General features: G+C 35.6%; 5 protein-coding genes across 9 annotated transcripts in view; 3 read left to right on the top strand and 2 right to left on the bottom strand.

Annotated features, from left to right (window-relative positions):
- The window catches only part of LOC115703916 (uncharacterized), a 3,372-nt gene extending 1,517 nt beyond the window's left edge, over positions 1–1,855 (bottom strand). Inside the window, exons 1-2 of the mRNA XM_061106255.1 lie at positions 1,739–1,855; positions 1,319–1,380 (exon numbers count right to left, since the gene is read on the bottom strand). Coding sequence (XP_060962238.1) covers positions 1,319–1,380; positions 1,739–1,855 — 179 coding nt within the window. The remainder of the gene's footprint in view (positions 1–1,318; positions 1,381–1,738) is intronic.
- Positions 1,856–9,890: 8,035 nt separating this feature from the next.
- Positions 9,891–11,005, top strand: LOC133031837 (secreted RxLR effector protein 161-like). The gene has a single exon (XM_061105558.1). The coding sequence runs from the start codon at positions 9,891–9,893 to the stop codon at positions 10,572–10,574; it is 684 nt and encodes a 227-aa protein (XP_060961541.1). The 3' UTR covers positions 10,575–11,005.
- A 10,313-nt stretch (positions 11,006–21,318) lies between these two features.
- LOC115702584 (uncharacterized) lies at positions 21,319–26,168 on the bottom strand. 3 transcript variants are annotated; one of them, XR_009684908.1, is made up of 5 exons: positions 23,826–26,168; positions 23,524–23,730; positions 23,167–23,442; positions 22,343–23,088; positions 21,319–21,708 (listed from the first exon to the last, which is right to left on the bottom strand). XR_009684908.1 is itself a non-coding variant. In XM_030629996.2 (3 exons), the coding sequence occupies exons 1-3, from the start codon at positions 24,684–24,686 to the stop codon at positions 23,293–23,295; spliced, it is 1,218 nt and encodes a 405-aa protein (XP_030485856.2). In that variant the 5' UTR covers positions 24,687–26,168; the 3' UTR covers positions 21,319–23,292. The 3 variants fall into 3 exon arrangements, 1 of the variants encoding a protein (XP_030485856.2); XR_009684907.1 differs by having other exon boundaries at positions 22,343–23,442; XM_030629996.2 differs by having other exon boundaries at positions 21,319–23,442.
- A 22,457-nt stretch (positions 26,169–48,625) lies between these two features.
- On the top strand, positions 48,626–51,338 carry LOC115720401 (uncharacterized). The gene is made up of 4 exons (XM_030649551.2): positions 48,626–49,296; positions 49,426–49,540; positions 49,717–49,831; positions 50,068–51,338. Exons 1-4 carry the CDS (start codon positions 49,196–49,198, stop codon positions 50,895–50,897), a joined length of 1,161 nt encoding a protein of 386 aa, XP_030505411.1. The 5' UTR covers positions 48,626–49,195; the 3' UTR covers positions 50,898–51,338.
- A 5,812-nt stretch (positions 51,339–57,150) lies between these two features.
- On the top strand, positions 57,151–61,343 carry LOC133031841 (uncharacterized). 3 transcript variants are annotated; one of them, XM_061105571.1, is made up of 4 exons: positions 57,153–59,276; positions 59,384–60,574; positions 60,661–60,792; positions 60,883–61,341. In XM_061105571.1, the coding sequence occupies exons 2-4, from the start codon at positions 60,077–60,079 to the stop codon at positions 61,171–61,173; spliced, it is 921 nt and encodes a 306-aa protein (XP_060961554.1). In that variant the 5' UTR covers positions 57,153–59,276; positions 59,384–60,076; the 3' UTR covers positions 61,174–61,341. The 3 variants fall into 3 exon arrangements, with proteins under 3 accessions (XP_060961552.1, XP_060961554.1, XP_060961553.1); XM_061105570.1 differs by having other exon boundaries at positions 60,661–60,798; positions 60,883–61,338; XM_061105569.1 differs by having other exon boundaries at positions 57,151–59,276; positions 60,661–61,343.
- Positions 61,344–72,089: the final 10,746 nt, after the last annotated feature.

Here is a 72,089-nt window from a genome sequence, read left to right as displayed (position 1 = left end):
TGAGAGAGAACTCAGAGGAGGTTAGTTGCGACAGAATTGATCGTTAAGGTTGACTCAAGAATCAACGATCAAGAATCATACAGGAGTAGGATCTAACACAAATTTTTATAAAATTTCAAGCTCTGATACCAATTGAAAGTGCAACTAGTAGATTTTAATGATTCAAATTACCAAGTTGTCTATCTTTAGATTGATTGATTTCAAGATATGAATTATGAACATGAATTAAAAGTCAAGCTGTAAATCACACATCAATTTACAAGCTTCATCTGCACTGAGAACACATCTCAGCCGACTAGTGCTTGGGTTCCCCGAACCAGGGTAAGTTCATCCACTAATTCTCAAAGGTTCATATTACAATTTCCAATTCTCTCTAAAGGAATCAAATACAACCTTAACAGCAATTAGTAATGAATTACCAACGACAATCAAGAACATTGATTGTTAACGCACAATCCCTTGTGCAGCAACTGAGCTCTTCTTCAACATGTCTTCAATCTGAAATCCCTTCAGATCTGATGATGAAGATGACACTGAACTCCCTTCAGTTTGAACTCAGCAATTCCAGATTCAGATCATTCCGCCATTGATGAACACTCTCAAGCTCCAAGATCTGACCTGTAATTTCAACAACAAGAAACAAGATACGACTCTCTCTACACAAAACAACCCGAAATAACTGTCTGAACAATTTAATGGATAACCACTTTACTAACAGAAACTGACTATATATATATCCACAAAATAAGTCCAGCTGGCACTAACTAAAACTTAAATGAGACTCTCGTAAACAAACGTTAGTGCAGATATAACAGACTAAAAACCCAGATACGACTAGACATTGAACAGAACAAACACTGTCACAAAATAATAACACTAACATAATCTACACCTCCTAGAGTTGAGACCTTTGAAGGTCCCCATAGATTTGAATAGATATACCGCAATTGCTCCTTTGTTGTGTGCATACCATTACTAAATTTCAATTTATAGCTCTTACCATAGATGCACTCTTCATACAATCCCAATCCTCTATTTAAGTTTCTTCTTAAAATTCCTTATTTCTCGAGTTCTTTAAGCCCTCTCTTAGCCTCAAGAGGCATAGCTTTGTTTCATGTGAGTCTTGCTTACACGTAACTGCATTCACATCACTTATTACAATTTCACCTTTTAAGAAGAACAAACAATTTGTTAATTATCCTTTCATAACAACTAAAGAACCTTTCACAACTTTAAGAGAATTTTCATCAATTTTGCATAACCCTTCTCAGCTAGAACTCAAATTTAAAATATATTTCTCATAAAATTAGGTACATACTTAACATTAAGTACTTTTTCTTTGACTCCATCATGCAACTTGAAGATCACTGAACCAACTTCCTGAATCATATATGCCTTGTTATTACTAATAATAACTATACCACTTAGTTTTCCCTCAAGATCACATAATAGGTCCTTATTAGGACACATATGGAACGAGCATCCAAAATTGAACAACCATTTTTACAGTGAATCCATATTTGAAACCCCTAAAACATCATCAGTTTCATAACCATCTACAGGTAATCTTTACCTCTATCTCTTCCTTTGTTGTTGTTTTCTCTACTGAGTTTGGCCTTCAAATTCAAGCACTCATCTTTGAATTATCTCTCTTTTTTGCAACAGTAACATTTATTCATAATAAAGCCTATAAATTTTGATCTTGATCTGTGATTTCTATTGATATTATTCTTGTGACCTTTGTATCCCTTGGTACTCTTCCTCTTACAAACAGTCCATCACCATTGTCATCAGGCGTATCATCAATCCTCTTTTGAATCTCTTTAGAACTTAATGCAGCCTTCACCTTAGACATGATTAAGGTTTCTTGCCCATTTGAACATTGTATCAACAAAATGCTCCTAAGTCTTTAGCAGTGAACTTAACAAGATAATATCTTATTCTTCATGTTCTACTCCAATATTGTACATATTAAGAATGATCTTGTTAAAGTCACCAAGATATTTTCTCAAATCCTTATTTGTATCCATTTTGAGTGTGTTTTATCTTTTTTTTTAGATACAATTTCTTTTCCAATGACTTCTTCATGTAAATTGAGGAAAGCTTACTCCACAACCCCCAATGTTTTTCTTCATTAGAAACTTCTCTCAAACCTTCGTCGTTATCTAAACTGAGTATGGTAACACCATGTGCTTTTGTAACTAGTAGAGTATCATTAAATATTAATTTTTTATATATATATTTTATTAGTTTTTTAAAAATAAAATATATTAGTACTACACACATGAATAAAAAAATTAAAGAAAAATAAAAAATATTTTTAGTTCAATAAATATTCTGTAAGGAATGATAGATTCCTATGCAATCAACAACATTGATCCAAGAACACTACAAACCATGATTGAACCGAAAGTTAAATTATATCTTGAGCAATATAGCTCGTTTTATTGAATATAACAGTAGAGATATTTACAGTTTTGGGGTCATTACCAAAATCTAGTTACAATGAATAATACAAAGTTATTTATAGCTTTGTCTTAGGTGTCTAATTAGTCACTAACCGAATTAACTGTCAAGAAGGGGTTTACCAGAATAACTGACCATAACTAACAATCTCCACCTTGGTTGGAATTCTGTTAAAACTAGTACAAATCATAGACAATAGACATAAAAAGAGAACATTAAACTAGATTACTGACACTGATAAGGATTACTATGATTCATTTGTAATCCTGAGAAGATTCAGACAATGTCTGAATTTTGCAGTTGGAAGGGCTTTAGTTAGCATGTCTGAGGCTCTCTTCAGTTGACACTTTCACCAATTTGACCTTCCTTTCAGCTAGAACATCACTGATGAAATGTAATCTCACCTCAATATGTCTGATTTTTGCTTAAGTGCAAAGCACTTTGACTGTCCCACTATATCATGATGGTTGTTTGATTTATACCCAATTCTCTAGTGATTCCTTTGAGCAAAATGGCGTCTTTAACTGCCTCTATTATAAAGATATACTTTGCCTCAGTTTTTGAGAGTGCCACTATGGTCTGAAGATTAGCTTTCCAACTTACAGTATAGTTGTTGACTATAAAAACCCAGCCTGATTGAGATCTTCATGTGTCAATATCACCAGCATAGTCAGAGTCGACAATGCCATTAACATCTGGTTCATTTCCATCAGGGCTATATAATAAGCCAACATCAATTGTACCTTTGAGATACCTCATTAGCCACTTAACAACCTTCCAATGTGCCATGCCTGTGTTCCCTATATATCTGTTCATAGTGCTAACAACATGACTCAAATCGGGCCTAGTACACACCATAATGTACATGATGCTTCCAACCAAATTAGTGTAGGGAATTCTTTCCATTTCTTTTGCTTCTTGTTCAGTGGAGAGAAACTGTTTGCTAGAGAATTTTAAGTGTTGAGCAATGGGTGTGCTAACTGGCTAAGCATTAGAAAAACCAAAATTGCTCAATACTTTAGAGATGTAGTCAGTTTGAGATAGCTTCAAAGTTTTAGACCTCCCATCTCTGAGTATCTCCATGCCAAGGATCTTTTTAGCAAGGCCTAGATCCTTCATTTCAAATTCCCCACTAAGCATCTTCTTAACTTGACTAATCTCTTGAGTATCCTTGCTAACAATTAGCATGTCATCTACATATAGAAATAGGTAGACAGTAGCCCTAGTCTTTGATGACTTTACATAGACACAACTATCATAAACACTCCTCTTGAACCCTGCTTTGTGTATGAAATCATCAAACCGTTTCTACCATTGTCTAGATGACTGTTTGAGGCCATATGATGACCTTTTAAGCAAACACACTCTATCATCCATTCCCCTTTCAACATAACCCTCTGGTTGTTGCATCGAAATTTGTTCCTACAGTTCTCCATGTAAAAAGGTTGTCTTGAAATTCATCTGTTCAAGTTCTAAGTCATAAATTGTCATGGTCAAGATTAATCTTATTGAGGCATGTTTCACCACATGAGAGAATATTTCAGTGTAATCAACCCCCTCTCTCTGTGTATACCATTTTTCCACCAACCTAGCCTTATACCTGCCTTTTTCACCCTCTAAAATAGAATCCTTGTGCTTGATACCCATTTGCACCCAATTACTCTTTGTCCTAGTAGTTTCTTAATCAGTATCCAGGTCTTATTTTCCTTGAGAGTTAAAATCTCATAATCCATTGCAGCATTCCACTTGTGTCTATCAACTGACCTCATTGCTTCACATAAGTTCGGTGTTCATTATTACACTGCTCAATGTAGAGAGCATAATGTATAATGTCAGCAAACCCAAACCTCTCACGAGCTCATGGTTTGTCTTTTTTGTCTATCTCTGGTCAGTTGGTACCCCTAAGTGTTTGCAGGACTGGTTTCAATTGCCTCTTGCTGTTCATCTTCACTTTCCTCATCAAAAATACCTTCATGTGTTACTGGTGCTTGATGCAATGTCTGATTTTCTTCTTTAGATTTTCCAGCAGGCTCCACCTTAAACTCCAAATCATCCTCAGATTTGTCACGGGTATGGTTTGTTGGTGTGGTCATGACATCCTTATGCACCTTGTCTTCTTCAAAAACAACATCCCTGCTAATTATGTATCTGTCTTGATTCCCAGCCTCTATGAACTACAGCTTGAACCCTTTCACACCCTCAGGGTACCCTAAAAAAATGCATTTATTTGCCCTGGGATCAAGTTTCCCTTGCCTGACATGAGCATAGGCTATGCAGCCAAATGTCTTGAGATTTCCATAGTTTGCTGGATGTCCTGACCACATTTCCACTGGTGTGTTGGATTGGATTGTAGCTAAGGGACACATGTTAATTAAATAACAGACAGTCACCACAGCTTCAACCCAAAAGTTCTTTGGCACGCAAAAGTAAATTAGCATGCATCTTACTCTCTCCAAGATGGTTCTGCTTAGTCTTTCATCCAGACCATTTTGTTGGGAGTTTCTTGGCATTGTTTTGTGTCTAGCAATGCCACTTTGCTTGCAAAAAGAACTAAACAACTCAGAACAGTACTCAAGGCCATTATCAGTCCTAAGTCTGTTAACTTTCTTTCTTGTTTGAGTTTCTACCAGTGGTTTCCATTCTTTAAACTTGTTTAAAGATTCATGCTTATGTTTTAAATAGATACCCAAACATATCTTGAATAATTATCAACGATATTGAGAAAGTACCTTGCTCCACCTCGAGATACAATCCTGGAAGCTCCCCAAAAATCTGAGTGCACATAGTCCAGACTGCCTTTTGTTGTGTGTTTTCTAGTGCCAAACTTGACCTTTGTGGATATTTCCAGTATGCATTGTTCACAAAAGTCCAAATCTTTTATGGCATCTTTTCCCAGCACCCGTTTCTTATTTAATACTTCCAGACCTTTCAAGCTGACATGTCCCAACCTTCTATGCCATAGAGAGATTGAATTTGTTATCTCCTTTGAGGCAACTGAAACCAGGTTGCTTGAGGTAACCCCTTGCAGTACATAAACTCCCTTGATCACAGACCCTTTCATTATCACTATTGACCCCTTTAGGACCTTGAGAGATCCACCTTCAACCCTGATAGAGCACCCTTCTTTGTCTAATATTGCTACAGGAATAAAATTTCTTTTAATGTTTGGAACATGTCTCACCTGATGGATTTTCATAATGGTTCCTTCTGCTAATTGTAATTGAACTGATCCAATGCCAACTATTGAGCACGATCTGTTATCCCCAAGTCTCACAGTTCGTGCATTGATTTCCTTGTAATCAAGAAATTGTTCTTTATTTGGACAAATGTGAAATGAACATCCAGAATCAATCACCCAGTTAGTTTTCACAGAACCTTTGGTCACCACCATTACATTAGCATTTCATATCCATTTTCCAAAGCCACGTCTGCACTTCCATACCTTTTGTGATCTTCTTTCTTAAGTTCTAGACAGTCCTTTTTCAGATGAGAAGTCTTATGACAGATGTAACACCTTTTCTTGTATTTTGATTGAGACTTTCCTTTGTTCAAACTTCCATGGTTCTTGTTCTCTCTTTGATCATATCTTCCTTGAGATACCAGTAGGCCATCTGCAAAGTTATCCTCCTTTAGTTCTTGTTTCTTTTTCAACTCTTTGGACATCAAAGTACTCTATACTTCCTCCAATGTCAGAGATGTTAGGTTTTAAGCCCTAAATAAAACTCCATTTCAATGTAATCTATTTTATTCAACATCAATAAAGAAACAGAAGTATTTTTCATTCATTTGTGTATGTTTTAGTTCACATTATCAATTGCTTGTCTATTTGATTTATAAATTCATCTTAAACCCTTTTCACATACTTGATCATGTTTATTGTGCTGTCATCACATTGGAAAGTAAACATGACTATGTGAATAAAGTTTCCTAGATTTATCAGACACAGGGTTTTACTGATATGATAATCTACAACAAGAGTTTACTTGCATTTGGAGAAATGTTATGTTCTTTCCAGAACATTGGTTAAAGTAAAGCTCAGGTTGGATGCATGGAGTATGCATCGGAAGGGACCGATATTGAACTTTGACTTAGATTTAATTAAACTTACCGTAAAATCTATTCAAGTAAATATTGCCAAGTTGATCCTAGATCAAATGTTCTTAATCCTGTTATGATTAGGCTCAATCTTGAAAGGCTATTCGTGTTCTTTGATTTGTTAGTTAAGCCTACTTTTAGGTCAGGGTGATACGTACATTTTGGGAACACGGTAGTGCAATTGAGTGGGAGCACTAGCATAAACATGGAATCTATAGCTTCTATCTGGCGAATAGTAAGCAAAGGATGATCTCCTTCGAGCTTGATCTCCTTCGAGAATAACCTTGACTCTCGCCTACCGGGACAACGTTGGATTCTCATTTTGATCGAATAAAAGGTTGCTAAAATGGTCTTATTTTAGATGAGCTGACAACTCTATTCAACTAATGTTATCTTTGACTCTCGCCTACCGGGACACTGTATTTCATTATGTTGGAAACCTTGGAAAATAAACTATGTTAGATTTAGTATTTTTATAACATATGTGATTATTTGTTATTTTCTGAACTTGTGTATGAATTTTGAACCAAAACCTTACTTCTGTTTTATTGATGTGTTGTAGTGTCTATAACCCTCTTCCCATTCCACTCCTAGTTAATATCTTAGCAATTGAACTTGAAGTTATAAACTCCTTGTCAGAGTAATACTTCACATATGCTCATGATGGACTTTAAATTCCAGAAAGCAGGTAAGCTGGGAATTGTTCACTCTGAAGAGGAAAAAGTTCATAACTCCATAAATCCTACTACTTCAAGCTTAGTTTAGAAGATAAGAGAAAGTGATTCCACTTCCTCAAGTTATACTTCACAACAAAATGAACCAGCAAGAACAACAATTAACAAACGAATAAGCAGTAATGCTTTAGTCTTCGAATCATGTGTGTTAGAGAATGATAAATCCATTTAGATTCTTGATTCTGGGTCTACAAACCATGTAAGTTGTTCATTGCAATTGCTTGAGAATTGGAATTATTTGAAATCCGGAGAGTTGAAACTTAAAGTTGGTAATGGCGAAATGGTTTCGGTTAGAGCTAGAGGAAAAGCCAAACTCAAGTTTCAAAACAGAATTTTGGAATTAGACAATGACTTATACATTCCAAATTTCAGTAGAAACTTGGTTTCTGTTTCATGCTTACAATTGCAACAATACAAATTAGATTTTTGGAGTTCTGGTTCCACCATTTCTCGAAATGACATTCAGATTTGTGTTGCATCCATGGAACAGGGGCTTTATTTTCTTAGACCAGAAACACCATTTGCCTTACATAACGAACTTTTTAAAGTAGCTAAACCTAGAAACCACAAAAAGCAAAAGATCGATGATGATAATGAAACATATCTATGGCATTTACGTTTAGGTCATATAGGCTTTGATAGACTCAATAGGCTAACCAAAGACGGTCCATTGAAAAATGTCGTCTTAGGTGAACTGCCAGTATGCGAGTCCTGCCTGGAAGGAAAAATGACTAAACGTTTTTTCTCTGCAAAGGGAGAGCGTGCCAAACAACCCCTAGGGTTAGTACATTCCGATGTCTGCGGACCTTTGAATGTCAAAGCCCGAGGTGGTTATGAGTACTTTGTCAATTTCATTGACGATTACTCTAGATATGGACATCTTTACCTTATGCATAAGAAATCTGAAACATTCGCAAAGTTTCAGGAATTCCACGCATTGGCTCAAAACCAATTAGGTAAAACATTAAAGATCTTGCGAACTGATAGGGGTGGAGAATATATGGATATGCAGTTCAAAGATCATTTAATTGAACTTGGAATTGAATCCCAATTAACCGCCCCTAGCACTCCACAGCAAAATGGAGTTGCAGAAAGACGGAATCGCACGCTTTTGGAAATGGTTAGGTCCATGCTTAGTTTTTCAACTCTACTTACGTCCTTCTAGGGATATGCAATTCAGAGGGCAACCGACATTTTTAATGTTGTTCCATCTAAATCAATCCCTAAGACACCCTTAGAACTATGGATTGGTCGTACACCTAGTTTACGCCATTACAAAATCTGGGGGTGCCCTGCTCATGTCTTAAGAAAGAAAGACGGCAAACTTGAGTCAAGAAATGAAGTTTGCATGTTTGTCGGTAATTCTAAAGAGACTAGGGGTGGACTATTTTATAGTCGCAAGGATGATAAAGTGTTTGTTTCTACAAACGCAACTTTCCTTGAAGATGACTATATTAAGAATTTCAAATCACAAAGTAAAGTAGTGTTGGAGGAAATGCTTTCAGATATAAGTCCTTCCAATGTTCCGTTCTCTTCCACACGTGAAGAGGACAATCCCACTCCCTCAGTTGAACCAACTGAGAAATCTACTACTGAAGTTTCTGTTCAGAAGATCACCGCACCTCGTCGTAGTGGGAGGGTTTCAACAAAACTTGCTCGTTATGGCTTGGATGGTGAAATCAATATGGTTGTAGGTGACGGTATTGATGACGATCCATTAACCTATAAACTGGAAATGGCTAGTCCGCAACGGAAATGATGGTCGGCCGACATGGATTCAGAAATGGATTCCATGAAAAAGAACAAAGTCTGGGAATATGTAGACGCACCTGACGACTATCATCCGATAGGATGCAAGTGGGTTTACAAGAAGAAAAGAGGAGCTGGAGGCGAATTCGAAACTTTCAAAGCTAGGCTTGTAGCCAAGGGTTATACCCAAAGAGAAGGCGTGGACTATGAGGAAACTTTTAGTCCTGTTGCCATGCTCAAATCCATCCGAATTCTTCTCTCCATAGCTGCTACTTTCGATTATGAAATCTGGCAAATAGATGTCAAGACTGCCTTCCTTAATGGGGTACTTGAAGAAACCATCTATATGGAGCAACCAGAAGGTTATGTTCTTCCTGGGCAGGAAAAGAAGGTTTGCAAATTAAACAGGTCTATCTATGGACTCAAGCAAGCTTCTCGCTCATGGAACAAAAGGTTCGATGAAATCATCAAGACCTACGGCTTTCTTCAGAATGAAGATGAACCTTGTGTTTACCAACTCAAGGAAGACCAAATAGTAGTATTCCTGGTCCTTTATGTTGATGACATTTTGATTATTGGAAATAATGTCAAGAAAATGACTCACATCAAGGAATGGCTCAACACTCAATTCGATATGAAAGATTTGGGTGAAGCAGCCTATGTTCTTGGTATTCAGATTATTAGAAACCGGAAGAACAGATCTCTTGCTCTCTCTCAAACAACCTACATAGACAAAGTCTTAGAGAGATTCTCCATGAACAACACCAATGGGGCAAACATGCCTTCTAGATATGGTATTCGTCTATCTAAGGAACAGTCTCCGACTGATCCTCGCAGATAGAGGACATGGCGAAAATTCCCTATGCCTCTGCAGTTGGAAGTCTAATGTATGCAATGTTATGCACTAGACCTGACATCTGTTATGTTGTTGGAATCGTGAGCAGGTATCAGTCTAATCCAGGACATGAACATTGGAATGCAGTTAAGTATATTCTGAAATACTTGAAGAGTATAAGGAATCTTGTGTTAGTCTACAAGGGTGGTGCTTTAAATCCCATAGGCTACACTGATTCAGATTTCCAGGCAAGTCTCGAAGACAGGAAATCTACATCTGGGATGGTGTTTACTCTTGGGGGTGGAGCAGTGGTTTGGAGAAGTGCTAAGCAAACCACAATATCGGACTCAACTATGGAAGTTGAATACATAGCAGCAGCCGAAGTTGCTAAAGAACTTGTCTGGCTAAGAAAGTTCTTCACTAGCATAAGTGTTGTTCCTGGAATGGAAAAGCCTCTGGTTTTACTTTGTGATAACAATGGAGCAATAGAAAACAGTAAGGAACCTCGAAGCCACAAGAGAAGCAAACACATTGAAAGGAAGTATCACATTATCAGAGAATACGTGGCAAGAGGGGATGTACTAGTTGAGAAAGTTGACACAGAGGACAACCTAGCTGATCCATTTACCAAAGTCCTGGCCGTGACAGCCTTTAAAAAGCACTGTCAGAATTTAGGATTAATTGATATGACCTAATTAGTTTTATATTAGTGCAAGTGGGAGTTTGTTAGGTTTTATGCCCTAAATAAAACTCCATTTCAATGTAATCTATTTTATTCAACATCAATAAAGAAACAGAAGTATTTTTCATTCATTTGTGTATGTTTTGGTTCACATTATCAATTGCTTGTCTATTTGATTTATAAATTCATCTTAAACCCTTTTCACATACTTGATCATGTTTATTGTGCTGTCATCACATTGGAAAGTAAACATGACTATGTGAATAAAGTTTCCTAGATTTATCAGACATAGGGTTTTACTGATATGATAATCTACAACAAGAGTTTACTTGCATTTGGAGAAATACTATCTTCTTTCCAGAACATTGGTTAAAGTAAAGCTCAGGTTGGATGCATGGAGTATGCATCGGAAGGGACCGATATTGAACTTTGACTTAGATTTAATTAAACTTACCGTAAAATCTATTCAAGTCAATATCGCCAAGTTGATCCTAGATCAAATGTTCTTAATCCTGTTATGATTAGGCTCAATCTTGAAAGGCTATTTGTGTTCTTTGATTTGTTAGTTAAGCCTACTTTTAGGTCAGGGTGATACGTACATTTTGGGAACACGGTAGTGCAATTGAGTGGGAGCACTAGCATAAACATGGAATCTATAGCTTCTATCTGGCGAATAGTAAGCAAAGGATGATCTCCTTCGAGCTTGACCAAACGAACATAAATGGTGGAGTACTCATTTCACATAAGCTGAAATATCATTTATACGGGGTCAAGTGTTTTAAGGATAAAATACATAGTAGGGTGTTACGATAATCTAATCCCTTTACAGTGTAGATCATTCATATAGAGGATCATTGATCACATTAGGATTATAACAATGGATAACTAATGATGCGTCTATATGGTGGAACATATAGAGCATTCTATATACTGAGAGTGCAATTCTAAGTTCTATGCGTGGATTCAACGAAGAATTAATAAGTTAGTGAATTTTAGTGCTAAATTCTTGATCTACTTATTGGAAGCTCGGTTATATAGACCCATGGTCCCCGCACTAGTTGAGATAATATTGTTTGTAAGACTCATGTAATTGGTTTTGATTAATCAATTATAATTCACAAATTAGACTATGTCTATTTGTGAAATTTTCACTAAGTAAGGGCAAAATTGTGAAGAAAGAGTTAATAGGGGCATATTTGTTAATTATGATACTTTGTATGGTTCAATTAATAAAAATGATAAATGACAATATTATTTAATAATTATTTATAGTTATTAAATAATTAGAATTGGCATTTAAATGGTTAAATTAGGAAATTGGCATTTTTGAGAAAATCAGATACAAAAGTGTTAAAATTGCAAAACTACAAAAAGCAAGGCCCAAATCCACCAAGCCATGGCCGGCCACTTTTGTAGGTAATTTAAATTGATATTTTCATTATTTTAATGCCAAATAATTCAAACCTAACCCTAGTGGAATGCTATAAATAGATAGTGAAGGCTTCAGGAAAATTACACTTCTGAATCAGAAAAACCTGAGCCTTCTCTCTCTTCCTTGGCCGCCACCCTCTCTCTCTCTTCTTCCTTAGAATTTCGAAATTACCTTAGTGATTAGAGTAGTGCCCACACACAGCAAGCAATACCTCAATCATAGTGAGGAAGATCGTGAAGAAAGATCATCAGCAAAGGAGTTTCAGCATCAAGGATTCAGAGAAAGAGATCCAGGTTCAGATCTTGATAATACTCTGCTACAGAAAGGATACAAGGGTTAGAGATCTGAACGGAAGGAGTCATTTAATTCCGCTGCACCCAATGTAAGGTTTCTTAACTTTATATTTGTTTAATTTCATCGTTTTAGAAAGTTCTTATTTAGGATGTTAATAAACATACTTGTGAGTAGATCTAAGATCCTGGTAAAATAATTTCCAACAAGAGAGTCCCTCCCAAACATCATCGTATCAACGAAGTGTTCATAGGTGTCTGAAGATAAAGAATTCAAGACAATTTTGGCCTGATCTTCATTCTCAATCTTGATGCCTATGTTTTCAAGATCAAGAATTATCTTGTTGAAATCATCCATGTGATCTTCAACAGATTTTCCAGATTGCATCTTAAAAGCATACAGCTTCTACTTCAAGAACAGTCGATTAGCAAGGGACTTTGTCATGTATAGACTTTCAAGCTTCTTCCATAGGCCAGCAGCAGTTGTCTCCTTCGACACTTCTCTTAGTCTTCTCCTTCTCTGTCCTTTCCTTGATGTTCTCTTCACCAAGCAGAGCTTCCTGAATCCCTTGTTGCAATAACAAAGCTCTCATCTTCACCCTCCATAACTCGAAATCGTTCTTACCTGTAAACTTCTCCAAATCGAACTTTGCATTCTACATTGTTGCCTCGGATGTTCTTCACGCACAGCCACGCTGAGCTTGCCTCTAATTCGAAGCTCAAAAACCCGTCCGGCTCTAATACCAGTTTGTAAGGAATGATAGATTCCTATGCAATCAACAACATTGATCCAAGAACACTACAAACCATGATTGAACCGAAAGTGAAATTATATCTTGACAAGTATAGCTCGTTTTATTGAATATAACAGTAGAGATATTTACAGTTTTGGGGTCATTACCAAAATCTAGTTACAATGAATAATACAAAGCTATTTATAGCTTCGTCCTAGGTGTCTAACTAGTCACTAACCGAATTAACTGTCAAAAAGGGGTTTAACCGAATAACCGACCATAAGTAATATATTTATTTTTTTTATTTAGTTAAGAACTATTCGTCGAGGTAAAAATAATTTGAAATAGGTTAATTTTTGATCGCTTGATAAGAGCTTAGCTTTTGTGATTTTTTCTCTATTTACAGAAAGCATTTCAATTCAACTCTTTTTAAAAATAAAATAATCAACACAAGTAAGCATTTTCTCAAATAGATAAAACAATAGGAAAAATTTATAGTACCCTTGAAAAAAGTATTATCTAGGAAGGTTTTATAGTTTATTTTTTTTTTTAATAATTATGTACATTGTACATATTTAAAATTTCTTGTAAATTGTTAGAGAATTTTCAATAATTTACTAATTCGAAAATAAAATTTAAAAAATTACTTACTGTATGTACATGAAAAGATAGTTACACACATAATAAAATATTTGAATCATATTTTTAATAGGGAAATTTGAATTAATATGCTTACATTATCTTAAAACTGTTCTCCTAACTTATACTTAACAAAATTAGTTATATATGACACTTTTATTGTTTTCCCTATAATACCCTCCCCAATTATATCAACCCTCTCTTCCCATCATCTTCACACCCGAACCATTCCACCACCACCAATTTTTTTTTCTTCTCTTCACTCATTTATACACTACAAGCTACAATCTTCCACACTACAAGCCACCACACTACAAGCCACCACATTAGAAGCTAGAACACTACAAGCTCCCATATAGCATCAATAGGTAAGTAATTTTATATATTTTTTTTTAAATCTTGTTTGTTGTTGTTATATTTAATTAAGAATGGTGTGTTTGTTGCTTGATCTGTGGATTGTTGCTGTTTTTTCTGTTATAATGTTTGCTGCCTGTGAAAACTGGATTTTTTTTTTGTTTTCTGTATTTTTTTTGTCAGGCCCGATGGGGGCCCGATGTAGTGGAAAATTTGTTGGCAGGGGTGAAGACCCGATGGGGTCCGATCGTCGGACCATGTGGGTCCGATGGTCGGACCAATCGGACCCCATCGGACCCGATGTGTAATTTTATTTATTTTTAATTTTTTAAACCGTGGGTCCGATGGTCGGACCATGTGGGTCCGATGGTCCGACCTTCGGACCCATCGGACCCACTAATTTTTTTTTTAATTTTTTGAACTGTGGGTCCGATCCTCCTCCATTTGGGTCCAATGGGTGCCATATTGGACCAATCGGACCCATCAGACCCACTGATTATTTTTTTTTAAAATTTTTTGAACCGTGGGTCCGATCCTCCTCCATTTGGGTCTGATGGGTGCCATATCGGACCAATCGGACCCATCGGACCCGAAGCCTTTTTTTTAATTTTTTTATTAATTATTTTTGTAATTAATTATTAATTATTATTTATTATTTTATGATTAATTTATTTTTTATTGATTTATTAATATTTGTGTTATTAATTATTCTTTTATAATAATTATTAATTATTATTTTAGTTAATGTTTTAATTAATTATTTTTGTAATTAATTATTATTTTATGATTAATTTATTTTGTATTGATTTATTAATATTTGTGTTATTAATTATTCTTTTATAATAATTATTAATTATTAATTATTATTTTAGTTAATATTTTAATTAATTATTATTTATTATTTTATGATTAATTTATTTTATATTGATTTATTAATATTTGTGTTATTAATTATTCTTTTATAATAATTATTAATTATTAATTATTATTCTAGTTAATATTTTAATTAATTAATTTTGTAATTAATTATTATTTATTATTTATTATTTTATGATTAATTTATTTTGTATTGGTTTATTAATATTTGTGTTATTAATTATTCTTTTATAAGAATTCTTAATTTTTAGTTATTAGTTTAGTTAATGTTTTAATTAATTATTTTTGTAATTAATTATTAATTATTATTTATTATTTTATGATTAATTTATTTTGTATTGATTTATTAATATTTGTGTTATTAATTATTCTTTTATAATAATTATTAATTATTAATTATTATTTTAGTTAATATTTTAAGAATTATTTTATTTATTATTGATTTATGAAATATTGTTAATTATTGTTTTATTAATTGTTAATTTTTTTATTTTTTTATTAATAAAAAAATTTATAATTATTGTTTTATTATTAATTATTAATTATTATTTTATTATGAATTATTAATTATTTTTTATTATTTTTATTAATAATTGTTTTATTATTAATTATTAATTATTATTTTATTAATTATTGTTTTATTTTTTATGGTTTTAGTAATAATTATTAATTATTATTTTATAATCAATTAATAATTATTGTTTTATTATTAATTATTAATTAAGATTTTTTTTCGGTGAGATTTTTGTTGTAAATTATAACTTTGTTTTTTTAAATGTATGTGGCAGGTTCATCTGTTAATGCGTGTGTTATGTATAATGGTATTTGGGAGCTTGATGGTAGAGATTGGGTTTATAAACGGGGCGAAATTTGACATTTGACATTGATCCGAACCTAAGCTACTCAGGTTTGGTTGATGTTTTATACGAAGAACTGGATGTTGACAAAGTGGAGTGTGACTTTAAATTGGAAGTAAATTATAAGTACAGGAAAGGCTATGAGTATCTCCCTGAAGTTATTGGAAATGATAAGCGTGCAAGATACTTTTTATCTACACTTGCGAAGAAGCCAGATGAATTTACTCCTTTGTTTGTGACTTTGCTAAAGAAGAATGTTTGCGTCGATCCTAGTCCCACACCAAGTTCTGTTGGGGATAATCGTAGCGAGGTTGGGAGTTTTGTTCCAGAAACAAATCCAGAGGTGTTGGTTGCGGATGTATTACCTGAATTAAACACTATGATGCCGAGTGCTGATATTGTAGCACAAATGCCTTTCATTGATGGTTTTTTTGATGGTCCAAACCCTGAATGTTATGTTGAGGGCAATGATGGCGTAAGAGACGACCAAGGTACAGAGGCCCCTGCTGCTGTACCTTTGAACTTGACTCCACTATCGTACCAAATACCACCGAGGCCACCGATATGGAAAAGAATGCCCCGTAGAGAAAATTACCAAACACCTGGTACTAGTAGTAGTCGTCCAGGCTAAACCAGTCATGGTAGAGGAACTACTGACAGTACAGGTCCTAATAATGGTAGAGAGACCAATGATATTAGTGGTCCTACTGATGCTCGAGGGACCAATGTAACTGGATGGAGCGATCCATTTTCTTCTTCGACAAGTTACAGTAAATTCAAGGAGAAAATGTATACAAGAGAAGACATCGAGGATCATACTCACTATATATCTACGGGTGGCACACCAGGCGGGAAGTTACATGTGGGAAAGGTTTTTAGAGACAAAGTGCATTTAAAGATGGTTGTTGGCTTGTATGCAATGAAGAAAGGGTTTGACTACTACGTTAGGAAGTCCGGTACTGATATTTGGTACGTCACATGTAAGGATACAGATTGTGGGTGGAGATTAAGAGCGAAGAAGAACGTACTTTCTAACATGTTTGAGGTGAGTACATTTCATAATGTACATACATGTTCCCTTGAGCGTACTAAAAGATAACTGTCAAGCATCAACTTTGATAGTTGCCTATCCAATTAAGGATAAGTTCGCAACTGACGGCTCGGATCACTTGGCCTCTAATATAAGAAAAAGTATGCACAAGGATTACGGGATCCAAATGAGTTATGAAAAGGCATGGAGGTGCAGAGAGAAGGCACTACACCTAGCTCGGGGTACACTTGAAGATTCGTACTCGAAATTACCTAGTTACTTGCACATGCTACAGTTGAGAAATCCAGGTACCATCACGGATTTTGTGGTTGAAGATGGTCGCTTCAAGTATTGTTTCTTCTCTCTGGGTCCTTGTATTCGGGGGTTTAGGTTTTGTCGACTTGTTGTATGCGTTGATGGGTCTTTCTTGAAGACTAGGTATGGTGGGAAAATATTGTGTGCAGTGGCTCTGGATGCAGGGAGTCATATCTTTCCGATAGCTTTTGCTATAGTTTGACAGTGAAAACCACAATTCCTGGACCTATTTTATGAGAAAATTGAAAGAAAGATTGGTGATGTTGAGAACTTAGCCTTTGTTTCGGATAGGCATCAAAGCATTATTCATGCTTTGGATATCGTATTCCCTTATGCACACCACGGTGCATGTTACCACCACATTATTATGAACGTCAACCACAAGTTCAAGACTGACGTCTTCACGAATCGAATTTACACGTGTGCCTACACGTATTCAAGATCAGAGTTTCACAGAGAATTTGAGAACATTCCGGCAATGAATGTTGCGGTTGCACAATATCTTGAGGAAATTAGATTTGAAAAATGGGTCCGATCATACTTTCTAGGGGTACGTTACAATGTAATGACGAGCAACTGGGTTGAGAGCTTCAACAACACAACTAAGGACGCAAGAGGCTTCCCGATCACTGCTGTTGTAGCATTCCTGAGGTCCAAAGTCCAAAAGTGGTTTGCTTCACGAAAAGAAAAAGCTGACAAGTGGACGAAACCCCTAGCACCAGAAATGGAGGAGGACTTGACATTGCATTTTGAAAAAGGTCGGTATTTGAACGTTGACTCATGTGGACCTTACACGTTGCAGGTTCACCCTGGAGGAACAGTTCTGACCAGTGGCGTAGTGGACTTGCAGGAACAAACTTGCACTTGTGGCTTGTTCCAGTGCATGAAGTTTCCTTGTCCTCATGCATGTGCTGCATCTCAGGAGCGAAGTATTAGCGCGTACACACTATGCTCGCCATATTACACAACAAAATATTGGAGGAGGACATATGAAGGAACAATTATGCCAGTTGATGACGAGGATGATTGGGAATTGCCTGATGACATAAAGAACATGACAGTTGGAGTGCCTGTTGAGAAGCAACCAGTAGGGCGACCCAAGAAGCAAAAGGTTGGAAGAATTAAGAACAACCGAACGGCTTGTAATAGTGAAAGGATTATCAAATCACGAAATTGTAGCAAGTGCGGTGCCAAGGGGCACAATAGAAGCACTTGCACCTAGCGAGGTTAAGAATGAATTTTTAGTTTATTTGTATTGTGATGTCTTGGACTATTATGTATTGTTATTGATTAATGTTGGACTACTTTAAACATTGGAATTTGTGATATTTTATGTTTACATAATTATTATAATTTGTTGCATGAAAGAAAGGCATAAAGTTTGTATGAACTCTTTAAAAACATAAACATACCAATAAAAAAAACTAGTTACATTGTTATCTTAATAAATACCAATTAAAAAAAAAACATAATTGTTCATGCTAAATTCTGGTAAAACAAATCTACACACCACTGCTCTCTAAATTTCTTCATATTGTCATCGTGCACATTATCAAACGTAGTCTCTAGCATACTATGCTCGATGTGCTCTATCACATACATCCCGCAGTCACCGCTGTATGAGACAATAAAAAGTAAATAAATAAAAGTATGCAAATAAAATTCAAGTTAAATAATAAAAAAAAAATCAATTGTAATTAAGTTACCTTAATTTTGTATGTCGAACAACGCCCCAGTCCATGACTTTTGAAGTAAAACTTCTAACATGGCTCTCTGAGGTGGTTAGTTGAGGCACGAGGATCATGTCATGAGTCTCGAATAGGCCAGCCTGCAGCATCAAAGTTGGTAGTAATTTTTCCCACATTGCCAAGTGACTCTTGAATTCATTCGGGGAAATCGATCCGAGGCTCGAGTCAAATATGTTCAACAACCAATGATCCAGATCTACCTTTAGTGTCACCCAATGCTTTGCACTATCGAAGTAGAGGGCCATATATATTCTCTCCTTATTCTTCCAACTAGCCAAGTATTGACCTTCGTCCCCTCGAATCAAATCTAATATGCCCTCATCCCACTGAAAGTTAGTGTGGTCATCACCCGCAGCTTCCCACCGACCAACAACTCCTGCTGGGAAATACACGGCATGATGACACATCTATTTGGGTACACCTCCGGATAAAAGTGTTGTCGCCTCCTCATCAAATGAAATGCCGCATCCAAATGCTAAAACATGAAAATTAAATATGTCAGAGATTAAATAAAAAGAGTTAGATAAAGTCTTTAAAAGCAAAAGAAGTAAAAAAGTCTTAAAAACTTACATCGTCCCTAAGCTATGTCCTCGGAGTATGTAGTTCGAGGAACCAAGCCGAATCGTGTTTACCGAAGAAGCACTCTCTCGGGTACTTGTTCCCAATCTGGCCGAGTACCCAACTGTGAAAAGTCCTGAGCAGCTTTCGATCAACCATTCTAAGTGGGTCCGCATTCACGAGTGTCTTCGTAGCCCTAGACTTCTTTTTTATTTCAGTGTACTCATCGAACCACCTAGGCCGCTTTCTCTTCCTCCGGTTCTCAACGAGTTCTGGAGCTGTCTCAGACACCTGTACCTCAGAATCCTGAGTATCCCCGATGCTGGTGATATTCGGCTTCTCAGGTGTACAGAACATGTCATCATCATCCGGTCTGTAATCATTTGGGAGAATGATTTCATTTTCCGGTGACTGAGCCTCTTCTTCTTTTGTGGTTGTGGTTGTGGCTGTGACTGTGAATCTGTTGCCGGCCTTCTAGCAGAGCGGTCTGCCCTTCACTCAAAGCAATCTGCCCCCTCTCCACAATCTCCAACCTTGCCAAAATGGCAGCGTATACTGGATCGCGAGCCTCTGAGGTGCTGGGAATAGAAGCTGACGGGGGAACAGGAGGATCCTGTGATGCTGCAGATGGGTCAACACCAGACTCATCTGGAACTGAAGCTACAGATGGGTCAACACCAGACTCATCTGGAACTGAAGCTGAAGATGAGCCAACACCATACTCATCTGGAACTGCAGACGGTGCACGTGGTGGAGATGGTGGAGGTGGTGTAGAGTCTCTAAATATTCGAGTTGCGTCCGCTCGTTCTTCCAATGTGGAGGCAAGCTTTTCGGCCTGGCTTTGCAAAGCATCCTGTGTTGGTTGCTCATCCTCACCCAACACAAGTTCATCCAAGTCAACAAATAAAGGCGGCTGACCCCCAGTGATGTAACTCACAAACTCAATCTCATTCGGTCGGGGACATAACATAGAGTAAACTGTCAACTGAAAAATAAAATAAATATATTAATATAATATATGGAAATTAACATGAATTAAACATAAAGTGTAACAAACTTACATTTCTAGCAAATAATCTGATCACTTCATCCTTCCCGAGTGTAGTGTTCGGCTTACTCTCCCAGTTCACCATTCTAGGAAAGCGATGCGACTTCCTCACTGCATACTCGTTGCCCATCTGTAAGATGGCCTCATATGCCCAATACTGCAACGCTGCAGTATAGCCGTAAGATGAGTATTTTGCCTCCTTCTGAGTAACTCGCTTTTCAATCTTTTTCAACATCTTATTCTTCACATCCAAGTAGTACATATTACAAGTTTCCATCAGCTTGGTGTAAGAAATCTTTCCCCAGGGGTACTCGTAGAAGAATGGAAGGTTATCAACCATTCTTATGACAAAAGGAGGAACGGTAGTCTTCTCCTCCTTACCAGTGAGGACGCCCATAACAAACAAGGCCATCCACTACAACAAAAACTGCTTTCAATAAGACCAGAAAAGTCTTATGAAAAGATACCATAACACTTTATGAGGGCTTAAGAAAAGCAGTGCTATCGTAGATCAGACCCTTTTACATAACACATTTTCATAGTTATACATATGTATTATTATATAATTAACAATAAGACATTGGTTGTCTTATTTTAATGAATAAATAAGTTTTTAGTTATGTTATTTATAGTTAATTCTATAACACATTTGGTCGATTACAAAATAGTCTTATAGTATATTTTTTAATAACACATTTCTTGCATTATATAAAATAGTTTGCATAACAAACATTTATATTTATAATTGTAAAAGAAGCAATAACACGTTTTTGTGTTATTTTTATTATTTGAAAAGCTTCAATCTTTGAAACTATAACACATTTTTGTGTTATTTTTAGTATTTGGAATGCTTCAATCTTTGAAGCAATAACACATTTTTGTGTTATTTTTAGCATTTGGAAAGCTTTGATCTTTTAAGCAATAACACATTTTTGTGTTATTTTTAGCATTTGGAAAGCTTTGATCTTTTAAGCAATAACACATATAGTGCATTATAAATTGTATAAATATATATATTTAAGTACTAATTATATGATTCATAAAATATTCATAAAATCATATGTATTCAACATTAAATAATTAATCTTTAAAAAATATTCAATAAAATAATAAATAATCTAAAAGTCTTAAACCATTCAATACTAGTTATCGAACAACAAAATATTCAAGAAAGTAGTCTTAAGCTTTCAACAGTTCTAAAGGTTCTTCCAACTACCACAAAATGCCTTCAAAATTAAATGCCCATTCGCATTTCACTTGTAGCATCTGAAAAGTAAAACAAAAGAAAAACTAATTAGGCTTTAAAGTGTGAAATCATTCATACATAGCTAATACTATTATTAATCAATCTCATATGAGATTTTATATCAATTTAAATACATATGTAATGAAGGCAAAGAAAGAAGCATTATTTGAATTTTCAATAATGGATAATAAAAAGGTGATAAAGAAAGGAAAGAAAAATATTTGTACAGTGTTCTGATCACTCATAATATAAAATTTAACCCACTAGAAAACACAAAATGTGAAAATGTATTAATATGTAATTAACAAGCATTGATGCAGCAAAATCAAGTCTAATATTCTAAAAAAAAAATAACACTCTGAGTAAATCAAAGCACCAACTATAGTTCTATATTTATTGAAAAATTAAATCTTAGAAAGAAGACACATGTATTCCATGATAAAAATATATACTATGATTATATGATAAATAAAATTGAGATTTTACTATATGACAACATATTTAAACAAACAATATCATCATGATAGTTGAAATATTATCAAAATACTATCATAAAACATATTATAACAAGTATTAAACTAATTATTAATCTTATTTAGAACAAATACTAATTTTTAAGAAATAAATAAAATCATATTATAACTAATTAAATACCTCTTGGAATAACCTTTTTAGAAGGTCATGCAACTGTGGAACCAACAGTTTCTTGTATCGTAAGCATCGCATAGTTAGGACGAAATAAATAAGCACTTGGGACAATAGCAACATCAACCCATAATCGCATAAATTCTGGTCCAAGGGGAAGTCCATGTATCTCTATGTTTGGATCACTATAAATCCAACGACCTTCAGCAACTATTGTATCTGACCAATCAAGCATGTAACAAGCATTCATCGCTTCTGTAAAATTATGGTCCTTTTTTAGTCCAACACTCTGCAAAAATTGATTTTACATATAATCTATGAGCTTTCATATCCATAACTTCAAAAAAATTCTTTAACCAATAATAAATTTGATAATTTACGTTAGGAGAAGGATTATTGTTGGATTGGGTAGCATTAAGGGATTGTCCCTCACTTGGTGTTGCTTTACCACCCTAAATTAAAAAAGAAAGATATGTTTCATTTGAAAATTACAGATGTTGAGTTGTATAAGTGAAAAAATAAATTGTTACCAAGTGTTCTTTAAGTAAATCCAACATTTCTGCCATTTTGAGCTTCATACAGATCTTGTTATTAGACATATTAATAACATTCAACTTTGATCTTGTTATCCCCCTTCCTTGTCCGATTAAACGACCGGATTTTGGGTCACCAAATAATTTTGTTAAGGCATCCTCCTCTATATTTTCTGTAATTTCAGAGTTTGGGTCTTCACGTATAATGTTATCCAATTCTCCCTGTATATGAATGAGTAAGGCTGAAGTACAATTATAGAAAACGAGTGTAATTATAAAAATTAATTGATAAGTACTCACAAAAACTTCCGACGCTGTCGGGTTAATTGGTTCACCATTCTTCTTAGTATGGGCTCTCCGAAAAGCCTCAATCCTAGATACTTTTTCCTCTTTGGTATCTTTCTTCTACAAAGTACAATGGACAGTTTAACCAAGGAATATAAAAATAAAAAACAAAATACAATCAATCAAAATGTTAATTGTTACCATATCATCGATTGTTCGAGCGTAACCTCTTCGACTTAAGGTGTGTGGAACAACTTTCTTTCTTCTCTCTTGAAATTTGGCCCTTATAGCCTAGTTAATAAAAAATAAATAACATTAGGTAAAACATAACTTAATCTACACTAATATCCAAGTACTTATTTCTAATCTTACCATATGTTCTTTACTAGTTTTTTGAGTAACAAATGATCTCCATTCAGCATCACTTTTTATGCAATCTGGCTTCATGGCTAGTCGCTCACTCTCATTTTTTGCATCGTTAAGCTCTTTGACTAATCTAGACTTTCCAGATCTCCATAGAGATGCCATCATTTCAAAGCACATCTTCTTTTGCCAATCATCATATAAATCATATTGTGCCTACATAAAATTCATATTAAGTGACATTATATGTATGTTATGAGGAGCAGAGTGTAAGGAAAAAAAAAACACAACTATATAACCTGTAAGGCTACCTGAATAGATGCCCAAAGAATATCTTTCATGATTGGTGACATTTTCCTCCAATCTGAAATAGTATAAGGAACTACCTCCCTCACAAGAGCACCAACATAAGAAGAAAATTGCACAGAGTTAGTACCAACCGGTTGGCCTTTTTCATTCCAATTTATTTTTCTTAAGTCATTGTTTCTCTTTGTAAGATTGGCCAAAGTAGTTCGACCCCTAGTCTTCTTTACTGAATTTATTTTATTCACATTTGCATCTTCAGGTGTTCCATTGTTCTCATTTTGATTTTCCTCGTTTGTTTTTTGTAATCTTATAGATTTTATATGAGCTTGGTTCGTTTGATGCCTTGCGAGCGGGGAAATGGCTACATTTTTGCTTGTGTTAGTCATTTTCCTTGGCTGTACAAGTTCCACCTCAGCCATTTCACATTCTGCCTCAGCTATTCCTTCAAATTCTGCCTCAGTTAAATCTTCAACTTCCTTATCTGCTATGTTTTCACATTCATCCATTCCCACCTCTTTAAAAATCATTTCAGCGTCCTCCTCTACTTGATAATTAAGGGATCTTCTAGTTCTTGAGCTTCCATGTGACATTTCCACGTCTTCCACAATATCATTTTGATTTGGCTCTGTATTATAGATCATACGACGAGAAGATGCTCTTGTACTAACAGGTGGTGAATCAATTACAACATTAGCAGGTGCAAAAAACTTACGTAGAGAACTCCTTTTCTTTACAACAGGACTTTCAAGGGTTGTATCTTCCCAATCAGTTTGACTCCTCAATGTTGCTTTTCTTCTTTTTGCCACAATTTTGCATAAAGCACCTGGTCGTATGTGCTTTCTTGGAGATCTTCGTAGACTTTTCATTTTCCAGTGGAAATTACTGTAAAAAAAAATAATTAAAATATATTATTAGGAAAACTTAAAAAAATACAACATGTAATTCTCTTGATAAACTAAAATAAACTAAGGAAAAGAAACAAAAGCTATAAAAAATAAGTAACATAATATACGTATATATATATAAATAAATATATATATATGACATGAATAAAAATGCCTAAACTCTCTAAAACTTGTTGAGAGAGAAGGCACAAAAACAACAACAAGAAAAAAATTGTCACTGAAATACAAAACAAGAATATTTTACTAAAACACAATTTGGAAAAAAATTCATAATCCATTCTAGCATAATCTCAAACATCTGATTACCTAAAAAAGGTTTTGGGACATTAGTAGGATTTGAATTCTCATTCCAGATTGAGATGGAATGTGAATTAAAGACTTAGCTTTACTCTAATAAGAGAAGCTTCCATCCTTCTCGTGAGAACAAATTCCCAAACCAAATGAAATCAAATAAAGCAAAAAAATAAATATAATAAAATAAAAACAAAATACTACCAAATGAAATCACATTTTTATTTCCAATTAAAATGAAATGAGAAATTGAAGTGTTTATTTTCCTAAAAAATTAGGTTTTGTAAACATTAATGAGAACAACAACAAATGGCTGAGGAACAATTGCAGCCTTTCTGGGTCAATTGTTCTGGTCAATCTCAGATCTCACGAACAGAGGAGGATTTCAAATCTCAAGGGATTGGGGTGGATGAATGAAGGAAGAACTCAAATAGAAGAGTTCAATAGAATAGACAATAGACTATAGAAAGAGAGATATATATGCTTCCATAAAAAAATAAAATGTATTTCGTGAGTTATATATACAAAAGAAGAGAGTCATAGAGAATTATAAAGAAAATGATACTTTTTATTTGGTGAGTTATATGACCACCCGCCTATTTCTTAGCGGGCTTTCTAAAAAAATATACCCTCGCCTAATTTTCTATTTGAGCTACTATAATATTTTCTAAAACTCATTAACTATTGTACAAAATTAATGCTTGTCTTAGCTAGTATAACAGTTTTTAAAATGAGTTATATTCATATGTTAAGGAAAGCATTTTTCTTGTAGATCCCCAACTTGTAGACATCATCAACTTCTCTGCAGCTCTCAAAAACTCTGCGCAGTTGGCCGAAGCTGATCGAAGGATTACCGTTGAAATATTCCATAATCAACCGGTCAGAATTTTCTTTCTCTTTGATGTCTTCCTCAGTAGGGCCGGGCAACAAGTTTAACCCGATCACCAAGCCAAACTCCACCCTACCAAATCTACATCTCTCCCTTCCCACATAAAAATGTACCTCGTCCGGCTTGTCAGATTTGATTTTGTGAAGCATCAACTGATGAAAAAATGCTCCTAAAAATTGTATAGGCTCTCTCTCAAAAAACTGTTTGAAAGGGATTCCCTCACCCTGTCCCATAGGTTGAATTCTTGAAATTTAGCCTTAATCTTCGGGTAGTAATAACTACCACCGCGCCATGTGACACGGCCTGAGTAATGGTCCGACACTGGAATTATTTTTTTTTTGAATAATGATGAAATTTTATTAAATCAAATCATTCAAAACTAAAGATGCAAAATCCATGGGTAATGCATCCCCAGAGTAAGTACAATCAGCCTCAACAAGAGAAGATCGCGCAATAGCATGCGCAACCTTATTAGCAGATCGCTTAACAAAATTAAAAGAAACATCATCAACACCCGAACACAAAGTCATACAATCAGAAAGTATATGGCCATAAGGAGAAGCCATATGTTTAAACTTTTGTAAATCCCTGATGACTCTCAAACAATCCGACTCAACCACCACATTCGTCCATCTATTGTCTTTAATCCAACTCAGAGCCTCCTTTATGCCAATTGCTTCCACCACGTGGGCCTTCAACACACCCTCTTTGAGTAGACTCTTTGCTTGTAAGACAACCCCAGCCGCTGTCCTTGCTATCAACCCAATACCAAAACGCCTCTCATTAGAGAAGATTGCACCATCAACATTAACTTTAATCATAGGAAATTGAGGGGCGGTCCAATGCTCTAGAACTTCAACATCCGAACCATTAACATCATGAGTAGGAACGGTGTTCTTATGAGCATTATACCAATCAATAAAGTTCAATTTAGCTAATGTCACAACCTCACTAACCTCGGGTCTTTTGGAATTCCAAACTAACTCATTTCGATGCTTCCAAATGGCCCATACTATCATAGAAGCCTCAAGCTTCTCGGACGTCGTCCACACCCGAAGGCCCTCTTCAAACCAGGCTGCAAATGTCATGGCAGCAGTAGCCACGGTAGGAACATGAGACAAACTCCAACAACCTTGCGCAAAGGAGCATCGCACAAGGACATGGAGAGAGGTTTATCGGAGCCGAGTTACAAAAAGGACACTGAGTATCGATGGGCACATGTTTGGTTGAGAGCTGAAATCTCGTTGGAAGACAATTAGAGTTTACTCGCCATAGAAAATCTAGCACCTTTGGAGGAAGTTTCAGCTGCCATAATTCTTTCCAAAAGCCCGAATTAGGCTCCATAGTGTTGCTTCCTTTGAGTACTTGTTGCAAAGCGTAAGCACTTTTAACTGTGAACAAGCCATTGTCTTCCTTCATCCAATACCAAGTATCATTGCCAACATTCCTTGTAAGAGGAATTTGCCAAACCAAAGCTTGATCTCTTTCATTTAGAACATCCGAAAGAACTTCTCCATCCCATTCCAATGAGTCAATTTTCATCAAAGAGCTAACCATATTTCCCACAAGGGCTGGGTGTCGAGACTCAATGTAAGGATTCAAATCATTGGCTAGCCATGGATCATTCAATATGTTCGTTGTAGACCCATCCCCTACCAGCTTTCGAACCCCTGCCCGAACCAAGTCTTTGGCTTCAAACACACTTCTCCATATATAACTCGGATTGGAGCCAAGTGTAGCCGAAAGGAAAGAACTCGAAGGGAAGTATCGAGCTTTAAAAATTCTTCCCATCAAACTCTCACCACAAGTGAGAAGCCTCCACCCTTGCTTAGCCAATAAAGCAAGATTGAAATCTCTGAAATCCCGAAATCCCATGCCACCATTAGCTTTGTGAGTCGAAAGCTTATCCCACCTCATCCAATGAATTCCCTTGTTAGAATTAGATCTCCACCAGAACTGACTGATGGCACGCTCAATATCATTGCAGATTCCAACGGGGATAAGGAAAACATTCATGGTGTAAGCAGGCAAAGCTTGAACAACTGATTTGATGAGCACTTCTTTACCAGCTCTAGAAAGAAACTTGTTGTCCCAAGTCTGAATTCGCTTATTCACCTTGTCCTTCACATAGCCGAATACAGAGTTTTTATTCCTTCCTATCATACTAGGAAGGCCCAGGTACTTGCTATGCTCATCCGCCTCCGAAATACCCATCCTAGCACAAATGATTTGTCTTGTAGCTGAAGCCGTGTTTGTACTAAAAAATACTGAAGACTTCTCAAAGTTCACTTGCTGACCAGTAGCCATAGAAAAAAGTTGAAGCAGTTGCAAAACACGGGTTACTTCACCATTCGTAGCTTTACAATAAAGGAAGCTATCATCAGCAAATAACATATGAGACACAACTGGAGCACCATTAGCAACTTTGATTCCATGAATCCATTTCTTCTCTTCAAATCTTCGAATGACAGTAGAAAAACATTCAACACAAACAAGAAATAGGTAAGGAGATATGGGATCCCCCTGTCGAAGTCCTCTACTTGGCACAATCGGCCCCAAGGTATGGCCAGTTGTCACTATCTGATATTGCACCGAGGAAAGACACCCGAAAATTAGTCGAACCCATTTATCAGCAAAGCCCATTCGTCTCAACATAGCACACAAGAAATGCCAATCCACTCTGTCATAAGCCTTACTCAAGTCCAACTTAAGCGCCATGTACCCATCCTTGCCCACTTGCTTTCTCTTTAAATAATGCAGAACTTCGAAGCTAACCATGATGTTATCAGTGATTAATCTCCCAGGAATGAAAGCACTTTGATTCAAGGAAATAATCTCAGATAATAAGCCCTTCATTCTATTAGCAAGAACCTTGGTTATTATCTTAGCAATAACATTACAAAGAGAGATAGGACGCAACTCACTCATTCGATCCGGTTTCTTCTTCTTGGGAATAAGAACAATATTGGTATCATTCATCCCATTCGGCATTACCTCATTGCAGAAAAAAATTCTAACAGTATTGATCACATCATTACCAACAATTGACCAATATTTTTGAAAGAATTTAGGATTCATACCATCAGGTCCTGGAGATTTATCAGGGTGCATTTGGAAAACCGCATCTTTGACCTCTTCTTCCCCAATCGGCCGAAGCAAGAAATCATTATGTTCCTATCGAACTGAGGGACTAACACAATCCAGCACATCCTCCCATCTAGTAGGCTCAGCAGTAAAATGCTTGGAATAGAAATAAACAATGACATTATCTAAACCACTATCCCATTGGCGCAGAATTCCATCATCATCTTTCAAACAAAAAATCTGATTGTTGCATTTTCTAGTACTAGCTTTAGAATGAAAGAACTTACTATTTTGGTCTCCTTCTTTCAACCAGAGTTGTTTAGATCTTTGTTTCCAAAAAGTTTCCCTCTGATTAAGCACGGCAAACAGCTCCTTCTTAGCACTATAAAAAAGATGCTTCCCCTCATCATCCCGCCTACTTTTATACCTTTTCAATTCCCGATTGCAGCTTTTGATTCGAGAGGCAAAGCTCCCAAAGGCTTCTTTTCCCCAACGATGAAGCTCACGGCCACACTCCTCAATTTTTTCTTCAATGTCGTGACCTCCCATTCTCTCCCAACAACTTCGAACAATCTCTTCACACCCATGGTGAGTCGTCCACCAATTTTCAAACTTGAACCGGTATTCATGAGTGGGAGCCGAACCCATGCAAAGCTCCATAAGCAATGGAGAGTGATCCGAAGGGGAAATTTCAAGATTAGTAAGCTTGGCCATCGAAAAAATGTTCAACCAATAATTGTTCACCAAAGCCCTATCCAATCTAGCTTCGATCCAATTAGGAGAGTTCCTACTCTTTTCCCAAGTAAAAGGATGACCATGCATCTCCATGTCTCTCAAACCACATAACCGAAGTGCTTCTTGAAATCCTTGAATAAGCCACACCGGATAAGGTTGTCCTCCCACTTTCTCGGATTGATTGAGGACGTTGTTAAAGTCTCCCATAAGGCACCAAGGCAATGTTGAGCGGCTAAGAAGTGTAGTTAAAAGATCCCAAGTTTTCCTTCTAAGACTCCGGTTTGGCTCACCATACACCCCCGTAAATCTAAATTCCCGTTGTCCTTCAAAAGAAACTTTACAATCAATATGGTTCTCAGAAAAAGTGTCCACCAAAACTTCATCTTCATTCTTCCAAAGCAACGCCAAACCCCCACTTCGACCTTGAGCTTCTACCACAAAACACCCCTCAAAGCCCAAAGTTCTACTCAAATTATCCACCTTCATTTTTTTACTCAAAGTTTCACATAAAAACACCATATTGGGCCGTTGGTTAGAAACCAACTCTTTTAGGAACTGCACATTCCGTGGTGGCCCAAGCCCACGACAGTTCCATGACAAGATTTTCATGATGATTGGCGAGCCCCAACACCAAGGCCCGCCAAAGATGAGTTTTTTGAAAAGTTACTCATAACCTTTTCCACGTCAGCATTTCCTTCTATATCTTCTTTTGTCATTTTCCTTTTTTTATTATCAAAAATGACTAGGCTATCATTTTGTGGAATAATGATATCCTTTTCAACATTCTTACCATTATTAGCCATTTGTTGACTTCCCAAAATACCAACCCGATCCCCCCCAATCTCTCCCCCCATTCTTGCCATATTAATCCCATGATCACCTCCCCCCATTCTTGCCAAATTAATCCCATGATCACCTCCCCCCATTCTTGCCAAATTAATCCCATGATCACCTCCCCTCATTTCGGCTATGCTCCCTTGATTCTTGGGTTGAGCAGCTGGAACATTTCGGCCATTAATGGAGGCCGATTCATGCACCCCAGAACCAGCAGGTTCATTCGTCGCCGCCGCCGGTGGACACCATCCTCTTGTTCGTAACCACCGCGCCCCGATGTTCTTATGATTACGTTGAGGAAGCGCTTTCATAAACTCTCCATAAGGCTTCTCAATTTGATCAATCGGTTGATGAAAAAGACGTGGACAAAACTTATCGGAGTGGCCAATGATACCACATATGAAGCAAAAAGTAGGAGATCTTTCATATTTGAAATTGATCCAAAACCAATTCCCATCTTCCTTTGTGATCTTCATTCTTCTTCGAAGTGGCTTCTCGATGTTCAAAGTGATTCGCATCCTAAGATAATCCCTCCATACACCAATGAAATTCTTAGGATCGGACTCCAAGTATGTTCCCATTGTGTTCCCCACTTTACATAACGTTGATTCCGACATACACCCCGGTTCGACATCATGAAGTTGAACCCAAATGTCAAGCGTATTCAGAGATAGTAGCTTCGGGTCTCCTCCAACATTCAACCTTTCAATAATCAATTGCATTCTATCATATGTCCAAGGACTACCATTGATCACGCGTTGGATATCGACTTCGTGGTAAAATTGAAAAAGAAATCGATTAGTATCAAGTTGTTTAACAAACATCCCCATACCTGGCTGCCATAGAGAGGCTAATACATTTTGCATTTTTTCAAAATCAATAACCCGGTTTGATAGTAATCTCCCCACCAAACACCATCGATCGTCTATGCCTTCTTCTCTTTCCCCCGCTGTCACTATGACTGCTTCCAGATCCTCTTCTTCAATATTGAACCGTATCGTATCCTCCATTGCCTCCGAATGACGGCTAGAAGAAGCCATTTCCGTCCAGAACCCGAACAGTAAAAATAGACAAAGACCAACCAGTATTCTTCACACGCTCCACTCCAACAGCAACAAGACAACACCTTGCACTCACTAACTCACTGAAAACAAAATGAACAAAACTCACCAAGCACCAGACAAGACAAAACGATAAACCATGTCAATAGACATGAACATTTTTCCGACACTGGAATTATTAGATGTGGAGTTCCCTAAAAAAAAAACCAAGAACGATAATTAATAATTAATAATAAAAAATAAAACAATAATTATTTCATTAATAATAAAAAAAAATTATTAATAAAATAATTATTAATAACTAATATAAAATAATTATTAATAAAAAAATAATTAATAAAACAATAACTAATAATTCATATAAAATAATTATTAATAAAAAATAGAACAATAATTAATAATTCATAATAAAACAATAATTAATCATTAATAATAAAAAAATTATTAATAAAACAATTATTAATAATTAATATAAAAAAATTATTAATAAAAAAATAATGAATGAAACAATAACAAATAATTAATATAAAACAATTATTAATAAATAAAAAATGTAACTGTTGACCGAGATTTTCGGCAACTATTAGAATATGATTATATTAAAGAGCTGTAAGAAAGTGAGATGACGATTTTTACGTGGTTGGGGCGTTAATGAGCCTTAGTCCACGAGTCTTTTTTATTAATGGATGTATTTAATACAGATTCCACACTTGAGAGAATATTTTTCTCATAAATACAGAGAATGTTCTTGGTGAGTATTTTCTCTTCTTGCTCTTATGCAACCCAAGATTCTCGACCCCATTAAATGAGCTTTAAGGGGGTATTTATAGTGTTTTGGTGGGGTAATCCCTAGAATTGTTCTTACACATGTATCTGTAAGTATCCATAAAGTTGGGTATTTCCGATGAATATACCATGGGTGATGCATGGTTAAATCCCTAGGTGTTGTAGGGTTTTTATGAGGAATGTCCTTTTTGCCTTGTGATTGACGTGACTCTTCGCAGAGTAGCCGTCGCTAGACTTAAATGATCATTACTGTAGCGCTGCTGTTTGGGGGTTGTGCCGTCAGACTTTATTGCGTGTTACAGTCCCAACACGCTTCCTCCCATGCGGCATTAAATGCGACTTGATTACTCAGGAGAGGCCTGACACATCCCGGAGAGGCTTCATGCTATGCGAGCCTCCGGGAGTACCTTGTATTCCGGGTGTCTCCTCCGGGACCTATGCCCATGGCGCTTCCTTGTGGCGTACAAAGACTTAACAAATATTTACAAGTTATCTGATCCACGTGTCCCATTTCCACTGGTCCACGTATTTTGGGCGAATTCAGGGGCAACATTTACCCCCCAAGCCTTGTTTACTTGGAAAAAATAAACCAAGGCTTGCTTAGGTGCCTCCGGTCGACTCCTCGTTTCCCTGGCTCAAGCCTGGAGCGCGTGGGGGCACATTTAATGATGACATTTAATGCAGCGATTTGCTTTTTGCAGGAATGTCTCCGGCCGCCTCTTCGGTCTCCTGACACGAGCTTGGGGCGCGTGAAGGTGCGTCTAATGATGGCATTAAATGCAGCGATTCGCTTTTGCAGAGGTCGATTCGTTTCACGTCCTTTGATTGATGTGGCGCATTAATGGTGTCAGACGGATACTCAAACGTTTCCACCGCCTTTATGGCAGATTGATCTGATCCGTTGATTTTTGGGAATTCGAATCGTGCATCTCCCCCACCGTGCGATTGGTAGGTGATGACGCCTGTTCCTCATGCGTTTTTGCCTATAAAAACCACCACCTTTCCTTCATTTCGGTTACTTTCCATTTCTTGCCATTTTTGCTCGAATTTCTCAGAGAGAAAATTCTTCAAAGTAGCACGAACTGACTTAGCACTTAGACGTTTCTTTCAGTTTTCCAGTGTTTGCCTTCGCCAGTTCTTCTCAACTTTTACTCAACCACATCCAGTACCCCCAGTTCAACGATCTACTGTAAGTTTCTTGCATCCTTAACACGCTTTCATTTACTTCGTTCGTTTTCTGGGTTCGTACTTTGAGTTCTGAGTGTGTGAATGTTTTAAGTTCTTTGAGTGTTCTGCTTTATGTTTACTGCTTTAGTTGTAGAATCGCCATTATCATGCCTCTGTTATAATCGTACAACTTTGTTGAAGAGAGCCATGTGTTCTTCGTTCAACAATCGCTTAGGGCATAGAATGGTTTTTTTTCTTTTTTTCTTTTCTTTTAAAAAACCACTTTCTGCGATTTCACTGCACCCGACACTTGTTCAGGGAATCTCTCTAGGGTTTCCCATGTGACACGTGTCCGGATGGGGCCTCTTTCCAGCAGTTAGGGGACCCCCACTCCCTTTTTCTTGACTTAGGGTTTGGTATGGGACCTAACTGCTGGAATTTTCTTTTTCCCTCTTTGTTTTTCACAGAACACAAAATGTACGCCACGGCTCGAAATCTTCGAAGAAGAGTGGGAAAAGCACGGCCACGCTGGAGGAGGTTTCCCTGGGGCCTGTTGCCCAGGAAGGGTACAAATCCCGCGCGACCGGGTGGGAAGCGGCTGAGCTTCGATCCACCCTAACTTGCCCTCACCAGTTGGAAAATATTATAGAAGTTGCTGGGATCAAGCCCTCCACCTCAGGGACCTATCACCGACCTCCTCGCGACTCGGAGACGCCTAATCATAACTATGACGGCTTCGGGGCTTGGAGTCAGACTCATTTGATGGCCGGTGCCATGCTCCCGCTCCAAGATTATTTTGTTAATTTCCTTGTATTTGTCGGCCTTGCGCCATACCAACTCATTCCTCAAGCTTACCGCCTGCTCTCAGGCTTATTTATTTTTTACACCGCCCGCGGCTGGGGATCTCCCAGCCCGGCGGAAATTTTATATTTTTACGAACTTGTATCCGTCCCCAAGAAAGGGGACAAACTTAAGGATGGTTTTTATGGGTTCGGATCCACCACCTAACGAGGGGGTGGTTCCGTATAATAGGCAGACTCACGTTAAGGAGTACCGCCACCGCTTTTTCTTCTCCTCCGGGTTCAGGGCCGTGGACCACCCGGAGCTTCTCACGGAGTGGGTGTGGATCCCACCTTACCAGCGGACACCTCCTACTCAGGCTTTCCTCCGAAGGGCCCAAGCCTTTGCCTCCTATGACCGCGCCGATCTTGATGTCGGGGGCCTAGTCACCACGGAGAATTGTAGGAAGGCCAAACTCATCCTTTCTCACCAATCCGTAGAGGACTCCAACCTCTCACGGGTCGTCTGCCCCAACGTGAGGGCGCCGGTTCCGGAGAAGGCCTTCCGGGATGAGCTCATTGCCACGGCAGAGAAGAAGTACCAAGATTATCTCTACCGGAAGGCCCAGGAGAAAGCATACTCTCGGAGCCCGGGCTGCCTGCGGGAGAGGACTTCGCGTGGGGAGTCGGTGGTGCGAAGGAGCCAAGCCATCGCGGGAAGTCCGAGGCTAAATTTTTTGACAAGATTCTTCAAGAAGAGATTGGGGATCGTCTGCCCGGGAGGCCCTTCGTATTGAAGATTCTTCCGAGAAGCAAACTTCCGGCCACGGCCTTCGGTCCCCGAACCAAACTCGGGGGCTCCGGTGCTAGCACCTCCGGTGCGGCGGTAAGTCTCCCTTGATAATTCGTTATGTTCCTTCCGTTGATGAATACACCAGTCGTAGGCCTGTAGGGTTCGACGAGCGTCTTCGTAGATTTAGGATGCCGTCGACCCGGTGGGGGGATCGTTTGAAGGAGTTTTATTTTTCGAACTTAGGAGATTACCTAGGTCGGTCCCGGATGGGCTCCGGTCCTCCGGACCCTATTCCCTTAGGTCCCTCTGCTTACATAACGTCCAGCTGGTTCCGGCCCTCGGATAGTTATCTCGGAGATGATGCTGCCAGCATTAAAGTTCAGGACTTTGCTAGGGCCGAATTAGGAAGTTCGGGTAGGAGTAGTTTATTTGTTGCATCTTGTATAAGCGGTTCCTCACGGACTTCTAACACTTGCTTATTTTGTGAAACAGGTATCTCCATGGATGCCATCCTGGAACAGCTTGCCGGGGTTCATACTCCCGTGGCTCCTCCGGCCTTTACCTCCTCTCCCCCGGCACCTTCATTGAAGGTTTCTTCCAGTGCTCCCCCCGACACTATTGACTTAGTGGATGACGAGGAGGTGCTTCCGGGAGAAGGCCAAGGGAGGGGATGGGACTTCTCGGAGGAAGCCGCTGAGGGTGCGGGAGAGCCTCGAGCCCTTCCAGAGGAAGCAGAGGAGGGCGAGGAGGAGCCTGAAGTGGCTCTGATTCGTAAGCGCAAGAGCAAGATGATTGCCCAGGATGAGCCGAAGAGGCCTCGGAGAGCCGACACTCCTGCTCATGGTCTGGACGGCGGGGTCTCCCCGATGGAGGAAAATCCTGCTCCTCCCAACATCGAGCTTACCCCGATTCCGGGGGACGAGGTGAGGCAGGAGCTTCGCATAGCCAAACACAACTATGCTATGGATGAGTACTCCCGGGGGTATGCCGAAGTGGAAGCCCTTAGGAGGATTCTGCGAGCTGAGGTTGAGGCGAGCATCAACCACCCGGAATACCAGGATCCGTGGGACCTTAATCTGGACCCCTTATCGGACTGGTTCCGTCGCTTTCTAGGGCCTACCTTGGCTCCTTTTGCCGCGGAGATGACCGGCGAGTTCGCTTCTCAGCTCACCCATTGCGCGCCTAAGCGGTTTGCCACTTGCGCTTCCCTGAACTCCATCTTCCAGGTCCAGGACCTCAGCCATTCTCTCACGGTGGTAAGTACTTTGCAATTTTCGCGTTTCCTTTTATTGTTTATATTTTGTTTTTTTTCCTTTGAGAAATTCCTCCTTATCCTTTTATTACGGTTCAGCTTGCTGCTGGGGCTGGCCGCCTCTCCAAGAACATCATAAACCATGGCTTCGTTTTGTCCGACTTTGGGGACATGAACGATGTCAGGAAGGTCCTCCAGGACCTCACAGCAGAGAGGCAGATCTACCGAGAGGCTGCCGAGCGCCAGGAGGCAGCGGTCAAGGCCAAGGAAGAGGAGGCCAAACGGAGGGAGGCTCAGGCGGAGGCCATGATCCGGGACGAGGCTCAGCGGAGGGACAGGATGGAGGCCCATCATCAGGAGGAACTAAGGGCTCAAACCGAGGCTGCTGAGAAGGCCAGGCGAGACCTCCGGGAGGCCAGGGAGGCTTTGGATGAAATGGTCGCCAAAGTGAGATCTTTAGAGGAAACTCACCAGGCGGACATAGAGTCCAAGGCCGCTCTAGGCTAACGGGCCCAATTTGAAAGAGGCGGGGAGTGAACAATCGATCAGGAAGGCCAAGAGGGCCGAGCTCCTCTCTCCCGTTTCCTGCGCCCGTTGGCTGAAGCGCTTCGACGATGGAGTCTACATGGCTTGGTCCAACAACGATCAAAATATCAAGCTTGATGCCTCGCTTGAGGCACAGATTGGACCTCGTCTTCCTCCGCGGGCCGACTGAGCTGCCGTATTATTGACCCAGATTCTACCCATTTCTTTTATAAGTCTTTTTTTTTTTTGTTTGTACATATTTGCTGCTGCCTTAGAACAATATACATATAGGTAGCAATTTTTATTCGAAGGGGAGACAATTATTAAGGCCTGTCCCTGGGCCGTTTATATGTATATGACCTGCCCTTTGGGCTAGGATATTTTTTATGCGATCTTTCTTTTGTCACACTTATGTTTTTTAACCTGTCCTTTGGATCAGGATTTTTGTGCTTATGCTTTTTATTTTTGTGCACACTTTCTGACCTGCCCTTTGGGTCAGGATATTTTACTTAGTTTGTTTTTCTGTTTGTCCGTGCGGCATACCCTAGTACCCCCCTGAGTGGCATAGAAACTTTGTTTTTAAGGCACTCAGTTTTATTTAATATAGAGGAGGTATACATTTGGACGGTACAAACCCTTTGAACAAAATCTAAGTTTTAATTCGCTACTGGTAATATTTTCTGAGGTGATCGGCATTCCAGGCTCTTGGGACGGTGGTTCCGTCCATTCCTTTTAGTTTGTAAGTGCCAGAACCGATCTCGTCCTCGATCTCATATGGTCCCTCCCAATTTGGTCCAAGTACCCCCACTCCGGGTTCTTGGGTGGCTGGAAAAACCCTTCTTAGGACCATATCCCCAATAGCGAATTTTCTGTTTTTAACCTTGGAGTTAAAATACTTGGTCACCTTCTTTTGATAAGCAGCCATCCGTATTTGAGACTCATCCCGGAGTTCTTCGACTTGATCCAAAGCTTCTTGGAGCAGTGCCTGATTAGTGGCAGGATCGTAAGTCGTCCTCCTGTGGGATGGGAATAATGTTTCCACCGGGACCATTGCTTCACAACCGTACGCCATTGAGAATGGCGAGTGGCCGGTTGTGGTTCTGGGGGTCGTCCGGTAGGCCCATAATACCCTTGGCAATTCTTCAGGCAGTTATTTTTACGGACGGTGACTTCTTTTTCAAAGTGACCTTTAGGATTTTATTGACTGCTTCCGCCTGGCCGTTTGTTTGAGGCCGGGCTACCGCAAAGAAGCTTTTTACCACTCCGTGTTGGTTGCAGAAGTCAGTAAATTCCTCGCAATCGAACTGCTTTCCATTGTCTGAGACTATTTTGTGAGGCAAGCCGTATCGACACACTATGTTTTTGATAACAAAGTCCAATGCCTTCTTAGCAGTTATTGTCTTCATAGGCTCAGCCTCTGTCCATTTGGTGAAGTAGTCTACTGCTACTATTGCATACTTTACTCCTCCTTTTCCCGTAGGTAGAGACCTGATGAGATCTATTCCCCAGACCGCGAAGGGTCAGGGGCTGGTCATCAGGGTGATCTCGTTTGGAGGAGCTCTCGGTATGTTTGCGTACCTTTGGCACGAGTCACACTTTTGGACATAGTCTATACAATCTTTTTTCATTGTTGGCCAGAAGTACCCTTGCCTCATTATTTTCTTTGAGAGGCTGGGTCCTCCCGTATGATCTCCACAGAACCCTTCATGGACCTCCAGCATGATCTGTCTAGCTTCAGGGTCCGATACACACCTTAAATAAGGCATGCTGAGTCCTCTTCGGTAGAGAATTTTGTCCATCATTACATAACGATGAGCCTGATACTGAATCTTTCGAGACAGTGCCCTCTCTTGGGGCAACTCACCTGTGGTTATGTATTTTATGATGGGGACCATCCAGCTGGGTTCTTGCCCAACCGTTAGTGTGGTCTCTTTTATTTTTATGCTTGGCTCTGTCAAGCGTTCCACTGGTACTACCCCCAGCTCCTCGATTTCACTGTCCGAGGCTAACTTAGCCAGACAGTCCGCATGAGCGTTCTTCTCTCGGGGGATTCTTTTTATTTTATAGTCCGTGAACTCGTGGAGCAGTTCTCGGACTATTGTTACGTACGCGGCCATCCGCTCGCCGCGAGTTTGGTATTCTCCGGATACCTGGTTTACGACCAGTTGAGAGTCACTGTAGACTTCCACTCTTTTGGCTCCTACAGCTTTGGCCAATTTCAGCCCTGCTATCAAGGCCTCATATTCGGCTTCGTTGTTTGAAGCTGTGAAGTTGAATCGGAGTGCTGCCTGGAGCCGCAATCCAGTAGGTGATATCATAGCCACTCCGGCTCCCGAACCGTTCTCATTAGAAGCTCCGTCTACAAATACCCTCCAAGTGGGGATTGGCGGTACCGGCGTATTAGTTGTTGCCTCGGCTTCATTACATTCGGTGATGAAGTCTGCCAAAGCTTGGCCTTTTATGGAAATCCGTGGTACGTAATGTAATTCGAATTGACTCAGCTCCATCGCCCACTTGAGGAGTCTTCCGGATGCTTCGGGCTTCTGGAGAACTTGCCGGAGCGGATGATTGGTCAAGATTTTGATCGGATGGGCTTGGAAGTATGGCCTCAGCTTCCTTGATGCCATCAGGAGGCAGAATACTAATTTTTCAATGACCGGGTACCTTGTCTCGGCCCCTATCATGCGCTTACTGACATAGTACACGGGGTGCTGAGTTTTTCTTCCTCCGGACCGGGCGGCGGCGACCGCGTGCTCGGAGACGGCCAAGTAAAGGAACAAGTCTTCTCCAAGGACGGGTTTCGATAGGATAGGAGGTTTGGCCATGTGGTCTTTTAACCTCTTGAATGCCTCCTCGCATTCATCCGACCATTCGAACTTTTGGCATTTCTTCAATACGTTGAAGAAGGGTATGCACTTGTCCGTGGATCGTGAGATAAAGCGGCTTAGTGCGGCTACCTTTCCGGTCAAGCTCTGCACGTCTTTATGTTTCTTGGGGGATGGCATGTCCAGGAGAGCTTGGATTTTCTCCGGGTTTGCTTCGATCCCCCTTTGGCTGACTATGAAGCCCAGGAATTTTCCCGACTTGACCCCGAAGGTGCACTTTTTCGGGTTGAGCTTCATACCGTATCTCCGGATGACTTCAAAACATTCTTCTAAGTCGCTTGCATGGCTGTTGCACGCTTTGGATTTGACGAGCATGTCATCCACATATACCTCCATGTTCCGTCCCAGGAGGCTTTTAAACATCCGGTTAACCATTCTTTGGTAGGTTGCTCCGGCATTTTTCAGTCCGAAAGGCATGACTAGGTAGCAGTATACCCCCTTATCGGTCCTGAAGCTAGTGCACTCTGATGCACGCATGCATTTTTATTTGGTTGTACCACGCATAGGCATCCATGAAGGACAACGAGTTTAAATCCGGACGTGGCGTCTACCATTTGGTCGATCACAGGTAGCGGGAAGCAGTCCTTTGGGCAAGCTTTGTTTAGATCTGTGAAATTGATACAAACTCGCCAAGTCCCATTCGGCTTGGGCACCAGGACCGGATTGGCCAGCCATTCCGGATAGTACACGTCGCGGATCATGCCACTGGACAAAAGTTTGTCCACCTCTTTCTCCAAGGCTTCGGCTTTCACCGAGTCGAGCGGGCGTCTCTTTTGTTGTACAGGGGGCATGTCCGGGTTGACATTGAGTACATGGGTGATGACATGAGGGCTGATGCCGGTCATGTCTTCTTGGCGCCATGCAAAGATGTCGATGGCGCCCTTCAGTGTTTTTATTATTTTATCCTTTTCCTCCGGATCCAGGCTCTTCCCTATCCGGAGTACTTTGGTGGAGTCGTCGTCGCACACTGGTATTTCTTCGACGTCCTCCATTGGTTCCACGACCCTTTCGGACGCTATGCGAGGATCCAACTCATCCTCTTCAGCCTTTTCTATCTCAGGGGACCCCTGGACCATGAGTACTGGTAAGTGGGTGGCAACATTGTAACACTGCCTGGCTTCTCCCTGGTTTCCCCTCACAGTTCCGACTCCGGCCTCCTGGGTAGGGAATTTCAGGCACAGGTGTCGGATTGAAGTAATCGCACCAAAGTCCACTAGGGCCGGTCGGCCTAGGATCGCGTTGTAGGCTGTTGGACAGTCTACCACCACGAAGGTGCAATACTTAAATGTGCTCTGGGGGGTATCCGGGCACAGGGTAACCGGGAGCCTTACTTTTCCCATCGGGATTAGCGTCGTCCCGTTAAACCCCGTGAGCTGTGACCCACTAGGCGAGAGGTCCCGGTCGGTCAACCCTATCGCAGTGAAGGCTTCTTTGAAGAGCAAGTTCACGGAACTCCCATTGTCAATCAGGACCCTAGCCACCACTTTATTTGCGATGGGGGTTTCTATGACCAGCGGGTCGTGGTGAGGAAAACGCACCGTCTTGGCGTCTTCTTCCGTGAACGTTATGGGTTGGTCCATTAGCCGAGGCCTTTGAGCTGGGAGTTGAGTAACCTCCCACACCTCACTGTGTTTCGCGGCCTCGGCATATCGTTTTCGCTCCTTGCGAGTGTTTCCTCCGATATGGGGACCTCCGGAGATCATGGCTACCCGTCCATTAGGTCGGGGCGGTAGCCGGGGATATCTTGGGTGTCACTGCGGGAGCGGTGGAGGCAATACTCTGCGTACCCCCTGGCGTTCCGGAGGCATACCCGGCCACCGCTGGATTAAGGTGGGGCAACCTATTTTTGATCCACTCATAGAGGTGGCCCAAGCGGATCAGATTTTCAATCTCGTCTTTGAGATTCTTACACTCATTGGTGCTATGACCAATGTCGTTGTGGTACTCGCATCTTTTACTCGGATCTCTCCGGGAGCTATCCTTGTACAATGGTTGTGGTCTCCGGTAGTGCGTATTTTGCCTAGTGGCAAAATATACACGTTCCTGGGAGTCCGTGAGCTCTGTAATGCGAGTATATTGGGGTGTGTACCCCTTCTTTTGGCGCTTCTCTCCCGTTTGGGTCGCCCTTGGAGGACCTTTGCTCCTCGACCCACAGGTAGGGCCGGTTAAGCTAACGAGTTGGGGCCGCCTATGAAGGAGCTCGTCCATTCACCCCGAATGGGTTGCGTAATGGGAAGATCTTGGTGCCAAAGCTTGGCCACAGGCATGTACCGGGAGTAGCGAGAGAATTGTATGCCAGCTCACTTGTGGAGTCGCGGTCGGGCGGTGCCGAGGGCGGCACTCCGGGCATGTACCACTGCTACCCGGTGGGATAGTAGCCTCCGTAAGCCACGATGCGGGCTTCTTCGAGGTTAATATATTTTTGGACCCTCTTCTGAAAGTCCTGGAGGCTAGCAGCACCTTCTTGCTGCAACTCATTCCAGAAGGGAGTTCCAGTACGGATTCCTGCTTGGAGAAGTGCAACCTGTTGTCCGTCATCAACCTTCTTGGTCTTCGAGGCCTCTTCCCGGAACCTCTTGATGTAATTCTTCAAGGTCTCGGTAGGCAGTTGCTTGATGTTGGTCAAGGCACTAACCTCCAAGTTAACCTTTCTGGCAGCGACAAACTGTCTCCGGAAGTTGGTTTGGAGTTTGTTCCAACAACCCACGGATCTGGTTCCGGCTTTTGAACCATTCCTCCGCCGATCCGCTCGAGTGAGGGGAAGCACGGGCATTTGGCGTCATTCTTGACTGCATGACTGTCATGACACGGTTGAACCGTGACGGTGGTCAACGGGGTCGGAGTTCCGGTATATGCCGCCATTTCGGGCATCTTAAAATTTTTAGGGAGCTCCGCCTCCGGGATATGCCCGGCACATGGCTCCAGATCCTACATTTGTCCAGAGTCGAAGTCGTCTCCCTTACGCCTCCGGGTGACTCGAGCAATGTCTTTTCGAAGTATGGCGAGTTCTGCCATAATTCCTTCGTTTAACGTACCCGAGGAAACCACGAGCCTGTATCTTTTCTGGTCAAGGTGATCCCGGAGGTCACCTTGGTTCCCATTGATTTGATTTCTCAGATCAATGGGAGGACATCTCTGTCCTCTTCTTCCTCTACCCCCTGGTTCCTGGTGCACGGAAACGCTTTTCCGATCCCCTCGATCCTGAGGGCCAACACTCCCTCTTTGGGGCTTGCCCCTCTGCGGACCTTTCCCTTTAGGGAAATCTGAGCGGACCTTTCGCGGATCCTGTACCTTTTTCTTTCGCCCAGGGGTAGAAGTAGGGTTTTTTGTTTGATTTTCCTCAGCAGGGTGCCTTATAGGGCTAGGTTCCCTAGGCTTTTGCTGCTGGGAATTAGGCGAGGACGTCGCTGGCTCTCCGTCGAGCCCAGCGGCCATTGCCTTGGGGTGCACGTGAATGCCAGCTGCCTCCATGGCTTTCTGCATGGCTAGCATCACTTCCTGCATTTTTTGATTTTGCGCTTTCTGAGCTTCGATCTCAGCTTCATGATCGATAGCTTTTTGTCTAAGGAGCACCAACTCCGAGTAACTTCCTCCGTCGTAGGCATACTCGTCGAGGTTTTCCTCGTAGTTCTCGTCGGGAACTATTTCTTCTTCTTCTTCCTCGGACTCCTCTGCTGCTCTTGAGGCTACATCTTCCTCATTTGGATCTTGAGCATCTTCCAGAGGGCGAGGATGACGTGTACTTCTTGTCTCCACCATTGTTGTGAAGTCAAATGCTTGTTATGCAGCAGCTTTCCTCAGCTCTCAATGAAAGCACCAAAATGTTGACCGAGATTTTCGGCAACTATTAGAATATGATTATATTAAAGAGCTGTAAGAAAGTGAGATGACGATTTTTACGTGGTTGGGGCGTTAATGAGCCTTAGTCCACGAGTCTTTTTTATTAATGGATGTATTTAATACAGATTCCACACTTGAGAGAATATTTTTCTCATAAATACAGAGAATGTTCTTGGTGAGTATTTTCTCTTCTTGCTCTTATGCAACCCAAGATTCTCGACCCCATTAAATGAGCTTTGAGGGGGTATTTATAGTGTTTTGGTGGGGTAATCCCTAGAATTGTTCTTACACATGTATCTGTAAGTATCCATAAAGTTGGGTATTTCCGATGTATATACCATGGGTGATGCATGGTTAAATCCCTAGGTGCTGTAGGGTTTTTATGAGGAATGTCCTTTTTGCCTTGTGATTGACGTGACTCTTCGCAGAGTAGCCGTCGCTAGACTTAAATGATCATTACTGTAGCGCTGTTGTTTGGGGGTTGTGCCGTCAGACTTTATTGCGTGTTACAGTCCCAACACGCTTCCTCCCATGCGGCATTAAATGCGACTTGATTACTCAGGAGAGGCCTGACACATCCTGGAGAGGCTTCATGCTATGCGAGCCTCCGGGAGTACCTTGTATTCCGGGTGTCTCCTCCGGGACCTATGCCCATGGCGCTTCCTTGTGGCGTACAAAGACTTAACAAATATTTACAAGTTATCTGATCCACGTGTCCCATTTCGACTGGTCCACGTATTTTGGGCGAATTCAGGGGCAACAATAACAATAATTAATAATTAATAATTATAACTAAACAATAAAAAATTAAACAATAACTAATAAAACAATAACTAATAATTAATATAAAACAATTAATAATAATAAAAATAATTAATAAAACAATAACTAATAAATAATACAAAATAATTATTAATAAATAAAAAATATAACAATAATTAATAATTAATAGTAAAACAATAATTAACAATTAATAATAAAACAATAATTAATAATTATAACTAAAACAATAAAAAAAATAATTAATATAAACAATTATTAATAAAAAATAAAAAATAGAACAATAATTAGTAATTAATAAAAATTAAAGGGCATTTTACATAAATGTATACATTTTTTTAAATAATTACAAAAAATGTGCAAAAAAATACAATTTTAAAAATGTACATATTTGAAAACATATTTACAAAATTTCATACAAATTGTTAATTAAATTATAATAGATATATTAATAATTTAACTTTCTATATTTAGATTTGTATAACTATTTTTTATGACTAATTGATGTGGTATTAGAGCCAATTTAATAACATATCATTTTTTAATTAAAAAATCATTATCAAATTTGAAATGATTTTATATTGTATAATTTGATCTTGATAATATATTGTTAGATTTTATTGGAAAAATATTGAAAATTGATATTAATTATACATATGATCATATTAAGCCAATTTAATATATTTTAATGTTAATTAACATATATTTTGAATTAGTGATATATATATGTTTCATGTTTTAATTTTCATTCATTCATTCTTTTTTATTTTATAGATTGCATTCTTGTTACATAATTTTTTAATGGTGCAAACTCATTCCATTGATAATATGTCTATTGAGTCTGGTGATTTTGTTAGTGATGATGAGAAGATCTCATCCCTTGTGAGTGTGAAGAAAGTTGGGATCAAGAAAAAAATTAGTGGGAAGCAACCGGACCGTAAAAGACCCGCTAAAAAAATATGCACACACCCGCATGTAGATGAAGTATCCGATTCAAATTCTGGTGGAAGACTTATTCATGCTCCATTTATAAAGGTCTTTTTTTTTGTATTTTTATCTTTGTTAGTTTTTTTTTTCTTTTCTTTTTTTTTCGGTGTTTCTTATTATGTTTTGTTGTGTATGGTATTGTAATATTTTTTTAATTTTGTTTATATGTTTTTTAGTGTTTTTTTTAAAATTTATATATGTTTTTGTTAAACTTGATGGGTTGTTTTTGTTTATTTTTTTAATGTATTTTTTTGGTGGAAGAATTATTCATGCTCCATCTATAAAGGTCCTTTTTTTTTGGTATTTTTATCTTTGTTAGTTGTTTTTTTTCTTTTTTTTTTTTGTGGTGTTTCTTATTATGTTTTGTTGTGTATCGCATTGTAATATTTTTTTTAATATTATTTATTTATTTTTAGTGTTTTTTTTTTAAAAAAAATTTATATATGTTTTTGTTAATCTTGATGGGTTATTTTTGTTTATTTTTTTAATGTATTTTTTGGTGGAAGAATTATTCATGCTCCATCTATAAATGTCATTTCTTTGGTATTTTTATCTTTGTTAGTTGTTTTTTTTCTTTTGTTGTTTTGTGGTTTTTTTATTATGTTTTGTTGTGTATCGTGTTGTAATATTTTTCTAATATTGTTTATTTATTTTTAGTATTTTTTTTTTTAATTTATATATGTTTTTGTTAAATTTGATGGGTTGTTTTTGTTTATTTTTTTAATGTATTTTTTTCGTTTTTTATTATTAATTTAAAACTGTTTATTATTTTTAATCGTTAATTATTTTTTTATGTCTTATATTTAAAATATTACATCTGTATATTTTAAATATTATTGTTTATAATTAGAATCTTATTATGTTTTTTAATTATTAATATACAAATTTTGTTAATTAGTAGGCTTACTCATTAATATCATATAAATTAGTCTAGTTATACAAATCTAAATATAGAAAGTTGAATCATTAATATATCTATTATAATTTAATTAAAAATATGTATGAATTTTTGTAAATATGTTTTCAAATGTGTATGAATTTTTAAAATTGTGTTTTTTTGCACATTTTTTGTAATATAATTGTTTTTGTTGTACGCTAATGAAAAAACCCCAAAATTAAAACAATAATTAATAATTAATACTAAAACAATAATTAATAATTACTAAAAAAACATTACTAATAATTAATAAAACAATAAAAATTAAAACAATAATTAATAATTAATACTAAAACAATAATTATTAATTGGTAATAAAACAATAATTAATTAAAAAATACTTAATAAATCATTAAAAATAAAATAATACATAAAACAATAACTAAATAATTAATAATTAATAAAACCAAAAAAAAAAACACGGGTTCGATGGCTACCAATCGGACCAATTATGAAGGTCTGATTGGTAGCCATCGGACCCAAACAACACCCAATTTTTGGCACCCATCGGACCCACGTATCCCCAAACAGTTGGACCGTCGGACCCCATGACAGTCCGACCATCGGACCATCGGACCCAATGACAATCGGACCATCGGACCCGACCCCAACATAAGACCATCGGACCCCAAACAGGCCCATCGAACCCTCTTCTTCCCCAGATCCGAATCACCCCAATCCCTTCTCCTTTCACAGATCCGAAACACTCCAATCTCAATTCCACAAAAAATTTCTTAAATCACAAACAATAAATCTTAAACACAAACAATTCCAAACAAAATCACAAACCCAATAAATCTTAAACACTTTCTTAAAAAAAAAACAAAATAATCAAAACATACCTTCGATTTAGACATGGTTCGGCGTGGATTGAGTGGGTCGAAGGCCGGTCACTGTGGGCTTGTCGTCGATTGGGTGGGTCGAAGGCCGCTGCGCCGTCACCGTGGGTTGAGGCTTGGGGTTTTCGGTGGGTTGAGGCTGACAGATTGAGAGAGAGGAAGAGAGAGGGGGGCTGGGTCCTTCGTCGGAGGTTGTGGGTGGTCCTCGGCGGTCGTCGTCTTTGGTTGAGGCGTCGTGCGTTTGGGCGAGAGAGAGAGAGAGAGAGAGAGAGAGAGAGAGAGAGAGAGATTGGTTTGGTTCAAATGGGAGGGGTATTACGGGGATAAAGAAAATGTAGTCACATATAGCTTATAGTATAACATTTAAGTTTAGGGAAATAATATTAAAGTTTATTAGGTATAGAATTTCAAATTTCCTTTTTTAATACTGTAAACTAAATTGTTTATAATTTTTTTATAATTTACATATAATTCTAAGTAACTACAATTTATCCTAGATGCAAAAAGAAATAGAGATATAATGACTGTTGAAATGTGTACCCTTAAATTACCCAAAACTACATAAAGAAAAAATAACACTAGAAAATCCTCTCTGGTTCCCAATTCCACTTCTCTAACTGACTACACATAAATAGCAATTTATTTTATAGAGAGCACTTACAAGAAGAAAATACTCAAGAGAAATTACTTCATTTGAATTTGGTGTATGATTTCAATGAATAAATAGAGTACATTTTCAGTATGAAAGGTAGCTAGCTAGCTGTTTGGAACTGTTCTTCTTCGTCCTTGCAAAGAAAGAAGGGAAAGGAATAATCTTTTTACAAGGTGAAAAAAAGCCTTAGAGCATCACCAAGGAGGCATCAAATTTGGTGATGCAGTAGAATAAGCCCTCCAACGTAGCTGCAAATATGATACTAAATTGCTGTGTGTGCTACAGTGCACGGCATATATGCCGTGCACTGTTCACACGGCATATTTTTTTTTTTTTTGTTTATAACTAATTTTTATATATGTCTATATGTCTATATTTTTACTTGTTTTCGCATTTGACAGATTTTTTAGTTTTTTTTTTATTAAAAAATTAATATAATAATAAGGAATATTTTTTTAGTGTAATTTTTGGTGTTGTGGTTGGAGTGAAGATAGTTTTTAACATCAAATTTAGTGATAGTGTGACACTAAATTTGATGAGCTCCCTTGGAGATGCTCTTAGTTTTCTTTTTCAGTTTTACTACTCAATAGTCAATTGAATAAAACCAAAGTGAAAAATAGTTCAACCCAATTTACACGCATCATCTCTGATCTGATACTGTAAAACAAAGAAACAACAGTACACTGGAAAGGATGTGCCAAAGATCGACACGTGTAAAAGCTATAAAAAAAATATCATTTATGTACAATATTGTTCTCTTTTTGGTATGTGAGGAAAATGTTCTGTTTATTAACAGTGAGAGGTTGATGTTTGCTTATGCACTACCGACAATGACAAATTCATCAAGTCTCTTTCCCCTTACAACACTACACGACTGGTCAGGATAAAGAGAGAGAGAGATAGAGCCAAAGTGAAAAAAAAAAACTAAGAAGAAGAAGAAGAAGAAGAAGAGAGAGAGAGAGAAAGAAAGAGGGAGTTTTTGAGGCTTGGGGAAGCAGGCATGTGGATGAGTGGGGAACACACCAAACTCATCAATTGAACCTGTTGAAATTATTCAACTTCTGACAGTAAAAGAAGCATAAAGAAAAGCAAACATATAAGCCCCCACCATTTTTTTTTATTAAAGAAAAAAAAATATAAAAATTCAACCTTTCTGTGTGCTTACTTATTGTTGAACTACATTTTAGTCAGTGAGGTAAGAAACATCAAAAGGGTATTTGAAGAAGAAGAAGAAGAGGCTGAAATTGAAGACTTGAAGGCCATTCACTACAACAAGTTCTCGAAAGGGTTGAAGCTTTATCTATCATAGAATATATAAGTATATTTTATTTTCTTTTATTTTTTAATTAAAGTTATGCCTAGACCAGGTCCAAGACCGTATGAGTGTGTTAGAAGAGCTTGGCATAGTGATAGACACCAGCCCATCAGGGGTTCTCTTATTAAAGAGATTTTCAGGTTTCTCTTTAAAAGAAAATACTTTTTTCTTTTCTTTTGTTTTTTTTTTCTCCCTTGTTGGGGTTTTTGAAATGTGTAAATTATATTGAGTTTATTTGTATCTAATAATCTGGGCTTTTTTGTTTAAAGGGTTGCGAATGAGATTCATAATTCTTCTACTAAACAGAACAAAGAATGGCAAGAGAAGCTCCCAATTGTTGTGCTCAGAGCTGAAGAAATTATGTACTCTAAAGCCAACTCTGAGGTATAGTTTATCTCTCTTAGTGTCTCATCAATCAAATCCAAATGGCTGATTCTTCTGGGGTTCAAAGTATTATTCTTGAAAATCCCTTTCCACTTTCCTTTTTGTTTTTCTTCTTTGAACAGAACAGTTTATATTTTATTTTATTTTATTTTTTTCGTTTTTTTCTTCATGCATAGGCTGAATATATGGACCTAAAGACACTCTGGGATCGAACAAATGATGCCATCAGTACGATCATTCGACTCGATGAAAGTACTGAAACCGGCGAGTTTATTCAGCCTTGTATTGAAGGTACAAAAACTTATATATTGCATATATCTGAACAAAGAAAGGGCTTTTCTTCATCTAAAACATAAGAGTTGAAATTTTTGTAAATAGTAACTGTTCTATGACTTCAAAGTACTTGTTTTTATCATTTTGTTTGGATTGTGTGGACATTACTATGTTTGAGAAGAGTTCTAGTTTCTAGTTTAAGTTATCATGTTTTTATAATTATATTCCCTTTGATTTACCAAATGTTTGTATAGCTGCTCTCAACTTGGGGTGTATACCAAGAAGAGCCTCAAGAAGCCAACGAAATTGTCACCCAAGATGTTACCTGACTCCCAACACTTCAGAGGTTCCATCTGTATCTCCAAGCTTGTTGGAAAATGCTGCTACTGGTTCGAATCTTTTGAGATCTTCTAACCATCTCAGCTCTCACTTTAGAAACAATTTTTCTGTAAACAACATTTCTACTGCTATGTTTTCACCGCCTCCATCCGGAAACAACATCACCCCATCTAACAGCTATGACCAACTCCTAGCCCTTAGTAATTATAAACCATCTAACTCATTTTCAGCTTACCCTCTTTATTATGGGGGAAATGCCCCCCAGTTTGAACAACTTTGGCAAGATGTCGCCCTCCTTCCTAAACTTACCAGTGATGCTTTAAAAGACTCTAAACTCGGTGTGGTCAAGGATCTTTCCTGTCATGAAGATGCCTCTTTGAAGAACACAGAACCAAATATGATCATAGATACAGATGATAGACAATGCAATATTGGGTGTGATCTATCTTTGCGATTGGGTCCTATGAGTGTTGAGAACAAGCAACCCCAGGCTATTGCAGACGTTAATCCCCGAGAGGGAGGCAAGTTTTGTGACCAATTACCATTATTGGATAAAGGGTGCTCCATGTTTCCTCCTAGAGGCAATGCTTGCCAGGCATTAAGTTCATACAAAGGTGTAGAAGCAGCCGTGCGAAAACGAAAGCCATCTTTTGATAATGGAATCGACGATCAGCAGTTTTGTAATTTGAAGCCAAGTCCTCCTTTTCTCCACTTAAATGGAAAAATGAGAAATGCTGGATCATAAGTTCTGATTTTTTCTTACTTGGTTAACTTTGTGGTGCAATTTTGTTGTACTCCCGGATGTGTTATGCACCCAAGAGCTACCAGATTAGGAAGGTGAGATGTATATATAATATTGAATGATGATGATGATGAATTAGATAGCTGAATGGAAGAACTAACAGTAGAGGGTTTAATCAGCAGCATTATATGTACTAAGGAGAATTTTAGATATTTAAGTTTTAGTACGGTCATATATTGTTATAGAAAGCTGCCTTGTAACAGCTTCATCACAGTTAGTAGTAGTAGTTGAGATAATTTATAAGTGTCTTTAGCTGTCAAACATATGTAGCCAGAATAAGGTATTATGCTGTTTTCTTTTTTAATATTTTTAGTTTAATTTCTCTTCCTTCTATTGTAGGTATGTATCATATTTGGGTTAATTAAGTCAAACTCATGATGAATCTGATCTGGGGTTATTTGTTATTTGATTTGGTTAGGCATACAAATAAGGTACTAATTAATATATATCCATTCGGGGAAGGTTTTAAACAAAAATGGTATAGTATAAATTAAAGTGTTTGATACTAGTTCTTAGATCAAATAAAGGGTGGGAAATGGGATCCATGTCCCTTTAGCCAAAACCCCTCAAAGTCCTTTATTCACTCTGTGATTGTGAAGAGATGAGGTAAATGGACCCCGTTTTGACATGGTTGAAATGAATGAGGATGATGATGTAAAGTAAGTGATGAGGTGATGAAATATGATTAAATCCATAACACTAGGCTTAATTTTTGTTTGTGTGAGTGGGGGACATTATATCTTTGGTCAAGCTAGACTTATATACCTTTAGAGGTTGTGTGGACCCTATTATTATTATTATTATTATTTATTATTTTGTCTAATTACCAAAAAGAAGAAGAAAAAGCCATTATTAAAAAATGAATGGATGGGGATCTTTGTTTATCTATAAGAATCATTTTGTGTGGGTAGGAAGTGGGAACAACAAATGCTAATATCTTAGAAAGTAAACAACATAACCTAAAGTTTTATTGTTTAGTTTTTGGAAAATATATCCTTCTCTTATATAAGTGTTAATTATAATGTTTATAGATTGGTTTAACATGCTGTTAGGACAGATAACGATTTTTTTTTAAATTGACAAAATCTCTTCTTTCTTTAGTCTAACCTTTATGTTACTCTTAAAAAAAAATATATTTAAAATAGGGGAGTTCTATTTGCACCCTATAAACTTATAAATACACTTCATTATTAAAAAAAAAATATAAACTTAAATAATTTTTAAAAAGTATTCTTAATATTTTCTTAAATTTTTTTCTTCACATTATTTTATGTTAATTTCAATACTTATTTTGATTTCATTTTCATAATTTTTTCTAACTCATGTATATTTTGTTTTTACTTTTTTCTAAGAAAATTTCATATAATTTTTTATTTTAATTTTTTTGCCATAATATTTAAAATATAATTTAATTTTGTTTGATAGGTATATTTTTTAAGAATATGAATTAGAAGAAAAAAGTTAAAAAAATTTAGTATAATTAAAGATATTAATTTTAAGTAAAATAAAAATTATTAAAATGGGGTGTCTTTAGAAATTTTTGGGGTGTAAATAAAATTTCCCTTTAAAATAACAATAAAAAATTACCAAGGGACACCTTAGGCTAACTTCAATGGTAAAAGTTATTATTATTTTTTTTTTGTCAACATCACTTTATTGGGTAGAAAAAAAAAAAAATTAAGTGTTACCAATACATATAGGAAGGAAGAGGGATCTCTTCTATCTTAAAAAGTGTATTGTCTATCAGTAAAGTATGTTTAGTCAATCTATGAGTCACAACGTTAAAATTACGATTATTATGAGAGAGAACAGTCTCAGAATAATTAGACAACAAGATTTTAATATCTAAAGAAAAACACTTATAGGTCATTAATATACATAGAGTGATTACTTAGAGCTAACACGAGAGACAAAAAAAGAAAATTGGAGAAAAAACTTTGACTTGCAATCCAATATCTCGTGCCTATCTTAATCCTATCAAATGCAAGAGCTTCTTCTTGAAAAGGAGATAAAGTACCTAAAACACAACAAGCTCTATCTGCATTCAAACTATAAAATAAGAGCACATAAAATAGTAACAAAATCTAACCAAAGTTCTAGTTGAACCTACATCTCGGGTCAGTTGCATCGAGTTGGTTGGGGACCGGAGATAATTGTGTCTCCAACAAACTTTGTGCAACCATTTAGTTTGGGGTGTTTGGTTCAAAATGAATCATATATCTATTTATAGAGAAGTTTATTAAATATGTAACTATGAGGGTTACATTTATTTTTAGTCGTTGGATCATTATTAAACAGTTGTGATTAATTTAAAAATTTACTAAAAAAATAATTAATAAATTATCTGTAACCTGATACTAACCTGATTTGATTTATTTTTTCAAAATAAAAAAAAATATATATAAATATAAATTTATAAAAAAGTTTTATGAAATATTTTAATTAAAAGAATTAATTTATTTAAGTATATAATTGATTTAAGTCTAAACATAAAAATTTAACATGTTAGAACATCTCTAATAGAGATGTAAATAAGTAGTGAAAAGCTAAAATATAGTTTATTTAACAAAAAATATGCTCTAATAGTGTGCCAAAAAGTGATGTAAATTTAGCACATAGCAAATTTTGTGCCAAATTTGACACAACATTTACTATGATGTAAAATTTACACCACAATAAATGCATTACTTTTTCATTTATATTTATGTCATTTCTATTATTTGGTTAGTATATTTAACTATCACATTAAATTATGAAATATTTATATTATTTTTTTTATTATCTTACATATTAAAATAATAATAAAATTTCTTATAAAGTTATTAGATGTTATTTTTTTTAATAAAACATTAATTAGATATTAAATTTTACATCAAAATTTTATAAATGTGCATTGGAGTACAAAGTTAAAATTTGTTATGAATTTACTACAAAATTACTTTTTGTGTTAAATATAGCACAATTTTTATATCTCCCATTAAAAATGGTCTTAGTGACCTATTATTGCAAGTCATAAAAAAAATGTAATTATTATAATTACATTTTTATTGTAACTATTAAATACTCGCCCATCTTTATATATGGAAGAGGTTTCAATGGTTACATTTTTATTGTAACCATCATGGTGACATTTTTTTAAGCCATTGGATTATTATTAAATGGTTGTGATTAATTTGGAAATTAAATAAAAATAAATAATAAATAACTTGTAACTTGAAAGTGACCTAATCATTTATTTCCTTATAAAACTTTAATTAAGATTAATTATATTTTAAAATTAAATTAATTATAATTATTAATTAATTTTTTGCAATTTATTACTATATAAGGATCTTTTAGCAATTTATTTTTTTATACTTAAATTATTTAAAATTTTATAGCAAAACTTTTTATAATTTAAAATTATACACATATAATTTCATAAAATTTAAATTTTATTATACTTGTAATTTTAATTTTAAATTATTACACTTAATTATTTAAATATTTAAAAAGCAAAAAATAAAATAAGTTGAAAGATTTTTTAGAAAAAAAATGGTTGCACTTGTTATCGATTGATTAGCTTGAGGCCTCATACTTAGATCATATAATTGTAACAAAATAATTAAATATCATTTAAAAATAATTAATTATTTGAAAATTTATTATAAGAAGAGATTTTAATTTGTGTCAAAAAAAAGTTTAATTTTTGTAAAAAAAAAATAAATTTTATTGTAAATATTATAATTAAATGGCTTAATTATTAAAATAATTCAAGTAAGGATTTAAATATAAATTATAATTGCTAAAAGATGTCTTGTTAAATATTTAATTAATTATTTTAAGAAAATAGTTAATTATAATTAAATAATTCTAAAAAAGGAATGTAGAAAATAGTTAATTATAATTAATTAAATCTAAAAAAGGAAAGTCTACCTATTAGTAACCTGCTATTACAGGTTAAAAAAAAATGTAACCATATGGTTACAATAAAAATGTAACCATTGAATAGTCACCCCTTTATATATATATATATATATATATATATATATATGTGTGGTGACTATTCAATGATTACATTTTTATTGTAACCATATGGTTACTTATATATATATCTATATGTGGGTGACTATTCAATGGTTACATTTTTATTGTAACCATATAGTTACATGTTTCTTTAACCTGTAATAGCAGGTTACTAATAGGTAGACTTTCCTTTTTTAGATTTAATTAATTATAATTAACTATTTTCTTAAAATAATTAATTAAATAGACATTCCTTTTTTAGAATTATTTAATTATAATTAACTATTTTCTTAAATTAATTAATTAAATATTTAACAAGACTTCTTTTAGTAATTAATATTTATATTTAAATCCTTACTTGAATTATTTTAATAATTAAGCCATTTAATTATAATATTTACAAAAAAATTTATTTTTTTTACAAAAATTAAACTTCTTTTGACACAAATTAAAATTCTCTTCTTATAATAAATTTTCAAATAATTAATTATTTTTAAATGATATTTAATTATTTTGTTAAAATTATATGAACTAAGTATGAGACCTCAAGCTAATCAATCGATAACAAGTGCAACCATTTTTTTTTTAAAAAATCTTTCAACTTATTTCATTTTTTACTTTTTAAATATTTAAATAAAAAAATTAAATAATTATGTGTAATAATTTAAAATTAAGATTACAAGTATAATAAAATTTAAATTATGAAATTATATGTGTATAATTTTAAATTATAAAAAACTTTGCTATAAAATTTTAAATAATTTAAGTATAAAAAAATAAATTGCTAAAAGATCCTTATATAGTAATAAATTGCAAAAAATTAATTAATAATTATAATTAATTTAATTTTAAAATATAATTAATCTTAACTAAAGTTTTATAAGGAAATAAATGATTAGGTTACTTTCAGGTTACAAGTTATTTTTTATTTATTTTTATTTAATTTTCAAATTAATCACAACCATTAAATAGTAATCCAATGGCTTAAAAAAAATGTAACCATGATGGTTACAATAAAAATGTAACCATTGAAACCTCTTCCATATATATATATATTTACTCAAATTTTGGCTGATGATCATTATACCCATTTATACGATTGAATTATAAATGAATCAATACCCCTTATATAAAACCTATTGATAAAATAATAACATTAACCAGCTTTTATATAGAAAAAGTGTTCAATAATAACATATATACAATGTGCATAATGCACGAGAATTGACTGAAATGGTTTGTTGCTTTTAAAATAAAAGGTTCCATGCATTAATGTATATATGTGAAAATAGTATATTGCTGTAATAATACTATTATCCAACAACTATAAACAAAGAGTTTACGTACCAAGTTAGAATGCATATAAAGGTCGATTTCCCTCTCCCTTTTTTTTAGAGATTAAAAACTATCAAGGGTAGTTTTCAAAATTATTTTATATATATATGGGTGCACTTTTAATGGGTATAAGGGGTGCACACGGGTCGGGTTTTCGGGTTTTCGGGGGGTCGAGTTCAGGTTTTCAGATTTCGGGTCTTGGAAATGCATAACCGAACCCGGTTTTCGGGTGTACGGGTATGTCGGGTTTCGGGTCGGACGTTGTCGGGTTGGGCATGGTCGGGTTCGGGTGTTATTGGGCTGAGCCCGAATATTTCATTTATGGGCTCAGATAAGTTTAACTTTTAAAAATACCAATATTTATATATACCTACCAAATAAAGCTACTATATATAATATATAGTAGAATTTACGTGGTATATGATTTTTTTAAACCTTTTATGATAAATATGACATATTTAACTATGGACCCATTTATATGGCTTTTTTCAACTTTGGCAACAGTTTATGGGATTTTAAAGCCCATACGGCTGGAACTATTTTGCCAAAAGCCCATATTGTGTGTTTTGTAGTTTCTTTAGGTCATTTTAGTCATTTTAAGTGTTTAAATTTTTTGGTACAGTTTTTTTTTAAGATAACCGTTTATTGTAGAGGGGTTTTTGCATGTAATCATGGTGATTTGATGGTTGCTTCCTCATTTTAACTTCCTTTTTCAATTTTCAAGTAATCCCTATAAACACTATAAACTACCTATTATATTAACTATCTCCCTCTCATTTCCCTCTCTCCTCTGTTCGTCTTCGGTTTCTTCTTTTCTCTGTTTCTGCTTTTTTTTTTTTTTGCTTTTTGGCTAGCGATTTTGGGACGAGGGGGACGACATTGCGCCTTATACAACTTGGAGGTTGCATTGATCGGGATATATTCAAGGTATTGCTTCTTTCTTTCCATTTTTTTATTTTACAGATTTTAGGGTTTTTTTTTTCCATTTTGATTTATGTGTTTATTGAAGTTTTTTTGGTTGTTCATGGAGCTTCATTTTTTCTTTTTTTATTGTGCTCTTTACTGATTACCATTTTAGTTTTTTTAGTTTTTAGTTGATCTTCTTTTTTAAAAAATGATAAAATCGAAGTGAATAGTGTTTGTTGTTGTGTTATTTTTTGAAATTTTGATTTTGAAATTTTGTTGGTTTCTTTTTCAGTTTAAGCCGACATTATGGGTTATTTTGAAAATGGGTTTCTGTGTTTTGATCATTATGAGCATGTCCAGTGACTTTGATCCTTTGGTAACCAGAGGGAACCTTCAAATCTTTAACAAGCACTGCTTATAAAAGCAAGTTAGAACCCAAACATGTTTATCAAACTCTGGTTATGAGTGTAGTGTATGAGTATAGTGTAATTTAGTGTTATACTAATTTACATTATTAAGAATAATATTGCATTAATGTTGTGGTATCTATTCTCTTTCCTTAGACATCTTTAAAATTTGCCTTTTATTTGGTGAAATGATTGATGTTTTAATATTTGGTCAACATTATGAAGATAATGTTCTAAGCAACAGGGAAAGAAAATGGCATTAGTTAAAATTGTCTTGCTTAATGAATCTTTCTTCAAAGAATAATAATCTTTCTTCAAAAACCAGTTTCTCGAGATTAATTTGTGTTATTTGTGCGTTCTGTGATTTTAAAAATTGTCATTGGAAAACCTGTTTCTATATGAAGATCACAGTTTCTATATCAGGTGTTGTTTGGGCTTATCCTATACCTAATTTGGAATCAGTTAAAAACCAGTTTCTGAGATTACAGTTTCTATATTACTTAGAATTGATGCAGGTGTTGTTTGGGATCCTCAGATTTTTGGTTTGTGAGGTGTTTTAATGTTCAGGTTTAGCACGTGAGATTCAGGTTAATCTCCTTCTTCCCTGTTGTTGGTTCTTGACCCTACTGAATCTCACGTGCTTAACCCTACTGAATGATATAAAAGGAGAAACTGGTTTCAAACATCAATGTAATGCACATATTTGATCATACCTATTTTGGAAATATGTCAAAAACCAGTTTTTACAGATTGATTTGTGTTATTTGTGCGCTTTGTGATTTTTGGTGTGTGGGTGGTTTTAAGGTTAAGGTTGAGGTGTGTTACTGTTAGTTTGTATGAAACTGGTTTTCATGTTAATTATCATGACTGTTTTTGTTGTTTTGTGTCTAATGTTTATTTTGTGGTTTGTTTTTTATCAGATGATAAAGTCTCATCCATTGTCAAAAGGTTGAGCCTTCTAAGAAGGCTAAAGGGCGACCGAAAAAAGATTCACGCAAAGCTAAAGTATGTTTTATGTTTTGTATTGAAACCGATTTTTATTAATTGTATATGTTTTCTTTTTTGGTTATTACTAAACTGGTTTTAATTTTTTTTTTTTATGAAACTGATGTTGTGTTGTTTTATTTAAGGTTGACCATGTTGTGGAACCTTTGAAAGCTCCAGGATTAAGAAGATCTCCACTGAAAAATAAAGTATTTATTAAATTTCACTGAATCCGGTTTCGAATTTATTTTATGTTTCATTGTGGTTTGGTATTTTTATTGTGTTTAAATTTTCCAAGTATTTGTTCCTTGAAAATTGTTTTTTATCCTTTATATGTTTGTTTTTGGATTTTAATATGTTATATAAAACTGGTTTTTTTTTGGTTTGTTTGTGTTTCTTTTTATTTGTTCTGTTCTGTTTTGTTTATGTTTATTTTGTTTATTTTTTCAGGATGATAATCAAGAGGCTAAAGCCGATGTTGCTGATCATGTTTCTCAGAAACACCGTTCTAAAAAAGTTAGTAAGAAGAATACGAATGTCCTTCCAGCTGCGAGTGATGATGATTTTCAAACTGAGAAAGTTGTGGCAAAACCTGTTTCAAGCAAAAAAAAGAAAAGTTGTTATTGATGACGCTAGTGCGTCAAAGAAAAGAAAATCTAAGGATATGGGGGACCATTCTAATTTGGTATGTCTTCATTTTTTCTTATATTTTTTTGGTTGTTTTGTTTATTTTGATGGTTTTGTTTTTTTTTTTATTTTCATTTAACTGTATTGTGTTTTATGTTTTTTTAGGATAAATTTTGTGAACCTAGTGTTGCTGATGATCCGAAGCTTGTTAATGTTGCCAAGAAAGTCAAGAAGAAACCGGTTTCCAAATCGCTCGGCAAGAAGAAGAGCGAGGCTCCTTCTGTTGACATTCCTTTGGTAATTTTTATTTTCTTAAGAAACCGGTTTTTCAATTTGTTATTTTGCATGTTTCAGGTTTTCTATTTACAGTTTTATTTTGAATATGTTTTTTTATAATATATATGTTTTTATTTTCAGCTTTAGTTTTTATCTTTGTGGTGGGTAACCAGTTTTTGATTTTTTTTTCTTTGCGTATTTTTAATTTCGATTTTTATATTGTTTTTTCTCTCACAGGAATATTATTTTAAACCTCAACTCTACAATCCTTATAATGTCATTGATGATATCAATGAGAACCTGTCAAATGATCAGAAGGAGTTGTTTCGCAAGTCTCCATTTGGGCATTTTCTTGATGTGAGCAACTTTAACTATCAGATATAGCTGATTCATCTCGTTCTTTTGCGGCAGATTCATACCGAAAGAGATGATGTCGAGCTTTGGTTCAAACTGGGAGATAAGGCTGTTCGTTTCGGAATTGAAGAGTTTTCCATAATAATCGGTTTGGATTGTACTAAATCCTATGACGTTGATCTCTTCAAATCAAAGAAGTTGCTTGCTTACAAGGAGGGTATTTTTTGCATGCATGGGCTTACTGAGAAGCTTACGCTGAAGGAAGTTGCTAGTGTTTTCTTCAGTGGTGCGTTGAAAGACGACGAAGATTATGTGAAGATAGCCCTTGTATACTTCTTCGCTGGTTATTTGTATGGTTATCCCCAAGGGAAAAAGATTGACAACTTCATCTTTGCTATGGTTAATGGGGATGATTACATTGAAGTTTTTAATCGGTTTGGATGGAGGAAATTATTGTGGGAAAAGACTTTTCATCACTTGAAGATTGCATTAAAAGATGGGAACAACACCTTTGAACAGCTTGCTAAGAAGAAGATGATTGAGAAGGGTTACAAGCTTAAAGGCTTTCCTATTGCATTTCTTATTTGGCTGTACGAGATTATCCCGTCTTTGTCTCCTCGATTTTGCAATAGAATCAGCAACAAGATTCCTCGCGTTCTGAATTGGGAGAATAGCCCTACAACGGAGTTTAGTGAGTTGATTCAGGGTGTGTTCAACAATCCGAAGGTAATTTTTTTTTTCAAATTTTATTTTTTGGTTATTGTTTGTTTTATTTGATTTTTTTAAATTGTTTTGTGTTTTTATATTTCTAGATTGTTGTAAAGGATTTTGTTGCTTCAAGTGGTGAAAAATCTCAAAGGCTTTTTTCTAAATTCAAGCTTGATCCTAAATATGTTCCGAAGAGGATTGGTGGCGCTGTGTCTTCTGATGAAGTAAATGATGAGGTCAAGGTATTAAAAACCAGTTTCTGTTTGTATTTCTTTTGTGTATGTTTATCATTAGTTATGTTCATGTTTTTTATGTATACTATTCAGGTATCTCATGGAAAGTTGGACCAGATTTGTGCTGAAATTACTTCTATCAAAGAGTGCCAACAACAAATTAAGGATGGTATTTCCAGCTTGAGGATTGAGTTTTTGGGTGAATTTGCTAAATTAGCAGAAATTATCAATGGATTGAAGAAGAAGGAGAATGATGGAAGTTCTAAGGACTCTGAATTTTTTTCATCCCCTATAAGAGAGGTAACTAGTTTCTTTTGTTTAGTGTTTTTTGATTATAGGTTTGTTGTTTGTGGTTTTATTATAGTTTTTTTATCATTTTGTTGAAACTAGTTTCTGTATTGAATGTCTTTTTATATTATTTTACATAACTGTTTGAAACAAGTTTCTGTTTTGGGTTTGGTTGAGATACGTTTTTTCTGTTTATTGGCACTGGTTTCTGGGTGGGGTTTAGGTCTCTGTTTTGTGTTTTTTTTTTTTTTTTTGTAAGAAACCAGTTTCTTGATTTATGTTGTTCTTGGGTTTTTTTTTTATATTTTTTTTCATCATCTTGTTTAATGTAGTTTCTGTATTGGATGTGTTATGTTATGATTTTGACTGTTAGTGAAAACAGGTTTCTGTAGGAACTGGTTTCTGGTCTTTGTTTATGTTTGTGTTTCTGTGTTATTTTCTGTAGGAAACCAGTTTCTATATTTATGTTCAAAATTTTGTTTTAATTAATTTATGGTTCAGGCACACTATCAGGATATATCGGAGGATGGTGGTGGGTTACAGTTCCGTTCATACTGTTCAAGCTGAGGTACAAGCTTTTTCACATTTATGTTTTGCATTGTTTGGATGTTATTGTTCGTTCTAAATATTTTTCTTCAATTTTGTAGGAGGAAAAGGACACTTTGAATTTTGAAAATATGTTTATCGATCCTGATTTTCTTAAGGGTGTGGTTGATAGCACTGTTAAGAGTGCTTTGAAGACAGATGATGTTTTGTTTCATGATGATAGTGATAAGTTGAGTTTGGTTTTGTACGATGAATCGTATTTGTCTCCAGAGGTTCAAAAGAGGTAGCCCAAACCAAGCTCTGTTGTTCTGTCGCCATATGTTGTGGACTTTGGGTCTTCGTCATCTTCAAAGGAAGACTTAATGAGGATTGTGCAAGATGATAAACTTATTGTGCATGGAATCAATCCTTTTAAAGATGAACTTGGTTTTAATACTGGTGCTGAGCAGTGCATTAAGTTTTCCAAGTTTATTGATGAGAACATTGTCATGAATAGGGGGTTAGTATTTTTTTTTATTTATATTTATATTATTTACATTTGTTTTTATGTCTTTTTTTTTATATGTGATTGATTTTTTTTTGTGTTTGTTGTTTTTTGTGTTGTCAGTGTGAAGAAGTACTTCGATGCGGACAACATCTTATCTCCACCGATGGATTTTTCTTTCATTGAAATTTCCGAGAACATGTGGTTCTACGAGCTTCATGCTTGTGGTGAATTTCGGCGTGACAGTGTAAGAAACTAGTTTCTTTTTATTATTTTCTATGTCTTTGCTGTTTGAGTCTATGTTTCTGGTATCGGTTCTTTCAAAAACCGGTTTCTGATACATGTGTTTATTGCTTTTTTGTAGCATTTAGATGTGGTATTCTATTACCTTAGGAAGAAGATTAAGCAAGACGATACTTTGAACCAGAGGATTACCACTACCGATTGTTTGTTTGATCAAGTCATGCAGAATTCCTACAATCAGTTCTTGAAATTGGGTTCTAATCCTTCTAAGATTGACTTTGATAATGTCATTCCTAGATACATTGTTGGTGAGTATTTGTTTTGCAATACTCCTTGGGTGCTTACTGACCATATTCTTATATATGTCAATATTCAAAAGCAAAAACATTGGATATTTGTCCATTTTGACATCAAGGAGAGAATGTTGAACGTATATAACTCCATGTCTGGTGCTCTCAACAAGAAACGCGCCTTGGATCATGTGAAAGCTTATTCTACTATGCTGCCATTTTATTTGGAGTATCTTGATGTTTATTCTTCTAGGCCGGATCTTAATTTGGATCAAGGCCCATATTCCGTTGGGAAAAGAGAATCTTTGAATTTCAAGTTCATAGATGGGCTTCCAAGTCAGGTCAATATGTAATTCTTCCTCTTTTCATCATACATTTTTTTTTAATTGAAACTAGTTTTATGTTTGGTTCTGTTTATATTTTTTGTCTGGTTTTGTTTTGTTTGCACAGATGCCGGTTTTTTTATTTGAATTCATTCTTTTTTGTTTTATTGCAGTGACTGTGGAGTGTTTGTCATCAAATTTGCTGAATTTTTCATTCGTGGGAAAATTGATGACATTCCAGCTAAGATGTCTGATTTGGTAGCGGTATATAGAGATGATCTTGCTGTGAGTTTGTTTATTCATGCTAGGAGAAAACAAATTGGTGGTTATATAACTGATGATGAAGTGTTGAAAAAGGGGAAGAAATCAAAGGATAATGCAAATGTTAAGGCAAAGGTCAAAGGGAAGGATATTCCAAAGGTTTCATTTGGTTTTTTTTTTTTTTTGTTGTATTTGGTATTTTAAGACAATGTTCTATAGTTTTTTAGTGTTATTTTTTTTTTGGAAGACTTGTTACTTAGTCAAAGTGGTTGTATTTTTTTTTTTTTGTAAAGACTGGATGTTTCAATGAATCAGCAACACTTTGTATTATAAGTTTTTAGTTGATGACTAAATTTTTCTTTCTTTTTTTTTTTGTAACTGGTTTCTTTTTTACTATTATTTTTCGTTTTTTTTTTATTTGAATGTACTGTTAACTGATTTTTGTTTTTGTTTTGTTTTGTTTTTCTTTTTTGTAGGTGATACCAATGGCAGTATGTTTTTTTATTTATTTGGTAAGTGGCAATTGTTTTTTTTTAGTATACTTTTTGTCAATAACTGGTTTCTTGTTTTTATAAAATTTATAATTTTTCATGTACCTTTTTGAAATAATCTAGGATATTAAGAAAAAAATCTTTAAAACAATGATTATGTAAACAGATAAAATTTCAAAAGTGTAAAAACGTTGTTGTGTGTATCCTTCTGGAAAAATTATATTATGTTCAACTTTATTCAATGTTGAGAAACCAGTTTTTATAAAACTGGCAATCACTAAAATTATATTCTGTTTAACTTTATTCAATGATGAGAAACCAGTTTTTATAAAATTGTCAATGAATATCTATATATCTTGTAGCTGATCAATCATTCTTCTTTGACTCGTTGCTTTTGTTATTCTGTTTTAGAGGTTTGTAAAGCTGTGGGTTATTGCACGTTCTTCGGTTGTGGCCAACTTTTCCGCACCTTGTGCATTTCAAGACAACTTTTGGTTCTCCTTTTGATCTTATTCTTTTCTTTCTAGGTCTCCCAACTGATTTTCTTGATTTTGGTGGCCACACTATTCTTTCCATGCTCTCAGGTATAGTCCATTCTCTTTCATTTGGTAGAGTATGTACAGTTCTTTCATAGGTTGCCTTGATTGTTGCTGTTTTGTAGTAATCGGCAACATAGTCATAAGCTCTTAATCCTTTTTTTGCAAATACAGCTATTGCATGTGAGCATGGTATCTCATCTAGTTGGAACCTTCTGCAGTTGCATGTTCTTTCCAGTATGTTGATTGTGAAATCACCTTTTTCTTGCACCTTTACTTGGTATTGGATTGTTGTGATTGCAATGACCTGTTTTTTTTTTTTTTTGAAATATAAGATATGTGTTAGAAACCGGTTTTTCATGATGATCAAGAAACATGTTTTTTAATAACTGTTGTTTTCTATGATTTAGTTATTGTACCTGGTATTTCATTGCTTTTAGCAGATTGTCTCTCAGTAGTTTTTCAGCATCTGATGCTACTTCAGTAAATATTCCATGTGCTTCATTGCCATTTTTCCACACCCATTTTTGTACAAGGCTTCTGAAGCACTCAATCATTGTTGTTATAGGTAATGATCTTGCAGCTAGGATCGCCGAATTTATTGATTTTGCTATGTTTGAAGTCATCATTGTGTACCTTCTTGTAGGGCAGTGGCTCCTGGTCCAAACCTCATGTCAAATTTTCTCAAGGTATGGTCTTATTCGTTTGTCGATTCTATCTATCTCTGCCATGTATCTCTCGAATGAGGTGAGCTTGTACGTCTTTGCTGCCTTTACAAAGTTTATGGTCAGATCGTCTCCATGCACTCCAAAGTTTGTTTTGATGTTGTTTAGCAGGTGGAAGATGCATGCTCCGTGGAAGTGGTTTGGGTAGACATTGCTCACCGCCTTCTCTATACTCTTATGACTGTTTGATATTATTGTCAAACCTGTTCACAGAAACCAGTTTTTACAAGATCAGTAGGTATGTTTTGGAAGCCTAATCAATTTTTTTTTTGTGGAAACCAGTTTCTAGATTTTGTTATCTTTTTGTCTGAGATCAGTAGCTATGAAGTTAAATTTTTAGATGAAATTTACATTAAAGGGAACCAGTTTTTTCGATAGCGTACCTTCTCTATCTCCGAATGTTTCCCTTAGTTTTGTGAAGAACCATTCCCAAGAGCAATCATTTTCTGAGTCTCCTATCCCAAATGCTAGAATGAATATGTTGTTGTTTGCATCCATTGTAGAGGCTGTGAATAGGGTTCCTCCAAATGATGTTTTTAAAAATGTTCCGTCGGTTACAATGACTGGCCTGCAATGTTTCCAACCTTCTATGGAGTTTGCAAAAGCTAGATACAAATATTTGAAACGATCCTTCTTATCGGTTTCCAATTGTGCAATTGTTCCAGGATTTACTACTTTTAGCATGTGCAGATATTTTGGTAGTTGTTGATAAGATTCATCTTGCCTTCCTCTTGCCAACTCCAAAGCTTTCTCTATTGCTCTCCATGCTTTTTGGTAGCTCATTGACACTCCGAAATCATCAATCATGTCTATCATAATGTCATTTGGTCTGTGATTTCTTTTGATTGACAGAAATTTCTTTTTTATCATTTCTGCAATCATGTTGTAGTTTGCCTGCTTGTGGTCGCCCATTACAATATCCAGTGAGCAGTTGTGATCTTGGACATATTTTCTTACTTTGAATGTTGAGGTACTCTTGAACTTTGAAGCTCTCAGAAACCAGTTATAGTTGTCATCCACACAATTCACCACATACTCTCTTGGTTCAGATCTTTTGGTTTTAAATTGGAAATTGTTGATCATAGCAAAAAAACCCCACTGCAGTCTTCAATACTTTTCTGTCCTTGTAGATCTGTCCTTTTTCAATGTTGAAAACCTTATGATCTGTTATTATTTGTCTTTCTTCTTCTTGTCTTTTCCTTTTGTGTTCTTGTATTTTCTCAATGATACAATCAGCGACACTATCAGCTACTTGAAATATGTTTGGTAATGCAAGTACCTCGCTTATTTCTGAGGTTTCATCATCGTATCCATATAGTCATATGTTGGCTGGTTGGTTATTTGTAAAACCAGTTTCTGAACATCTGTATCTTGTCTTACAGATTCACTTTCTAATTTTTGTTGAGCAATGATCTGGAGTCTTGTCTCGTCTACTGTTGTGATGCAAAGTGGAGACTCACTAACTGCATTTTGTGTCTTTCTCAGTTGTAAGTAGAACATCAGTGAGTTGTCGCTAATTATTTTCATTGGTGGTGAGTCTGGGCATCACTGGTAATGCATTTCTATTGTTGTGTTGCATTTGATTTCAGTCTTTACTAATTCCAACAAACTTTTTAGATCACAGTTTATTGGTATTAGTAGTCCAGTCATTATATAGTCTTCATACTTTTTATCATCTTTCCATTGCCCTCCATATTTGACCACACACATTATTGAGTCCATTCCTGTACACAGTATTTGAAAACTGTTAGTTAAAAATTACAATGTATTAAGAAACCAGTTTTTTTTTTTTTATTATTTGTTTTAAAATTATATGTTTTTTTTTCACTATATATTTGAGAAACTAGTTTCCAACATTACTGTATATTTTTTTATTTTTAACTGGTAATATCATTTTGAAAACAGTTTGTTAAAATTTATAATGTATTTAGAAACCGGTTTCTATTTTTTTTTTTTTGGTTTTATTTGTTTTAAAATTATATGTGTTTGTTTCACTATATATTTCAGAAACCGGTTTCCAACATTACTTTATATTTGTTTATGTTTAACAGATAATATCATTTTAAAAACTTTTAGTTAAAATATATAATATTTTTAGAAACCGGTTTTATATTCATAATTTTCAGTAATCTTTTCATTTTTGATCGTGAACGTCTAAAACTAAATTTTTCATAATGTTTAATTTTCGTTTTCTTCTGTTTTTTTTTTTGTTTGTGAAACTTCATAGTCTAAATCTAGATTAACTATGGACATTTCATTATGAAGCAATGCAAGATCATATAGTTTTGGTATGAAATTTACTTCAATCTAGTTTTTTTTTTTCTTTTAAGTTTAAATTGGAATTGCACATAGTCGGTGTATTTTTCTTTTGCAGTATATATATGCCTATAATATTCATAGCATAATTTATATAATTTTACCTGTATTTTATTTTGATCGTTGTTGACAGGGACGATCGGAGTTGGCTTGATTTGTTGATTGAATTTTCTGTGTGCAGGTTGATCGGTGCTCTGAGCTTAAGAATTCGTTTTCAGCTTTAAGGTGAGAGCTTCATTGCTTGTCAGGTGCCGATGTTGCAGGTTGCTTCTGTGTGTATGGCCATGGCCATGGCTGTTTTTCAGATCAGTTTTATTTGAATCAGAGGAATAATTTGCACAGGGAGAAGAGATGAATTGAATCGGAGAAGATGAAGAAGTGAATCGCAGGCCAGTCGAATTGCAGTAGAGAGAGAGAGAGAGAGAATCGCAGGAGAGAGAAGAGAGAATCGCAGTAGAGAGAGAGAGAGAGAGAGCGAGAGAGAGAGAGAGAGAGAGAGAGAGAGAGAGAGAGAGAGAGAGAGAGAGAGAGAGAGAGAGAGAATCGTGTACAGAGAGGATTTTGTTTATATATGGTTAAAAATAGTAAATTTTATTCATTTAAAATTAGTTTCTGTTTTTAACTTATTATATGATTTTTTTTTAAAAAAAAAAACCATATTTGTAGTTTGCTTCCTTAGTTAATACCATATTTTGTAGCATTTAGTTTTGTTGCCATATTTATCATAAGATGGCTCATTTTTCCCATATTTTTTAAAATATCCCTTTTGTTTATATATGGTTAAAAATAGTAAATTTTATTCATTTAAAATTAGTTTCTGTTTTTAACTTATTATATGGTTTTTTTTTTTATAAAAAAAAACATATTTGTAGTTTGCCTCCTTAGTTAATGTCATATTTTGTGTCATTTAATTTTGTTGTCATATTTATCATAAGATGGCTCATTTTTCTCATATTTTTTAAAATATCCCTAATATATATATATACTATTTTATCTTATTCAATACAGTTTTTTTTTTTTTTATCTGTAGTTAATATTAACCGACTTAAAAAACCATTACCAAGACACACACATCACGAAAACACACACTGTGCTCTCTCTCTCATAAACAATTAATCATTAATAGGGAGAGTATTGTTACAATACGACTATTCTGCAACTATTCATAGTCCACTCTCTAGAGCTCCCTCATAATTTTTATTCACCACCATTATAAAACAACTCATTTTAAATACTAGCTACTTTATCTCACTCATCATCCAAAACACGCATATAAATCATATATATTTATACATACATAACCAGGGGCTGTAAAGCTTTGTTCTTTGCTTGGTTTCAAGGTACTTTTACTGTTATCTTTGGGGTCTGTGTTGTTATAAAATGTGAACTGTGCTACTGCTTTACTTTCTAACCGTTTGGTTATTAGCAGAGGAATTAGATTCAATAATCCAGCTATTGATTACTTGGCTTATTAACTGTGTTAAATTTAAGGAATTCAATAAAATAGAATGGGAAAAATATCTTTTTTATTTATTAATTTTGTTGCAATTCAACATAGATATATATTAGATTACAATAATAAAGTAGAATAGCAGGGGGTGCGGGGGTGGGCAGACACGAGCGGGAGAAGCGACCATGCCGGGAAAGAGAAGCAGCCGCCGCCTCTGGAGAAGAAGAAGTTCATGTTCTAGATTTTTTGGGTCTTGGGTAGTCTTTTTAATTTTTCGGGTTACGGGTTAGAACCCGGTCAAAAAAAATCTTTTTTTTAAAACCCGAACCCGAAACCCGTGTGGGGCATTTTCGGGTTGAACCCGACCCGACCACACGGGTTTTCAAGTTTTCGATTTTTTCGGCAGCGGGTCAGGGCGAGTGGTCGGATTTTTCGGGTTTGCGAGTCTAAATGTTCAGCCCTAATGGGTATTACCCATAAATGGATAAAATTAGAAAATTTTGAGTTTTTACACTTAATTTTTCTATCTAATTAAAAAAATATATTATTTTTATATCATATGAGCTGAGATTGTTCCATCGATAAAAAAAAATTTAAAAAAAAGTTTTTTAGCAAGAAAAATAAGAAAAGAAAATATTGAGTTTGAGTTAAATATTTTTGTATAAATATATTTTTGATATAGTGTAAAAAGAGATATTTTTTTATATATATTTTTTAATTAAGTAGTTAAATTAAGCATATAAATTCAAATTTGTAATTTCTTTATTTGTTATTAGATCAAAATTCGATGGTTTGATATTTTTAAAATTAATATTTATTGTTAAATTTGTTTACTAAGCATTTATGGGTAATTTTAATGTTCCATATATATATATATATATATATATATATATATATATATATTATATTTACAATTTTAACACTTAAAGTTTTTATTTACAAAAATACATTTATAGAGTTAAAATTATTAAAATACTGCTCAGCAAAAATAAAAAAAAAAAATAACTAAAAAATAACTATAAAACAATCAGAAAAACAGTTTATTATTTTTACTAAAATACTTTTGTAAATAAAAAAAAAATTAAAATGTAAAAATGAAAATTTTTCCATGTTAAAATATTTTTTGTAATTTTTTCTTCTACAAATTTTTGGTCTATTATTTAAATTTTTCAAATATCAATCAGTGTAATAAGACTTGTGAAACGAAATGGTTTTAGCATTTTGATTATTTTGTTCAAACTCAAAAATAACATTAGAATCTCAACTTTTTTTCTCTCCAAAGTCAAAGGAGGCTAAGATTCTTTTGTTATTTGAATGATTTGATAATAATTAGGTATGTCAAAAAGATCTATTTAGATGGAGCAGGTCGGAGCACTGATTCGACAGATCTGTTGGATTAAAATCTTATTGTGGGCACATATGTATAATGTATATGTTATTACAAAGTGTAATACAAAATTAAGTGAATAATTATGTTATGGGTATCAAAAGGATATTAAATTGTTATGAAAATAATATGTAGATACCATAAGTTAATTTATAATTTGTTGAGGGGCCAAATTATAAATACCCAAAACTCATTATATAATGAGTCTATAATTAGGTAGTGGCCCAAAAACACTAGGGTTTTCTGTATTCTCTCATTCCCCATCAGAGAAAATACTTTAGAAAATAGTGTATTCTTAGAAGATCAAAACCTTCTCTGCAATCTCTAACAATGACTTCAGATTAGTGCTTTCGCTCATCTTTTATTATTTTTTTCATCTTTAATTTAGCAAAAGTTATATAGATTTATGATTTAGAGTTTTCTATATTAAAGTACTTTTAGGAATATGTTTAGATCTATGATATATATATATATTTCTTGAGTGTTTTATAAATCTTAACAAATGGTACAGAACCACCTTTGCTGAATTGATTGAAGATCTCATGATTTTATTGTTCATGAAATTTTGGGAATTTTGATGATTAGAGTTTTGGGGGTTTAAATTCAATTGCATATATCAAATGTTTGATATATATAATTTTGGGTAAATACCATTTTGGACCTTCTGTTTTACAAAAGTTACCAATTGGACCCTGTGTTTTGTTAAATGATAAAATGGACCCTGTATTTTCTAAAATAGTACAAATAGGACCCTAAATTGATTTTTTGTCAAAATAAAGTTTAATTATAATCCGATCTAAAAGTGCTATGACAAAACTGTTTACATTTTTTGTATCTGTTCGTATTAAACATTGTCTTCAAGTTGGTTATATTAAAAAAAAAGTTGTCAAAAATTAAGCTCAGGGTCCTATTTTTACTATTTTAGAAAATACAGGGTCCATTTTGTCATTTAACAAAACACAGGGTCCAAAATAGTATTTACCCTATAATTTTTAGTGTATTGTTTTGGTTCCGGTTCACTATTATATCCCATAAAATTTAGTTTATTGATCAATTCATGATTCACTACATAGATATGTCCCTAACATGATTATTTTTTTTTGTTTTTTCTATATTTCTCATTTGATTGATGTCAGCGTGGTTTATAGATCAATCTTTTTTTGGTATTGGGCTTATGGGCGGCTACTTCTTGATGTGCCCATATTATTATTATATATATACTAGTGAAAATAAGTAGGAACAAAATATTTATGAAAAAATATAATTGTACTCAATACTACTACAAGATATTATATATATTGCTATATAATATAATATACATCGTTATCACACTTTGATTATTTATATTTTATATTTTTTTAAAAAAAATCTAAATAATCTCAATAAGACATAATTTTGTTACACTTATACTTGTTATTTTTAATAATTTGTTTTTACAAATTATTTAAATATTATTTTAAAAATATAAATTACTTTAAATTCTAAAAAACAAAATTATAAAATATTTTAAATAAATATACAATATAGGTAATGTTGACCGAGGTTTTCGGCAACCGATAAAATATTATAAGTTTAGAGAGCTGTAAGAAAGTTAAAGAAAGATTTTTACGTGGTTGGGGCGTTAATGAGCCTTAGTCTACGAGTCTTTGTTATTTATGGATGTATTTAATACAGAGAATGTATTTGGTGAGTGTTTCACTCTTATAAATACAGAGAATGTTCTTGGTGAGTATTTACTCTTCTTGCTCTTATGCAACCCAAGATTCTCGACGCCCTTTAATGAGCTTTGAGGGGGTATTTATAGTGTTTTTGGTGGGGTGATACCCAGAACTATTGTACAAGTATATCTGTAAGTATCCATAAAGTTGGGCATTCCCAATGAATATACCATGAATAATGCATGGTCAAATCCCTAGGTGCTGTAGGGCTTTTATGCGGAATGTCCTTATTGTCTTTTGAC

This window comes from Cannabis sativa, chromosome X, assembly GCF_029168945.1.
Source record: "Cannabis sativa cultivar Pink pepper isolate KNU-18-1 chromosome X, ASM2916894v1, whole genome shotgun sequence".
Taxonomy (NCBI): domain Eukaryota; kingdom Viridiplantae; phylum Streptophyta; class Magnoliopsida; order Rosales; family Cannabaceae; genus Cannabis; species Cannabis sativa.
Note: the sequence above shows the minus strand (reverse complement) of the source record. Positions and strands in the feature narration are given on the sequence as shown.

Excerpts from the sequence above, each read along its gene's own strand:
- LOC133031837 (XM_061105558.1), top strand. The coding sequence starts at position 9,891 with ATGGCGAAAATTCCCTATGCCTCTGCAGTTGGAAGTCTAATGTATGCA.
- LOC115702584 (XM_030629996.2), bottom strand. The coding sequence starts at position 24,686 with ATGAAAAGTCTACGAAGATCTCCAAGAAAGCACATACGACCAGGTGCT. Across the intron at positions 23,731-23,825 it reads TTCTTTGGGCATCTATTCAG|GCACAATATGATTTATATGA; the intron begins GTAGCCTTACAG and ends AATTTTATGTAG. Across the intron at positions 23,443-23,523 it reads AAACTAGTAAAGAACATATG|GCTATAAGGGCCAAATTTCA; the intron begins GTAAGATTAGAA and ends TTTATTAACTAG.
- LOC115720401 (XM_030649551.2), top strand. The coding sequence starts at position 49,196 with ATGCCTAGACCAGGTCCAAGACCGTATGAGTGTGTTAGAAGAGCTTGG. Across the intron at positions 49,297-49,425 it reads CTTATTAAAGAGATTTTCAG|GGTTGCGAATGAGATTCATA; the intron begins GTTTCTCTTTAA and ends TTTTGTTTAAAG. Across the intron at positions 49,832-50,067 it reads TATTCAGCCTTGTATTGAAG|CTGCTCTCAACTTGGGGTGT; the intron begins GTACAAAAACTT and ends ATGTTTGTATAG.
- LOC133031841 (XM_061105569.1), top strand. The coding sequence starts at position 60,077 with ATGCATGGGCTTACTGAGAAGCTTACGCTGAAGGAAGTTGCTAGTGTT. Across the intron at positions 60,575-60,660 it reads GTGTGTTCAACAATCCGAAG|ATTGTTGTAAAGGATTTTGT; the intron begins GTAATTTTTTTT and ends TTATATTTCTAG.